Raw genomic sequence first — 71,920 nt, forward strand, 5'->3', positions numbered from 1 at the left:
ACACTCTACTCAACCGGAGCAGTAAGTTGAACCTCAACTTAGGGCACTTTGTGAAAGTGTTGAGAACTAGAGCTCAGTTGTTTGGCACGCCACCACTCTCCATCCAGCACTATGGACGGCACTGCCTACATCTGGCTCTAATTAGTCCACGGCTGTGTTCAGCCGAATGACCTCTGCCGGGAACACTCAGAATGAGGTTCTGAGTTATTGCAACAGAGGAGCGTTTCACTGCTTTCAAGGCTTCTTAGGAAGAATTCCTGAATCTTGCTGCCAGCGGGCCTCCGGCTGTTCCGGGTGAACATCTCCTTCTAAATCCCCCGTCGTTTCTTGTACAACCATGAAATTTTGGGAGGTTATGCAGTTTGCATTGCTGCGCAATTGCGCCTGCCTAGCTCTGCCGCTTTTGCAAACATTCAGGCGTGGCAGCCAGATAGGCTGGTCCCCGTCGGACACTGCCAACGAACTGGGTATATCTGGCTTCCCGTTCTTCTCACCTGAGTGCTACCGATTCCAGCGTTATCTTCTACACTCTACTCAACCGGAGCAGTAAGATGAACCTCAACTTAGGGCACTTTGTGAAAGGGTTGAGAACTAGACCTCAGTTGTTGGGCACGCCACCACTGTCCATCCAGCACTATCGACGGCACTGCCTACTTCTGGCTCTAATTAGTCCACGGTCCTGTTCAGCCGAATGACCTCTGCCCGGAACACTCAGAATGATGTTCTGAGTTATTGCAACATAGGAGCGTTTCACTGCTTTCAAGGCTTCACAGGAAGAATTCCGGAATCTTGCTGCCGACAGGCCTCCGGCTGTTCCGGGTGAACATCTCCTTGTAAATCCCCCGTCGTTTCTTGTACACCCGTGAAATTTGGCCAGGTTATGCAGTTTGCATTGCTGCACAATTGCGCCTGCATAGCTCTGCCGCTGTTGCAAACATTCAGGCGTGGCAGCCAGATAGGCTGGTCCCCGTAGTACACTGCCAGCAGACTGGTATATCTGCTTCCCCTTCTTCTCACCTGAGTGCGACTGATTCCAGCCTTGACCCCTACACTCTACTCAACCAGAGCAGTAAGTTGAACCTCAACTTTGGGCACTTTGTGAAAGTGTTGAGAACTAGAGCTCAGTTGTTTGGCACGCCAGCACTGTCCATCCAGCACTATGGACGGCACTCCCTACATCTGGCTCTAATTAGTCCACGGTTGTGTTCAGTCGAATGACCTCTGCCGGGAACACTCATAATGATGTTCTGAGTTGTTGGAACATAGGAGCGTTTCACTGCTTTCAAAGCTTCACAGGAAGAATTTCGGAATCTTGCTGCCGGCAGTCCTCCGGCTGTTCCGGGTGAACATCTCCTTCTAAATCCCCCGTCGTTTCTTGTACACCCGTGAAATTCGGGGAGGTTAAGCAGTTTGCATTGCTGCACAATTGCGCCTGCCTAGCTCTGCCGCGGTGGCAAACATTCAGGCGTGGCAGCCAGATAGGCTGGTCCCAGTCGGACACTGCCAACGAACTGGGTATATCTGCTTCCCGTTCTTCGCACCTGAGTGCTACTGATTCCAGCTTTATCTGCTACACTCTACTCAACCGGAGCAGTAAGTTGAACCTCAACTTAGGGCACTTTGTGAAAGTGTTGAGAACAAGAGCTCAGTTGTTTGGCACGCCACCTCTGTCCATCCAGCACTATGGACGGCACTGCCTACATCTGGCTCTAATTAGTCCACGGTTGTGTTCAGCCGAATGACCTCTGCCGGGAACACTCAGAATGAGGTTCTGAGTTGTTGCAACATAGGAGCGTTTCACTGCTTTCAGTGCTTCTTAGGAAGAATTTCGGAATCTTGCTGCCGGCAGGCCTCCGGCTGTTCCGGGTGAACATCTCCTTGTCAATCCCCGGTGGTTTTTTGTACACCCTTGAAATTTGGCCAGGTTATGCAGTTTGCATTGCTGCACAATTGCGCCTGCATAGCTCTGCCGCGAATGCAAACATTCACGCGTGGCAGCCAGATAGGCTGGTCCCCGTAGGACACTGCCAGCAGACTGGGTATATCTGCTTCCCGTTCTTCTCACCTGAGTGCTATTGATTCCAGCTTTGACGGCTAAACTCTACTCAACCGGAGCAGTAAGTTGAACCTCAACTTAGGGCACTTTGTGAAAGTGTTGAGAACTACAGCTCAGTTGTTTGGCACGCCACCACTGTCCTTCCAGCACTATGAACGGCACTGCCTACAGCTGGCTCTAATTAGTCCACGGTTGTGTTCAGCCGAATGACCTCTGCCGGGAACACTCGGAATGAGGTTCTGAGTTTTTGCATCATAAGGGCGTTTCACTGCTTTCAAGGCTTCTTAGGAAGAATTCCGGAATCTTGCTGCCGGCAGGCCTACGGCTGTTCCGGGTGAACATCTCCTTCTAAATCCCCCGTCGTTTCTTGTATACCCGTGAAACTTGGGGAGGTTATGCAGTTTGCATTGATGCACAATTGCGCCTGCCTAGCTCTGCCGCGGTTGCAAACATTCAGGCCTGGCAGCCAGATAGGCTGGTCCCCGTAGGACACTGCCAGCAGACTGGTATATCTGCTTCCCGTTCTTCTCACCTGAGTGCTACTGATTCCAGCTTTGACGCCTACACTCTACTCAACCAGAGCAGTAAGTTGAACCTCAACTTTGGGCACTTTGTGAAAGTGTTGAGAACTTGAGCTCAGTTGTTTGGCACGCCACCACTGTCCATCCAGCACTATGGACGGCACTGCCTACATCTGGCTCTAATTAGTCCACGGTTGTGTTCAGCCGAATGACCTCTGCCGGGAACACTCAGAATGATGTTCTGAGTTGTTGGAACATAGGAGCGTTTCACTGCTTTCAAAGCTTCACAAGAAGAATTCCGGAATCTTGCTGCCGGCAGTCCTCTGGCTGTTCTGGGTGAACATCTCCTTCTAAATCCCCCGTCGTTTCTTGTACACCCGTGAAATTTGGGGAGGTTATGCAGTTTGCATTGCTGCACAATTGCGCCTGCTTAGCTCTGCCGCGGTTGCAAACATTCAGGCGTGGCAGCCAGATAGGCTGGTCCGCGTAGGACACTGCCAGCAGACTGGGTATATCTGCTTCCCGTTCTTCTCACCTGAGTGCTATTGATTCCAGCTTTGACGGCTACACTCTACTCAACCGGAGCAGTAAGTTGAACCTCAACTTAGGGCACTTTGTGAAAGTGTTGAGAACTAGAGCTCAGTTGTTTGGCACGCCACCACTCTCCATCCAGCACTATGGACTGCACTGCCTACATCTGGCTCTAATTAGTCCACGGTTGTGTTCAGCCGAATGACCTCTGCCAGGAACACTCAGAATGATGTTCTGAGTTGTTGGAACATAGGAGCGTTTCACTGCTTTCAAGGCTTCTTAGGAAGAATTCCGGAATCTTGCTGCCGGCAGGCCTCCGGCTGTTCCGGGTGAACATCTCCTTCTAAATCCCCCGTCGTTTCTTGTACACCCGTGAAATTTGGGGAGGTTATGCAGTTTGCATTGCTGCACAATTGCGCCTGCCTAGCTCTGCCGCGGTTGCAAACATTCAGGCGTGGCAGGTAGATAGGCTTGTCCCCATCGGACACAGCCAACGGACTGGGTATATCTGCTTCCCGTTCTTCTCACCTGAGTGCTACTGATTCCAGCTTTATCTGCTACACTCTACTCAACCGGAGCAGTAAGTTGAACCTCAACTTAGGGCACTTTGTGAAAGTGTTGAGAACTAGAGCTCAGTTGTTGGGCACGCCACCACTGTCCATCCAGCACTATGGACGGCACTGCCTACATCTGGCTCTAATTAGTCCACGGTTGTGTTCAGCCGAATGACCTCTGCCGGGAACACTCAGAATGAGCTTCTGAGTTATTGCAACATAGGAGCGTTTCACTGCTTTCAAGGCTTCACAGGAAGAATTCCGGAATCTTGCTGCCGGCAGGCCTCCGGCTGTTCCGGATGAACATCTCCTTTTAAATCCCCCTTGGTTTCTTGTAAACCCGTGAAATTTGGCCAGGTTATGCAGTTTGCACTGCTGCACAATTGCGCCTGCATGGCTCTGCCGTGCTTGCAAACATTCAGGCGTGGCAGCCAAATACGCTGGTCCGCGTAGGATACTGCCAGTGGACTGTATATATTAGCTTCCTGTTCTTCTCACCTGAGTGCTACTTTTTCCAGCGTTATCTACTACACTCTACTCAACCGGACCAGTAAGTTGAAGCCCAACTTAGGGCACTTTGTGAAAGTGTTGAGAACTAGAGCTCAGTTGTTTGGCACGCCACCACTGTCCATCCAGCACTATGGACGGCACTGCCTACATCTGGCTCTAATTAGTCCACGGTTGTGTTCAGCCGAATGACCTCTGCCGGGAACCCTCAGAATGAGGTTCTGAGTTGTTGGAACATAGGAGCATTTCACTGCTTTCAAGGCTTCTTTGGAAGAATTTCGGAATTTTGCTGCCGGCAGGCCTCCGGCTGTTCTGGGTGAATATCTCCTTGTCAATCCCCGGTGGTTTCTTGTACACCCGTGAAATTTGGCCAGGTTATGCAGTTTGCATTGCTGCACAATTGCGCCTGCCTAGCTCTGCCGCGGTTGCAAATATTCAGGCATGGCAGCCAGATAGGCTGGTCCCCGACGGACACTGCCAACGAACTTGGTATATCTGCTTCCCGTTCTTCTCCCCTGGGTGCTACTGATTCCAGCTTTGACGGCTACACTCTACTCAACCGGAGCAGTAAGTTGAACCTCAACTTAGGGCACTTTGTGAAAGTGTTGAGAACTATAGCTCAGTTGTTTGGCACGCCACCACTGTCCTTCCAGCACTATGAACGGCACTGCCTACAGCTGGCTCTAATTAGTCCACGGTTGTGTTCAGCCGAATGACCTCTGCCGGGAACACTCAGAATGAGGTTCTGAGTTGTTGCATCATAGGAGCTTTCACTGCTTTCAATGCTTCTTAGGAAGAATTTCGGAATCTTGCTGCCGGCAGGCCTCCGGCTGTTCCGGGTGAACATCTCCTTGTAAATCCCCCGTGGTTTCTTGTACACCCGAGAAATTTAAACAGGTTATGCAGTTTGCATTTCTGCACAATTGCGCCTGCCTAGCTCTGCCGCTGTTGCAAACATTCAGGCGTGGCAGCCAGATAGGCTGATCCCCGTAGGACACTGCCAACGAACTGGCTATATCTGTTTCCCGTTCTTCTCACCTGAGTGCTACTGAATCCAGCTTTATGTGCTACACTCTACTCATCTGGAGCAGTAAGTTGAACCTCAACTTAGGGCACTTTGTGAAAGTGTTGAGAACTAGAGCTCAGTTGTTTGGCACGCCACCACTGTCCATTAAGCACTATGGACGGCACTGCCTACATCTGGCTCTAATTAGTCCACGGTTGTGTTCAGCCTAATGACCTCTGCCGGGAACACTCAGAATGAAGTTCTGAGTTGTTGCAACATAGGAGCGTTTCACTGCTTTCGAGGCTTCTTAGGAAGAATTCCGGAATCTTGCTGCCGGCAGGCCTCCGGCTGTTCCGGGTGAACTCCTTCTAAATCCCCCGTCGTTTCTTGTACACCCGTGAAATTTGGGGAGGTTATGCAGTTTGCATTGCTGCAAAATTGCGCCTGCCTAGCTCTGCCGCGGTTGCAAACATTCAGGCGTGGCAGCCAGATAGGCTGGTCCCCGTAGGACACTGCCAGCAGACTGGTATATCTGCTTCCCGTTCTTCTCACCTGAGTGCTACGGATTCCAGCTTTGACGCCTACACTCTACTCAACCAGAGCAGTAAGTTGAACCTCAACTTTGGGCACTTTGTGAAAGTGTTGAGAACTATAGCTCAGTTGTTTGGCACGCCACCACTGTCCTTCCAGCACTATGAACGGCACTGCGTACAGCTGGCTCTAATTAGTCCACGGTTGTGTTCAGCCGAATGACCTCTGCCGGGAACACTCAGAATGAGGTTCTGAGTTGTTGCATCATAGGAGCGTTTCACTGCTTTCAAGGCTTCACAGGAAGAATTCCGGAATCTTGCTGCCGACAGGCCTCCGGCTGTTCCGGATGAACATCTCCTTGTAAATCCCCCGTGGTTTCTTGTACAGCCGTGAAATTTGGCCAGGTTATGCAGTTTGCACTCCTTCACAATTGCGCCTGCCTAGCTCTGCCGTGCTTGCAAACATTCAGGCGTGGCAGCCAGATACGCTGGTCCGCGTATGATACTGTCAGTGGACTGGGTATATTAGCTTCCTGTTCTTCTCACCTGAGTGCTACTGATTCCAGCTTTATCTACTACACTCTACTCAACCGGAGCAGTAAGTTGAAGCCCAACTTAGGGCACTTTGTGAAAGTGTTGAGAACTAGAGCTCAGTTGTTTGGCACGCCACCACTATCCATCCAGCACTATGGACGGCACTGCCTACATCTGGCTCTAATTAGTCCACGGTTGTGTTCAGCCGAATGACCTCTGCCGGGAACACTCAGAATGAGGTTCTGAGTTGATGAAACATAGGAGCGTTTCACTGCTTTCAAGGCTTCTTAGGAAGAATTTCGGAATTTTGCTGCCGGCAGGCCTCCGGCTGTTCCGGGTGAACATCTCCTTGTCAATCCCCGGTGGTTTCTTGTTCACCCGTGAAATTTGGCCAGGTTATGCAGTTTGCATTGCTGCACAATTGCGCCTGCCTAGCTCTGCCGCGGTTGCAAACATTCAGGCCTGGCAGCCAGATAGGCTGGTCCCCGTAGGACACTGCCAACGAACTTGGTATATCTGCTTCCCGTTCTTCTCCCCTGGGTGCTACTGATTCCAGCTTTGACGGCTACACTCTACTCAACCGGAGCAGTAAGTTGAACCTCAACTTCGGGCACTTTGTGAAAGTGTTGAGAACTAGAGCTCAGTTGTTTGGCACGCCACCACTGTCCTTCCAGCACTATGGACGGCACTGCCTACATCTGGCTCTAATTAGTCCACGGTTGTGTTCAGCCGAATGACCTCTGCCGGGAACACTCAGAATGATGTTCTGAGTTGTTGGAACATAGGAGCGTTTCACTGCTTTCAAAGCTTCACAGGAAGAATTCGGGAATCTTGCTACCGGCAGTCCTCCGGCTGTTCCGGGTGAACATCTCCTTCTAAATCCCCCGTCGTTTCTTGTACACCCGTGAAATTTGGGGAGGTTATGCAGTTTGCATTCCTGCACAATTGCGCCTGCCTAGCTCTGCCTCGGTTGCAAACATTCAGGCGTGGCAGCCAGATAGGCTGGTCCCCGTAGGACACTGCCAGCAGACTGGGTATATCTGCTTCCCATTCTTCTCACCTGAGTGCTATTGATTCCAGCTTTGACGGCTACACTCTACTCCACCGGAGCAGTAAGTTGAACCTCAACTTAGGGCACTCTGTGAAAGTGTTGAGAACTAGAGCTCAGTTGTTTGGCACGCCACCACTCTCCATCCAGCACTATGGACTGCACTGCCTACATCTGGCTCTAATTAGTCCACGGTTGTGTTCAGCCGAATGACCTCTGCCAGGAACACTCAGAATGATGTTCTGAGTTGTTGGAACATAGGAGCGTTTCACTGCTTTCAAGGCTTCTTAGGAAGAATTCCGGAATCTTGCTGCCGGCAGGCCTCCGGCTGTTCCGGGTGAACATCTCCTACTAAATCCCCCGTCGTTTCTTGTACACCCGTGAAATTTGGGGAGGTTATGCAGTTTGCATTGCTGCACAATTGCGTCTGCCTAGCTCTACCGCGTTTTCAAACTTTCAGGCGTGGCGGCCAGATAGGCTGGTCCCTGTCGGACACTGCCAACGAACTGGGTATATCTGCTTCCCGTTCTTCTCACCTGAGTGCTACTGATTCCAGCGTTATCTGCTCCACTCTACTCAACCGGAGCAGTAAGTTGAACCTCAACTTAGGGCACTTTGTGAAAGTGTTGAGAACTAGAGCTCAGTTGTTTGGCACGCCACCACTGTCCTTGCAGCACTATGAACGGCACTGCCTACATCTGGCTCTAATTAGTCCACGGTTGTGTTCAGCCGAATGACCTCTGCCGCGAACACTCAGAATGAAGTTCTGAGTTTTTGCATCATAGGAGCGTTTCACTGCTTTCAAGGCTTCTTAGGAAGAATTCTGGAATCTTGCTGCCGGCAGGCCTCCGGCTGTTCCGGGTGAACATCTCCTTCTAAATCCCCCTTCGTTACTTGTACACCCGTGAAACTTGGGGATGTTATGCAGTTTGCATTGATGCACAATTGCTCCTGCCTAGCTCTGCGGCTGTTGCAAACATTCAGGCGTGGCAGCCAGATAGGCTGGTCCCCGTAGTACACTGCCAGCAGACTGGTATATCTGCTTCCCGTTCTTCTCACCTGAGTGCTACTGATTCCAGCTTTGACGCCTACACTCTACTCAACCAGAGCAGTAAGTTGAATCTCAACTTTGGGCACTTTGTGAAAGTGTTGAGAACTAGAGCTCAGTTGTTTGGCACGCCACCACTCTCCATCCAGCACTATGGACGGCACTGCCTACATCTGGCTCTAATTAGTCCACGGTTGTGTTCAGTCGAATGACCTCTGCCGGGAACACTCATAATGATGTTCTGAGTTGTTGGAACATAGGAGCGTTTCACTGCTTTCATAGCTTCACAGGAAGAATTCCGGAATCTTGCTGCCGTCAGTCCTCCGGCTGTTCCGGGTGAACATCTCCTTCTAAATCCCCCGTCGTTTCTTGTACACCCGTGAAATTCGGGGAGGTTATGCAGTTTGCATTGCTGCACAATTGGGCCTGCCTAGCTCTGCCGCGGTTGCAAACATTCAGGCGTGGCAGCCAGATAGGCTGGTCCCCGTAGGACACTGCCAGCAGACTGGGTATATCTGCTTCCCGTTCTTCTAATCTGAGTGCTATTGATTCCAGCTTTGACGGCTACACTCTACTCAACCGGAGCAGTAAGTTGAACCTCAACTTAGGGCACTCTGTGAAAGTGTTGAGAACTAGAGCTCAGTTGTTTGGCACGCCACCACTGTCCATCCAGCACTATGGACGGCACTGCCTACATCTGGCTCTATTTAGTCTTCGGTTGTGTTCAGCCGAATGACCTCTGCCGGGAACACTCAGAATGAGGTTCTGAGTTGTTGGAACATAGGAGCATTTCACTGCTTTCAAAGCTTCTTAGGAAGAATTTCGAAATCTTGCTGGCAGCAGGCCTCCGGCTGTTCTGGGTGAACATCTCCTTGTCAATCCCCGGTGGTTTCTTGTACACCCGTGAAATTTGGCCAGGTTATGCAGTTTGCATTGCTGCACAATTGCGCCTGCCTAGCTCTGCCGCGGTTGCAAACATTCAGGCGTGGCAGCCAGATAGGCTGGTCCCAGTCGGACACTGCCAACGAACTGGGAATATCTGCTTCCCGTTCTTCGCACCTGAGTGCTACTTATTCCAGGTTTATCTGCTCCACTCTACTCAACCGGAGCAGTAAGTTGAACCTCAACTTCGGGCATTTTGTGAAAGTGTTAAGAACTAGAGATCAGTTGTTGGGCACGCCACCATTGTCCTTCCAGCACTATGGACGGCACTGCCTACATCTGGCTCTACTTAGTCCACGGGTGTGTTCAGCCGAATGAACTCTGCCGAGAACACTCAGAATGAGGTTCTGAGTTATTGCAACAGAGGAGCGTTTCACTGATTTCAAGGCTTCACAGGTAGAATTTCGGAATCTTGCTGCCGGCAGGCCTCCGGCTGTTCCGGGTGAACATCTCCTTGTCAATCCCCGGTGGTTTCTTGTATACCCGTGAAATTTGACCAGGTTATGCAGTTTCCATTGCTGCACAATTGCGCCTGCCTAGCTCTGCCGCGGTTGCAAACATTCACGCATGGCAGCCAGATAGGCTGGTCCCCATAGGACAGTGCCAGCAGACTGGGTATATCTGCTTCCCGTTCTTCTCACCTGAGTGCTATTGATTCCAGCTTTGACGGCTACACTCTACTCAACCGGAGCAGTAAGTTGAACCTCAACTTAGGGCACTTTGTGAAAGTGTTGAGAACAAGAGCTCAGTTGTTTGGCACGCCACCTCTGTCCATGCAGCACTATGGACGGCACTGCCTACATCTGGCTCTATTTAGTCCACGGTTGTGTTCAGCCGAATGACCTCTGCCGGGAACACTCAGAATGAGTTTCTGAGTTGTTGCAACATAGGAGCGTTTCACTGCTTTCAATGCTTCTTAGGAAGAATTTCGGAATCTTGCTGCCGGCAGGCCTCCGGCTGTTCCGGGTGAACATCTCCTTGTAAGTCCCCCGTGGATTCTTGTACACCCGAGAAATTTGAACAGGTTATGCAGTTTGCATTTCTGCACAATTGCGCCTGCCTAGCTCTACCTCTGTTGCAAACATTCAGGCGTGGCAGCCAGATAGGCTGGTCCCCGTAGGACACTGCCAACGAACTGGGTATATCTGTTTCCCGTTCTTCTCACCTGAGTGCTACTGATTCCAGCTTTATGTGCTACACTCTACACATCTGGAGCAGTAAGTTGAATCTCAACTTAGGGAACTTTGTGAAAGTGTTGAGAACTAGAGCTCAGTTGTTTGCCACGCCACCACTTTCCATCCAGCACTATGGACGGCACTGCCTACATCTGGCTCTAATTAGTCCACGGTTGTGTTCAGCCGAATGACCTCTGCCGGGAACATTCAGAATGAGGTTCTGAGTTATTGCAACGGAGGAGCGTTTCACTGCTTTAAGGCTTCACAGGAAGAATTTCGGAATCTTGCTGCCGGCAGGCCTCCGGCTGTTCCGGGTGAACATCTCCTTGTCAATCCCGGTGGTTTCTTGTACACGCTTGAAATTTGGCCAGGTTATGCAGTTTGCATTGCTGCACAATTGCGCCTGCCTAGCTCTGCCGCGAATGCAAACATTCAGGCGTGGCAGCCAGATAGGCTGCTCCCCGTCGGACACTGCCAACGAACTTGGTATATCTGCTTCCCGTTCTTCTCCCCTGGGTGCTACTGATTCCAGCTTTGACGGCTACACTCTACTCAACCGGAGCAGTAAGTTGAACCTCAACTTCGGGCATTTTGTGAAAGTGTTGAGAACTAGAGCTCAGTTGTTTGGCACGCCACCACTCTCCATCTAGCACTATGGACGGCACTGCCTACATCTAGCTCTAATTAGTCCACGGTTGTGTTCAGCCGAATGACCTCTGCCGGGAACACTCAGAATGAGGTTCTGAGTTGTTGCAACATAGGAGCGTTTCACTGCTTTCAATGCTTCTTAGGAAGAATTTCGGAATCTTGCTGCCGGCAGGCCTCCGGCTGTTCCGGGTGAACATCTCCTTGTAAATCCCCCGTGGTTTCTTGTACACCCGAGAAATTTGAACACGTTATGCAGTTTGCATTTCTGCACAATTGCACCTGCCTAGCTCTGCCGCTGTTGCAAACATTCAGGCGTGGCAGCCAGATAGGCTGATCCCCGTAGGACACTGCCAATGAACTGGCTATATCTGTTTCCCGTTCTTCTCACCTGAGGGCTACTGAATCCAGCTTTATGTGCTACACTCTACTCATCTGGAGCAGTAAGTTGAACCTCAACTTAGGGCACTTTGTGAAAGTGTTGAGAACTAGAACTCAGTTGTTTGGCACGCCACCACTGTCCATTAAGCACTATGGACGGCACTGCCTACATCTGGCTCTAATTAGTCCACGGTTGTGTTCAGCCTAATGACCTCTGCCGGGAACACTCAGAATGAAGTTCTGAGTTGTTGCAACATAGGAGCGTTTCACTGCTTTCGAGGCTTCTTAGGAAGAATTCCGGAATCTTGCTGCCGGCAGGCCTCCGGGTGTTCAGGGTGAACTCCTTCTAAATCCCCCGTCGTTTCTTGTACACCCGTGAAATTTGGGGAGGTTATGCAGTTTGCATTGCTGCACAACTGCGCCTGCCTAGCTCTGCCGCGGTTGCAAACATTCAGGCGTGGCAGCCAGATAGGCTGGTCCCCGTAGGACACTGCCAGCAGACTGGTATATCTGCTTCCCGTTCTTCTCACCTGAGTGCTACTGATTCCAGCTTTGAGGCCTACACTCTACTCAACCAGAGCAGTAAGTTGAACCTCAACTTTGGGCACTTTGTGAAAGTGTTCAGAACTATAGCTCAGTTGTTTGGCACGCCACCACTGTCCTTCCAGCACTATGAACGGCACTGCCTACAGCTGGCTCTAATTAGTCCACGGTTGTGTTCAGCCGAATGACCTCTGCGAGGAACACTCAGAATGAGGTTCTGAGTTGTTGCATCATAGGAGCGTTTCACTGCTTTCAAGGCTTCACAGGAAGAATTCCGGAATCTTGCTGCCGGCAGGCCTCCGGCTGTTCCGGATGAACATCTCCTTGTAAATCCCCTGTGGTTTCTTGTACACCCGTTAAATTTGGCCAGGTTATGCAGTTTGCATTTCTGCACAATTGCGCCTGCCTAGCTCTGCCGTGCTTGCAAACATTCAGGCGTGGCAGCCAGATACGCTGGTCCGCGTAGGATACTGTCAGTGGACTGGGTATATTAGCTTCCTGTTCTTCTCATCTGAGTGCTACTGATTCCAGCTTTATCTACTACACTCTACTCAACCAGAGTAGTAAGTTGAAGCCCAACTTAGGGCACTTTGTGAAAGTGTTGAGAACTAGAGCTCAGTTGTTTGGCACGCCACCACTGTCCATCCAGCACTATGGACGGCACTGCCTACATCTAGCTCTAATTAGTCCAGGGTTGTGTTCAGCCGAATGACCTCTGCCGGGAACACTCAGAATGAGGTTCTGAGTTGTTGGAACATAGGAGCGTTTCACTGCTTTCAAGGCTTCTTAGGAAGAATTTCGGAATTTTGCTGCCGGCAGGCCTCCGGCTGTTCCGGGTGAACATCTCCTTGTCAATCCCCGGTGGTTTCTTGTTCACCCGTGAAATTTGGCCAGGTTATGCAGTTTGCATTGCTGCACAATTGCGCCTGCCTAGCTCTGCCGCGGTTGCAAACATTCAGGCCTGGCAGCCAGATAGGCTGGTCCCCGTCGGACACTGCCAACGAACTTGGTATATCTGCTTCCCGTTCTTCTCCCCTGGGTGCTACTGATTCCAGCTTTGACGGCTACACTCTACTCAACCGGAGCAGTAAGTTGAACCTCAACTTCGGGCACTTTGTGAAAGTGTTGAGAACTAGAGCTCAGTTGTTTGGCACGCCACCACTGTCCTTCCAGCACTATGAACGGCACTGCCTATATCTGGCTCTAATTAGTCCACGGTTGTGTTCAGCCGAATGAACTCTGCCGAGAACACTCAGAATGAGGTTCTGAGTTATTGCAACAGAGGAGCGTTTCACTGCTTTCAAGGCTTCACAGGTACAATTTCGGAACCTTGCTGGCGCCAGGCCTCCGGCTGTTCCGGGTGAACATCTCCTTGTCAATCCCCGGTGGTTTCTTGTACACCCGTGAAATTTGGCCAGGTTATGCAGTTTGCATTGCTGCACAATTGCGCCTGCCTAGCTCTGCCGCTGTTGCAAACATTCAGGCGTGGCAGCCATATAGGCTGATCCCCGTAGGACACTGCCAACGAACTGGCTATATCTGTTTCCCGTTCTTCTCACCTGAGTGCTACTGAATCCAGCTTTATGTGCTACACTCTATTCATCTGGAGCAGTAAGTTGAACCTCAACTTAGGGCACTTTGTGAAAGTGTTGAGAACTAGAGCTTAGTTGTTTGGCACGCCACCACTGTCCATTAAGCACTATGGACGGCACTGCCTACATCTGGCTCTAATTAGTCCACGGTTGTGTTCAGCCGAATGACCTCTGCCGGGAACACTCAGAATGAAGTTCTGAGTTGTTGCAACATAGGAGCGTTTCACTGCTTTCGAGGCTACTTAGGAAGAATTCCGGAATCTTGCTGCCGGCAGGCCTCCGGCTGTTCCGGGTGAACTCCTTCTAAATCCCCCGTCGTTTCTTGTACACCCGTGAAATTTGGGGAGGTTATGCAGTTTGAATTGCTGCACAATTGCGCCTGCCTAGCTCTGCCTCGGTTGCAAACATTCAGGCGTGGCAGCCAGATAGGCTGGTCCCCGTAGGACACTGCCAGCAGACTGGTATATCTGCTTCCCGTTCTTCTCACCTGAGTGCTACTGATTCCAGCTTTGACGCCTACACTCTACTCAACCAGAGCAGTAAGTTGAACCTCAACTTTGGGCACTTTGTGAAAGTGTTGAGAACTAGAGCTCAGTTGTTTGCCACGCCACCACTGTCCATCCAGCACTATGGACGGCACTCCCTACATCTGGCTCTAATTAGTCCCCGGTTGTGTTCAGGCGAATGACCTCTGCCGGGAACACTCAGAATGATGTTCTGAGTTGTTGGAACATAGGAGCGTTTCACTGCTTTCAAAGCTTCACAGGAAGAATTCCGGAATCTTGCTGCCGGCAGTCCTCCAGCTGTTCCGGGTGAACATCTCCTTCTAAATCCCCCGTCGTTTCTTGTACACCCGTGAAATTTGGGGAGGTTATGCAGTTTGCATTGCTGCACAATTGCGCCTGCCTAGCTCTGCCTCGGTTGCAAACATTCAGGCGTGGCAGCCAGATAGGCTGGTCCCCGTAGGACACTGCCAGCAGACTGGGTATATCTGCTTCCCATTCTTCTCACCTGAGTGCTATTGATTCCAGCTTTGACGGCTACACTCTACTCAACCGGAGCAGTAAGTTGAACCTCAACTTAGGGCCCTCTGTGAAAGTGTTGAGAACTAGAGCTCAGTTGTTTGGCACGCCACCACTCTTCATCCAGCACTATGGACTGCACTGCCTACATCTGGCTCTAATTAGTCCACGGTTGTGTTCAGCCGAATGACCTCTGCCAGGAACACTCAGAATGATGTTCTGAGTTGTTGGAACATAGGAGCGTTTCACTGCTTTCAAGGCTTCTTAGGAAGAATTCCGGAATCTTGCTGCCGGCAGGCCTCCGGCTGTTCCGGGTGAACATCTCCTTCTAAATCCCCCGTCGTTTCTTGTACACCCGTGAAATTTGGGGAGGTTATGCAGTTTGCATTGCTGCACAATTGCGCCTGCCTAGCTCTGCCGCGTTTGCAAACATTCAGGCGTGGCGGCCAGATAGGCTGGTCCCTGTCGGACACTGCCAACGAACTGGGTATATCTGCTTCCCGTTCTTCTCACCTGAGTGCTACTGATTCCAGCGTTATCTGCTCCACTCTACTCAACCGGAGCAGTAAGTTGAACCTCAACTTAGGGCACTTTGTGAAAGTGTTGAGAACTATAGCTCAGTTGTTTGGCACGCCACCACTGTCCTTCCAGCACTATGAACGGCACTGCCTACAGCTGGCTCTAATTAGTCCACGGTTGTGTTCAGCCGAATGACCTCTGCCGGGAACACTCAGAATGAGCTTCTGAGTTGTTGGCACATAGGAGCGTTTCACTGCTTTCAAGGCTTCTTAGGAAGAATTTCGGAATTTTGCTGGCGGCAGGCCTCCGGCTTTTCCGGGTGAACATCTCCTTGTCAATCCCCGGTGGTTTCTTGTTCACCCGTGAAATTTGGCCAGGTTATGCAGTTTGCATTGCTGCATAATTGCACCTGCCTAGCTCTACCGCGGTTGCAAACATTCAGTCGTGGCAGCCAGATAGGCTGGTCCCCGTCGGAAACTGCCAGCGAAATTGGTATATCTGCTTCCCGTTCTTCTCCCCTGGATGCTACTGATTCCAGCTTTGACGGCTACACTCTACTCAACCGGAGCAGTAAGTTGAACCTCAACTTAGGGCACTTTGTGAAAGTGTTCTGAACTGGAGCTCAGTTGTTTGGCACGCCACCACTGTCCTTCCAGCACTATGAACGGCACTGCCTACAGCTGGCTCTAATTATTCCACGGTTGATTTCAGCCGAATGACCTCTGCCGGGAACACTCAGAATGAGGTTCTGAGTTGTTGCATCATAGGAGCGTTTCACTGCTTTCAAGGCTTCTTAGGAAAAATTCCGGAATCTTGCTGCCGGCAGGCCTCCGGCTGTTCAGGGTGAACATCTCCTTCTAAATCCCCCGTCGTTTCTTGTACACCCGTGAAACTTGGGGATGTTATGCAGTTTGCATTGATGCACAATTGCTCCTGCCTAGCTCTGCCGCGGTTGCAAACATTCAGGCGTGGCAGCCAGGTAGGCTGGTCCCCGTTGTACACTGCCAGCAGACTGGTATATCTGCTTCCCGTTCTTCTCACCTGAGTGCTACTGATTCCAGCTTTGACGCCTACACTCTACTCAACCTGAGCAGTAAGTTGAACCTCAACTTTGGGCACTTTGTGAAAGTGTTGAGAACTAGAGCTCAGTTGTTTGGCACGCCACCACTCTCCATCCAGCACTATGGACGTCACTGCCTACTTCTGGCTCTAATTAGTCCACGGTTGTGTTCAGTCGAATGACCTATGCCGGGAACACTCAGAATGATGTTCTGAGTTGTTGGAACATAGGAGCGTTTCACTGCTTTCAAAGCTTCACAGGAAGAATTCCGGAATCTTGCTGCCTGCAGTCCTCCGGCAGTTCCGGGTGAACATCTCCTTCTAAATCCCCCGTCGTTTCTTGTACACCCGTGAAATTTGGGGAGGTTATACAGTTTGCATTGCTGCACAATTGCGCCTGCATAGCTCTACCGCTTTTGCAAACATTCAGGCGTGGCAGCCAGATAGGCTGGTCCCCGTCGGACACTGCCAACGAACTGGGTATATCTGCTTACCGTTCTTCTCACCTGAGTGCTATTGATTCCAGCTTTGACGGCTACACTCTACTCAACCGGAGCAGTAAGTTGAACCTCAACTTAGGGCAGTCTGTGAAAGTGTTGAGAACTAGAGCTCAGTTGTTTGGCACGCCACCACTGTCCATCCAGCATATGGACGCCACTGCCTACATCTGGCTCTAATTAGTCCTCGGTTGTGTTCAGCCGAATGACCTCTGCCGGGAACACTCAGAATGAGGTTCTGAGTTGTTGGAACATAGGAGCGTTTCACTGCTTTCAAGGCTTCTTAGGAAGAATTTCGAAATCTTGCTGGCGGCAGGCCTCCGACTGTTCCGGGTGAACATCTCCTTGTCAATCCCCGGTGGTTTCTTCTACACCCGTGAAATTGGGCCAGGTTATGCAGTTTGCATTGCTGCACAATTGCGCCTGCCTAGCTCTGCCGCGGTTGCAAATATTCAGGCGTGGCAGCCAGATAGGCTGGTCCCCGTCGGACACTGCCAACGAACTTGGTATATCTGCTTCCCGTTCTTCTCCCCTGGGTGCTACTGATTCCAGCTTTGACGGCTACACTCTACTCAACCGGAGCAGTAAGTTGAACCTCAACTTAGGGCACTTTGTGAAAGTGTTGAGAACTATAGCTCAGTTGTTTGGCACGCCACCACTGTCCTTCCAGCACTATGAACGGCACTGCCTACAGCTGGCTCTAATTAGTCCACGGTTGTGTTCAGCCGAATGACCTCTGCCGGGAACACTCAGAATGAGGTTCTGAGTTGTTGCATCATAGGAGCGTTTCAGTGCTTTCAAGGCTTCACAGGAATAATTCCGGAATCTTGCTTCCGGCAGGCCTCCGGCTGTTCCGGATGAACATCTCCTTGTAAATCCCCCGTGGTTTCTTGTACACCCGTGAAATTTGGCCAGGTTATGCAGTTTGCACTCCTGCACAATTGCGCCTGCCTAGCTCTGCCGTGCTTGCAAACATTCAGGCGTGGCAGCCAGATACGCTGCTCCGCGTAGGATACTGTCAGTGGACTGGGTATATTAGCTTCCTTTTCTTCTCACCTGAGTGCTACTGATTCCAGCTTTATCTACTACACTCTACTCAACCGGAGCAGTAAGTTGAAGCCCAACGTAGGGCACTTTGTGAAAGTGTTGAGAACTAGAGCTCAGTTGTTTGGCACGCGACCACTGTCCATCCAGCACTATGGACGGCACTGCCTACATCTGGCTCTAATTAGTCCACGGTTGTGTTCAGCCGAATGACCTCTGCCGGGAACACTCAGAATGAGGTTCTGAGTTGTTGGAACATAGGAGCGTTTCACTGCTTTCAAGGCTTCTTAGGAAGAATTTCGGAATTTTGCTGCTTGCAAGCCTCCGGCTGTTCCGGGTGAACATCTCCTTGTCAATCCCCGGTGGTTTCTTGTTCACCCGTGAAATTTGGCCAGGTTATGCAGTTTGCATTGCTGCACAATTGCGCCTGCCTAGCTCTGCCGCGGTTGCAAACATTCAGGCGTGGCAGCCAGATAGGCTGGTCCCTTCGGACACTGCCAACAAACTTGGTATATCTGCTTCCCGTTCTTCTCCCCTGGGTGATACTGATTCCAGCTTTGACGGCTACACTCTACTCAACCGGAGCAGTAAGTTGAAGCCCAACTTAGGGCACTTTGTGAAAGTGTTGAGAACTAGAGCTCAGTTGTTTGGCACGCCACCACTGTCCATCCAGCACTATGGACGGCACTCCCTACAGCTGGCTCTAATTAGTCCACGGTTGTGTTCAGCCGAATGACCTCTGCCGGGAACACTCAGAATGAGGTTCTGAGTTGTTGCATCATAGGAGCGTTTCACTGCTTTCAAGGCTTCACAGGAAGAATTCCGGAATCTTGCTGCCGGCAGGCCTCCGGCTGTTCCGGGTGAACATCTCCTTCTAAATCCCCCGTCGTTTCTTGTACACCCGTGAAATTTGGGGAGGTTATGCAGTTTGCATTGAACCACAATTGCTCCTGCCGAGCTCTGCCGCGGTTGCAAACATTCAGGCGTGGCAGGTAGATAGGCTTGTCCCCATCGGACACTGCCAACGGACTGGGTATATCTGCTTCCCGTTCTTCTCACCTGAGTGCTACTGATTCCAGCTTTGACGGCTACACTCTGCTCAACCGGAGCAGTAAGTTGAACCTCAACTTAGGGCACTTTGTGAAAGTGTTGAGAACTAGAGCTCAGTTGTTTCGCACGCCACCACTCTCCATCCAGCACTATGGACGGCACTGCCTACATCTGGATCTAATTAGTCCACGGTTGTATTCAGTCGAATGACTTCTGCCTGGAAAACTCAGAATGATGTTCTGAGTTGTTGGAACATAGGAGCGTTTCACTGCTTTCAAAGCTTCACAGGAAGAATTCGGAATCTTGCTGCCGGCAGTGATCCGGCTGTTCCGGGTGAACATCTCCTTCTAAATCCCCCGTCGTTTCTTGTACACCCGTGAAATTTGGGGAGGTTATGCAGTTTGCATTGCTGCACAGTTGCGCCTGCCCAGCTCTGCCGCGGTTGCAAACATTCAGGCGTGGCAGCCAGATAGGCTGGTCCCCTTAGGACACTGCCAGGGGACTGGGTATATCTGTTTCCCGTTCTTCTCACCTGGGTGCTACTGATTCCAGCTTTGACGGCTACACTCTACTCAACAGGAGCAGTAAATTGAACCTCAACTTAGGGCACTTTGTGAAAGTGTTGAGAACTAGAGCTCAGTTGTTTGGCACACCACCACTCTCCACCCAGCACTATGGACGGCACTGCCTACATCTGGCTCTAATTAGTCCACGATTGATTTCAGCTGAATGACCTCTGCCGGGAACACTCAGAATGATGTTCTGAGTTGTTGAAACATAGGAGCGTTTCACTGCTTTTAAGGCTTCTTAGGAAGAATTCTGGAATCTGGCTGCCGGCAGGCCTCCGGCTGTTCCTGGTAAACATCTCCTTCTAATTCCCCCGTTGTTTCTTGTACACCCGGGAAATTTGGGGAGGTTATGCAGTTTGCATTGCTGCACAATTGCGCCTGCCTAGCTCTGCCGCGGTTGCAAACATTCAGGCGTGGCAGCCTGATAGGCTGGTCCCAGTCGGACACTGCCAACGAACTGGGTATATCTGCTTCCCGTTCTTCGCACCTGAGTGCTACTGATTCCAGCTTTATCTGCTACACTCTACTCAACCGGAGCAGTAAGTTGAACCTCAACTTCAGGCATTTTATGAAAGTGTTGAGAACTAGAGCTCAGTTGTTGGGCACGCCATCACTGTCCTTCCAGCACTATGGACGGCACTGCCTACATCTGGCTCTAATTAGTCCACGGTTGTGTTCAGCCGAATGAACTCTGCCGGGAACAATCAGAATGAGGTTCTGAGTTATTGCAACAGAGGAGCGTTTCACTGCTTTCAAGGCTTCACAGGTAGAATTCCGGAATCTTGCTGCCGGCAGGCCTCCGGCTGTTCCGGGTGAACATCTCCTTTTAAATCCCCCGTGGTTTCTTGTAAACCCGTGAAATTTGGCCAGGTTATGCAGTTTGCACTGCTGCACAATTGCGCCTGCCTAGCTCTGCCGTGCTTGCAAACATTCAGTCGTGGCAGCCAGATACGCTGGTACAAGTAGGATACTGCCAGTGGACTGTATATATTAGCTTCCTGTTCTTGTCACCTGAGTGCTACTGATTCCAGCTTTATCTACTACACTCTACTCAACCGGAGCAGTAAGTTGAAGCCCAACTTAGGGCACTTTGTGAAAGTGTTGAGAACTAGAGCTCAGTTGTTGGGCACGCCACCACTGTCCATCCAGCACTATGGACGGCACTGCCTACATCTGGCTCTAATTAGTCCACGGTTGTGTTCGGCCGAATGACCTCTGCCGGGAACACTCAGAATGAGGTTCTGAGTTGTTGGAACATAGGAGCGTTTCACTGCTTTCAAGGCTTCTTAGGAAGAATTTCGGAATTTTGCTGGCGGCAGGCCTCCGGCTGTTCCGTATGAACATCTCCTTGTAAATCCCCCGTGGTTTCTTGTACACCCGTGAAATTTGGCCAGGTTATGCAGTTTGCACTCCTGCACAATTGCGCCTGCCTAGCTCTGCCGTGCTTGCAAACATTCAGGCGTGGCAGCCAGATACGCTGGTCCGCGTAGGACACTGCCAGCAGACTGGGTATATCTGCTTCCCGTTCTTCTCACCTGAGTGCTATTGATTCCAGCTTTGACGGCTACACTCTACTCAACCGGAGCAGTAAGTTGAACCTCAACTTAGGGCACTTTGTGAAAGTGTTGAGAACTAGAGCTCAGTTGTTTGGCACGCCACCACTCTCCATCCAGCACTATGGACTGCACTGCCTACATCTGGCTCTAATTAGTCCACGGTTGTGTTCAGCCGAATGACCTCTGCCAGGAACACTCAGAATGATGTTCTGAGTTGTTGGAACATAGGAGCGTTTCACTGCTTTCAAGGCTTCTTAGGAAGAATTCCGGAATCTTGCTGCCGGCAGGCCTCCGGCTGTTCCGGGTGAACATCTCCTTCTAAATCCCCCGTCGTTTCTTGTACACCCGTGAAATTTGGGGAGGTTATGCAGTTTGCATTGCTGCACAATTGCGCCTGCCTAGCTCTGCCGCGGTTGCAAACATTCAGGCGTGGCAGGTAGATAGGCTTGTCCCCATCGGACACAGCCAACGGACTGGGTATATCTGCTTCCCGTTCTTCTCACCTGAGTGCTACTGATTCCAGCTTTATCTGCTACACTCTACTCAACCGGAGCAGTAAGTTGAACCTCAACTTAGGGCACTTTGTGAAAGTGTTGAGAACTAGAGCTCAGTTGTTGGGCACGCCACCACTGTCCATCCAGCACTATGGACGGCACTGCCTACATCTGGCTCTAATTAGTCCACGGTTGTGTTCAGCCGAATGACCTCTGCCGGGAACACTCAGAATGAGCTTCTGAGTTATTGCAACATAGGAGCGTTTCACTGCTTTCAAGGCTTCACAGGAAGAATTCCGGAATCTTGCTGCCGGCAGGCCTCCGGCTGTTCCGGATGAACATCTCCTTTTAAATCCCCCTTGGTTTCTTGTAAACCCGTGAAATTTGGCCAGGTTATGCAGTTTGCACTGCTGCACAATTGCGCCTGCATGGCTCTGCCGTGCTTGCAAACATTCAGGCGTGGCAGCCAAATACGCTGGTCCGCGTAGGATACTGCCAGTGGACTGTATATATTAGCTTCCTGTTCTTCTCACCTGAGTGCTACTTTTTCCAGCGTTATCTACTACACTCTACTCAACCGGACCAGTAAGTTGAAGCCCAACTTAGGGCACTTTGTGAAAGTGTTGAGAACTAGAGCTCAGTTGTTTGGCACGCCACCACTGTCCATCCAGCACTATGGACGGCACTGCCTACATCTGGCTCTAATTAGTCCACGGTTGTGTTCAGCCGAATGACCTCTGCCGGGAACCCTCAGAATGAGGTTCTGAGTTGTTGGAACATAGGAGCATTTCACTGCTTTCAAGGCTTCTTTGGAAGAATTTCGGAATTTTGCTGCCGGCAGGCCTCCGGCTGTTCTGGGTGAATATCTCCTTGTCAATCCCCGGTGGTTTCTTGTACACCCGTGAAATTTGGCCAGGTTATGCAGTTTGCATTGCTGCACAATTGCGCCTGCCTAGCTCTGCCGCGGTTGCAAATATTCAGGCATGGCAGCCAGATAGGCTGGTCCCCGACGGACACTGCCAACGAACTTGGTATATCTGCTTCCCGTTCTTCTCCCCTGGGTGCTACTGATTCCAGCTTTGACGGCTACACTCTACTCAACCGGAGCAGTAAGTTGAACCTCAACTTAGGGCACTTTGTGAAAGTGTTGAGAACTATAGCTCAGTTGTTTGGCACGCCACCACTGTCCTTCCAGCACTATGAACGGCACTGCCTACAGCTGGCTCTAATTAGTCCACGGTTGTGTTCAGCCGAATGACCTCTGCCGGGAACACTCAGAATGAGGTTCTGAGTTGTTGCATCATAGGAGCTTTCACTGCTTTCAATGCTTCTTAGGAAGAATTTCGGAATCTTGCTGCCGGCAGGCCTCCGGCTGTTCCGGGTGAACATCTCCTTGTAAATCCCCCGTGGTTTCTTGTACACCCGAGAAATTTAAACAGGTTATGCAGTTTGCATTTCTGCACAATTGCGCCTGCCTAGCTCTGCCGCTGTTGCAAACATTCAGGCGTGGCAGCCAGATAGGCTGATCCCCGTAGGACACTGCCAACGAACTGGCTATATCTGTTTCCCGTTCTTCTCACCTGAGTGCTACTGAATCCAGCTTTATGTGCTACACTCTACTCATCTGGAGCAGTAAGTTGAACCTCAACTTAGGGCACTTTGTGAAAGTGTTGAGAACTAGAGCTCAGTTGTTTGGCACGCCACCACTGTCCATTAAGCACTATGGACGGCACTGCCTACATCTGGCTCTAATTAGTCCACGGTTGTGTTCAGCCTAATGACCTCTGCCGGGAACACTCAGAATGAAGTTCTGAGTTGTTGCAACATAGGAGCGTTTCACTGCTTTCGAGGCTTCTTAGGAAGAATTCCGGAATCTTGCTGCCGGCAGGCCTCCGGCTGTTCCGGGTGAACTCCTTCTAAATCCCCCGTCGTTTCTTGTACACCCGTGAAATTTGGCGAGGTTATGCAGTTTGCATTGCTGCAAAATTGCGCCTGCCTAGCTCTGCCGCGGTTGCAAACATTCAGGCGTGGCAGCCAGATAGGCTGGTCCCCGTAGGACACTGCCAGCAGACTGGTATATCTGCTTCCCGTTCTTCTCACCTGAGTGCTACGGATTCCAGCTTTGACGCCTACACTCTACTCAACCAGAGCAGTAAGTTGAACCTCAACTTTGGGCACTTTGTGAAAGTGTTGAGAACTATAGCTCAGTTGTTTGGCACGCCACCACTGTCCTTCCAGCACTATGAACGGCACTGCGTACAGCTGGCTCTAATTAGTCCACGGTTGTGTTCAGCCGAATGACCTCTGCCGGGAACACTCAGAATGAGGTTCTGAGTTGTTGCATCATAGGAGCGTTTCACTGCTTTCAAGGCTTCACAGGAAGAATTCCGGAATCTTGCTGCCGACAGGCCTCCGGCTGTTCCGGATGAACATCTCCTTGTAAATCCCCCGTGGTTTCTTGTACAGCCGTGAAATTTGGCCAGGTTATGCAGTTTGCACTCCTTCACAATTGCGCCTGCCTAGCTCTGCCGTGCTTGCAAACATTCAGGCGTGGCAGCCAGATACGCTGGTCCGCGTATGATACTGTCAGTGGACTGGGTATATTAGCTTCCTGTTCTTCTCACCTGAGTGCTACTGATTCCAGCTTTATCTACTACACTCTACTCAACCGGAGCAGTAAGTTGAAGCCCAACTTAGGGCACTTTGTGAAAGTGTTGAGAACTAGAGCTCAGTTGTTTGGCACGCCACCACTATCCATCCAGCACTATGGACGGCACTGCCTACATCTGGCTCTAATTAGTCCACGGTTGTGTTCAGCCGAATGACCTCTGCCGGGAACACTCAGAATGAGGTTCTGAGTTGATGAAACATAGGAGCGTTTCACTGCTTTCAAGGCTTCTTAGGAAGAATTTCGGAATTTTGCTGCCGGCAGGCCTCCGGCTGTTCCAGGTGAACATCTCCTTGTCAATCCCCGGTGGTTTCTTGTTCACCCGTGAAATTTGGCCAGGTTATGCAGTTTGCATTGCTGCACAATTGCGCCTGCCTAGCTCTGCCGCGGTTGCAAACATTCAGGCCTGGCAGCCAGATAGGCTGGTCCCCGTAGGACACTGCCAACGAACTTGGTATATCTGCTTCCCGTTCTTCTCCCCTGGGTGCTACTGATTCCAGCTTTGACGGCTACACTCTACTCAACCGGAGCAGTAAGTTGAACCTCAACTTCGGGCACTTTGTGAAAGTGTTGAGAACTAGAGCTCAGTTGTTTGGCACGCCACCACTGTCCTTCCAGCACTATGGACGGCACTGCCTACATCTGGCTCTAATTAGTCCACGGTTGTGTTCAGCCGAATGACCTCTGCCGGGAACACTCAGAATGATGTTCTGAGTTGTTGGAACATAGGAGCGTTTCACTGCTTTCAAAGCTTCACAGGAAGAATTCTGGAATCTTGCTACCGGCAGTCCTCCGGCTGTTCCGGGTGAACATCTCCTTCTAAATCCCCCGTCGTTTCTTGTACACCCGTGAAATTTGGGGAGGTTATGCAGTTTGCATTCCTGCACAATTGCGCCTGCCTAGCTCTGCCTCGGTTGCAAACATTCAGGCGTGGCAGCCAGATAGGCTGGTCCCCGTAGGACAGTGCCAGCAGACTGGGTGTATCTGCTTCCCGTTCTTCTCACCTGAGTGCTATTGATTCCAGCTTTGACGGCTACACTCTACTCAACCGGAGCAGTAAGTTGAACCTCAACTTAGGGCACTTTGTGAAAGTGTTGAGAACTAGAGCTCAGTTGTTTGGCACGCCACCACTCTCCATCCAGCACTATGGACGGCACTGCCTACATCTGGCTCTAATTAGTCCACGGCTGTGTTCAGCCGAATGACCTCTGCCGGGAACACTCAGAATGAGGTTCTGAGTTATTGCAACAGAGGAGCGTTTCACTGCTTTCAAGGCTTCTTAGGAAGAATTCCTGAATCTTGCTGCCAGCGGGCCTCCGGCTGTTCCGGGTGAACATCTCCTTCTAAATCCCCCGTCGTTTCTTGTACAACCATGAAATTTTGGGAGGTTATGCAGTTTGCATTGCTGCGCAATTGCGCCTGCCTAGCTCTGCCGCTTTTGCAAACATTCAGGCGTGGCAGCCAGATAGGCTGGTCCCCGTCGGACACTGCCAACGAACTGGGTATATCTGGCTTCCCGTTCTTCTCACCTGAGTGCTACCGATTCCAGCGTTATCTTCTACACTCTACTCAACCGGAGCAGTAAGATGAACCTCAACTTAGGGCACTTTGTGAAAGGGTTGAGAACTAGACCTCAGTTGTTGGGCACGCCACCACTGTCCATCCAGCACTATCGACGGCACTGCCTACTTCTGGCTCTAATTAGTCCACGGTCCTGTTCAGCCGAATGACCTCTGCCCGGAACACTCAGAATGATGTTCTGAGTTATTGCAACATAGGAGCGTTTCACTGCTTTCAAGGCTTCACAGGAAGAATTCCGGAATCTTGCTGCCGACAGGCCTCCGGCTGTTCCGGGTGAACATCTCCTTGTAAATCCCCCGTCGTTTCTTGTACACCCGTGAAATTTGGCCAGGTTATGCAGTTTGCATTGCTGCACAATTGCGCCTGCATAGCTCTGCCGCTGTTGCAAACATTCAGGCGTGGCAGCCAGATAGGCTGGTCCCCGTAGTACACTGCCAGCAGACTGGTATATCTGCTTCCCCTTCTTCTCACCTGAGTGCGACTGATTCCAGCCTTGACCCCTACACTCTACTCAACCAGAGCAGTAAGTTGAACCTCAACTTTGGGCACTTTGTGAAAGTGTTGAGAACTAGAGCTCAGTTGTTTGGCACGCCAGCACTGTCCATCCAGCACTATGGACGGCACTCCCTACATCTGGCTCTAATTAGTCCACGGTTGTGTTCAGTCGAATGACCTCTGCCGGGAACACTCATAATGATGTTCTGAGTTGTTGGAACATAGGAGCGTTTCACTGCTTTCAAAGCTTCACAGGAAGAATTTCGGAATCTTGCTGCCGGCAGTCCTCCGGCTGTTCCGGGTGAACATCTCCTTCTAAATCCCCCGTCGTTTCTTGTACACCCGTGAAATTCGGGGAGGTTAAGCAGTTTGCATTGCTGCACAATTGCGCCTGCCTAGCTCTGCCGCGGTGGCAAACATTCAGGCGTGGCAGCCAGATAGGCTGGTCCCAGTCGGACACTGCCAACGAACTGGGTATATCTGCTTCCCGTTCTTCGCACCTGAGTGCTACTGATTCCAGCTTTATCTGCTACACTCTACTCAACCGGAGCAGTAAGTTGAACCTCAACTTAGGGCACTTTGTGAAAGTGTTGAGAACAAGAGCTCAGTTGTTTGGCACGCCACCTCTGTCCATCCAGCACTATGGACGGCACTGCCTACATCTGGCTCTAATTAGTCCACGGTTGTGTTCAGCCGAATGACCTCTGCCGGGAACACTCAGAATGAGGTTCTGAGTTGTTGCAACATAGGAGCGTTTCACTGCTTTCAGTGCTTCTTAGGAAGAATTTCGGAATCTTGCTGCCGGCAGGCCTCCGGCTGTTCCGGGTGAACATCTCCTTGTCAATCCCCGGTGGTTTTTTGTACACCCTTGAAATTTGGCCAGGTTATGCAGTTTGCATTGCTGCACAATTGCGCCTGCATAGCTCTGCCGCGAATGCAAACATTCACGCGTGGCAGCCAGATAGGCTGGTCCCCGTAGGACACTGCCAGCAGACTGGGTATATCTGCTTCCCGTTCTTCTCACCTGAGTGCTATTGATTCCAGCTTTGACGGCTAAACTCTACTCAACCGGAGCAGTAAGTTGAACCTCAACTTAGGGCACTTTGTGAAAGTGTTGAGAACTACAGCTCAGTTGTTTGGCACGCCACCACTGTCCTTCCAGCACTATGAACGGCACTGCCTACAGCTGGCTCTAATTAGTCCACGGTTGTGTTCAGCCGAATGACCTCTGCCGGGAACACTCGGAATGAGGTTCTGAGTTTTTGCATCATAAGGGCGTTTCACTGCTTTCAAGGCTTCTTAGGAAGAATTCCGGAATCTTGCTGCCGGCAGGCCTACGGCTGTTCCGGGTGAACATCTCCTTCTAAATCCCCCGTCGTTTCTTGTATACCCGTGAAACTTGGGGAGGTTATGCAGTTTGCATTGATGCACAATTGCGCCTGCCTAGCTCTGCCGCGGTTGCAAACATTCAGGCCTGGCAGCCAGATAGGCTGGTCCCCGTAGGACACTGCCAGCAGACTGGTATATCTGCTTCCCGTTCTTCTCACCTGAGTGCTACTGATTCCAGCTTTGACGCCTACACTCTACTCAACCAGAGCAGTAAGTTGAACCTCAACTTTGGGCACTTTGTGAAAGTGTTGAGAACTTGAGCTCAGTTGTTTGGCACGCCACCACTGTCCATCCAGCACTATGGACGGCACTGCCTACATCTGGCTCTAATTAGTCCACGGTTGTGTTCAGCCGAATGACCTCTGCCGGGAACACTCAGAATGATGTTCTGAGTTGTTGGAACATAGGAGCGTTTCACTGCTTTCAAAGCTTCACAAGAAGAATTCCGGAATCTTGCTGCCGGCAGTCCTCTGGCTGTTCTGGGTGAACATCTCCTTCTAAATCCCCCGTCGTTTCTTGTACACCCGTGAAATTTGGGGAGGTTATGCAGTTTGCATTGCTGCACAATTGCGCCTGCTTAGCTCTGCCGCGGTTGCAAACATTCAGGCGTGGCAGCCAGATAGGCTGGTCCGCGTAGGACACTGCCAGCAGACTGGGTATATCTGCTTCCCGTTCTTCTCACCTGAGTGCTATTGATTCCAGCTTTGACGGCTACACTCTACTCAACCGGAGCAGTAAGTTGAACCTCAACTTAGGGCACTTTGTGAAAGTGTTGAGAACTAGAGCTCAGTTGTTTGGCACGCCACCACTCTCCATCCAGCACTATGGACTGCACTGCCTACATCTGGCTCTAATTAGTCCACGGTTGTGTTCAGCCGAATGACCTCTGCCAGGAACACTCAGAATGATGTTCTGAGTTGTTGGAACATAGGAGCGTTTCACTGCTTTCAAGGCTTCTTAGGAAGAATTCCGGAATCTTGCTGCCGGCAGGCCTCCGGCTGTTCCGGGTGAACATCTCCTTCTAAATCCCCCGTCGTTTCTTGTACACCCGTGAAATTTGGGGAGGTTATGCAGTTTGCATTGCTGCACAATTGCGCCTGCCTAGCTCTGCCGCGGTTGCAAACATTCAGGCGTGGCAGGTAGATAGGCTTGTCCCCATCGGACACAGCCAACGGACTGGGTATATCTGCTTCCCGTTCTTCTCACCTGAGTGCTACTGATTCCAGCTTTATCTGCTACACTCTACTCAACCGGAGCAGTAAGTTGAACCTCAACTTAGGGCACTTTGTGAAAGTGTTGAGAACTAGAGCTCAGTTGTTGGGCACGCCACCACTGTCCATCCAGCACTATGGACGGCACTGCCTACATCTGGCTCTAATTAGTCCACGGTTGTGTTCAGCCGAATGACCTCTGCCGGGAACACTCAGAATGAGCTTCTGAGTTATTGCAACATAGGAGCGTTTCACTGCTTTCAAGGCTTCACAGGAAGAATTCCGGAATCTTGCTGCCGGCAGGCCTCCGGCTGTTCCGGATGAACATCTCCTTTTAAATCCCCCTTGGTTTCTTGTAAACCCGTGAAATTTGGCCAGGTTATGCAGTTTGCACTGCTGCACAATTGCGCCTGCATGGCTCTGCCGTGCTTGCAAACATTCAGGCGTGGCAGCCAAATACGCTGGTCCGCGTAGGATACTGCCAGTGGACTGTATATATTAGCTTCCTGTTCTTCTCACCTGAGTGCTACTTTTTCCAGCGTTATCTACTACACTCTACTCAACCGGACCAGTAAGTTGAAGCCCAACTTAGGGCACTTTGTGAAAGTGTTGAGAACTAGAGCTCAGTTGTTTGGCACGCCACCACTGTCCATCCAGCACTATGGACGGCACTGCCTACATCTGGCTCTAATTAGTCCACGGTTGTGTTCAGCCGAATGACCTCTGCCGGGAACCCTCAGAATGAGGTTCTGAGTTGTTGGAACATAGGAGCATTTCACTGCTTTCAAGGCTTCTTTGGAAGAATTTCGGAATTTTGCTGCCGGCAGGCCTCCGGCTGTTCTGGGTGAATATCTCCTTGTCAATCCCCGGTGGTTTCTTGTACACCCGTGAAATTTGGCCAGGTTATGCAGTTTGCATTGCTGCACAATTGCGCCTGCCTAGCTCTGCCGCGGTTGCAAATATTCAGGCATGGCAGCCAGATAGGCTGGTCCCCGACGGACACTGCCAACGAACTTGGTATATCTGCTTCCCGTTCTTCTCCCCTGGGTGCTACTGATTCCAGCTTTGACGGCTACACTCTACTCAACCGGAGCAGTAAGTTGAACCTCAACTTAGGGCACTTTGTGAAAGTGTTGAGAACTATAGCTCAGTTGTTTGGCACGCCACCACTGTCCTTCCAGCACTATGAACGGCACTGCCTACAGCTGGCTCTAATTAGTCCACGGTTGTGTTCAGCCGAATGACCTCTGCCGGGAACACTCAGAATGAGGTTCTGAGTTGTTGCATCATAGGAGCTTTCACTGCTTTCAATGCTTCTTAGGAAGAATTTCGGAATCTTGCTGCCGGCAGGCCTCCGGCTGTTCCGGGTGAACATCTCCTTGTAAATCCCCCGTGGTTTCTTGTACACCCGAGAAATTTAAACAGGTTATGCAGTTTGCTTTTCTGCACAATTGCGCCTGCCTAGCTCTGCCGCTGTTGCAAACATTCAGGCGTGGCAGCCAGATAGGCTGATCCCCGTAGGACACTGCCAACGAACTGGCTATATCTGTTTCCCGTTCTTCTCACCTGAGTGCTACTGAATCCAGCTTTATGTGCTACACTCTACTCATCTGGAGCAGTAAGTTGAACCTCAACTTAGGGCACTTTGTGAAAGTGTTGAGAACTAGAGCTCAGTTGTTTGGCACGCCACCACTGTCCATTAAGCACTATGGACGGCACTGCCTACATCTGGCTCTAATTAGTCCACGGTTGTGTTCAGCCTAATGACCTCTGCCGGGAACACTCAGAATGAAGTTCTGAGTTGTTGCAACATAGGAGCGTTTCACTGCTTTCAAGGCTTCTTAGGAAGAATTCCGGAATCTTGCTGCCGGCAGGCCTCCGGCTGTTCCGGGTGAACTCCTTCTAAATCCCCCGTCGTTTCTTGTACACCCGTGAAATTTGGGGAGGTTATGCAGTTTGCATTGCTGCAAAATTGCGCCTGCCTAGCTCTGCCGCGGTTGCAAACATTCAGGCGTGGCAGCCAGATAGGCTGGTCCCCGTAGGACACTGCCAGCAGACTGGTATATCTGCTTCCCGTTCTTCTCACCTGAGTGCTACGGATTCCAGCTTTGACGCCTACACTCTACTCAACCAGAGCAGTAAGTTGAACCTCAACTTTGGGCACTTTGTGAAAGTGTTGAGAACTATAGCTCAGTTGTTTGGCACGCCACCACTGTCCTTCCAGCACTATGAACGGCACTGCGTACAGCTGGCTCTAATTAGTCCACGGTTGTGTTCAGCCGAATGACCTCTGCCGGGAACACTCAGAATGAGGTTCTGAGTTGTTGCATCATAGGAGCGTTTCACTGCTTTCAAGGCTTCACAGGAAGAATTCCGGAATCTTGCTGCCGACAGGCCTCCGGCTGTTCCGGATGAACATCTCCTTGTAAATCCCCCGTGGTTTCTTGTACAGCCGTGAAATTTGGCCAGGTTATGCAGTTTGCACTCCTTCACAATTGCGCCTGCCTAGCTCTGCCGTGCTTGCAAACATTCAGGCGTGGCAGCCAGATACGCTGGTCCGCGTATGATACTGTCAGTGGACTGGGTATATTAGCTTCCTGTTCTTCTCACCTGAGTGCTACTGATTCCAGCTTTATCTACTACACTCTACTCAACCGGAGCAGTAAGTTGAAGCCCAACTTAGGGCACTTTGTGAAAGTGTTGAGAACTAGAGCTCAGTTGTTTGGCACGCCACCACTATCCATCCAGCACTATGGACGGCACTGCCTACATCTGGCTCTAATTAGTCCACGGTTGTGTTCAGCCGAATGACCTCTGCCGGGAACACTCAGAATGAGGTTCTGAGTTGATGAAACATAGGAGCGTTTCACTGCTTTCAAGGCTTCTTAGGAAGAATTTCGGAATTTTGCTGCCGGCAGGCCTCCGGCTGTTCCGGGTGAACATCTCCTTGTCAATCCCCGGTGGTTTCTTGTTCACCCGTGAAATTTGGCCAGGTTATGCAGTTTGCATTGCTGCACAATTGCGCCTGCCTAGCTCTGCCGCGGTTGCAAACATTCAGGCCTGGCAGCCAGATAGGCTGGTCCCCGTAGGACACTGCCAACGAACTTGGTATATCTGCTTCCCGTTCTTCTCCCCTGGGTGCTACTGATTCCAGCTTTGACGGCTACACTCTACTCAACCGGAGCAGTAAGTTGAACCTCAACTTCGGGCACTTTGTGAAAGTGTTGAGAACTAGAGCTCAGTTGTTTGGCACGCCACCACTGTCCTTCCAGCACTATGGACGGCACTGCCTACATCTGGCTCTAATTAGTCCACGGTTGTGTTCAGCCGAATGACCTCTGCCGGGAACACTCAGAATGATGTTCTGAGTTGTTGGAACATAGGAGCGTTTCACTGCTTTCAAAGCTTCACAGGAAGAATTCGGGAATCTTGCTACCGGCAGTCCTCCGGCTGTTCCGGGTGAACATCTCCTTCTAAATCCCCCGTCGTTTCTTGTACACCCGTGAAATTTGGGGAGGTTATGCAGTTTGCATTCCTGCACAATTGCGCCTGCCTAGCTCTGCCTCGGTTGCAAACATTCAGGCGTGGCAGCCAGATAGGCTGGTCCCCGTAGGACACTGCCAGCAGACTGGGTATATCTGCTTCCCATTCTTCTCACCTGAGTGCTATTGATTCCAGCTTTGACGGCTACACTCTACTCCACCGGAGCAGTAAGTTGAACCTCAACTTAGGGCACTCTGTGAAAGTGTTGAGAACTAGAGCTCAGTTGTTTGGCACGCCACCACTCTCCATCCAGCACTATGGACTGCACTGCCTACATCTGGCTCTAATTAGTCCACGGTTGTGTTCAGCCGAATGACCTCTGCCAGGAACACTCAGAATGATGTTCTGAGTTGTTGGAACATAGGAGCGTTTCACTGCTTTCAAGGCTTCTTAGGAAGAATTCCGGAATCTTGCTGCCGGCAGGCCTCCGGCTGTTCCGGGTGAACATCTCCTACTAAATCCCCCGTCGTTTCTTGTACACCCGTGAAATTTGGGGAGGTTATGCAGTTTGCATTGCTGCACAATTGCGTCTGCCTAGCTCTACCGCGTTTTCAAACTTTCAGGCGTGGCGGCCAGATAGGCTGGTCCCTGTCGGACACTGCCAACGAACTGGGTATATCTGCTTCCCGTTCTTCTCACCTGAGTGCTACTGATTCCAGCGTTATCTGCTCCACTCTACTCAACCGGAGCAGTAAGTTGAACCTCAACTTAGGGCACTTTGTGAAAGTGTTGAGAACTAGAGCTCAGTTGTTTGGCACGCCACCACTGTCCTTGCAGCACTATGAACGGCACTGCCTACATCTGGCTCTAATTAGTCCACGGTTGTGTTCAGCCGAATGACCTCTGCCGCGAACACTCAGAATGAAGTTCTGAGTTTTTGCATCATAGGAGCGTTTCACTGCTTTCAAGGCTTCTTAGGAAGAATTCTGGAATCTTGCTGCCGGCAGGCCTCCGGCTGTTCCGGGTGAACATCTCCTTCTAAATCCCCCGTCGTTACTTGTACACCCGTGAAACTTGGGGATGTTATGCAGTTTGCATTGATGCACAATTGCTCCTGCCTAGCTCTCCGGCTGTTGCAAACATTCAGGCGTGGCAGCCAGATAGGCTGGTCCCCGTAGTACACTGCCAGCAGACTGGTATATCTGCTTCCCGTTCTTCTCACCTGAGTGCTACTGATTCCAGCTTTGACGCCTACACTCTACTCAACCAGAGCAGTAAGTTGAATCTCAACTTTGGGCACTTTGTGAAAGTGTTGAGAACTAGAGCTCAGTTGTTTGGCACGCCACCACTCTCCATCCAGCACTATGGACGGCACTGCCTACATCTGGCTCTAATTAGTCCACGGTTGTGTTCAGTCGAATGACCTCTGCCGGGAACACTCATAATGATGTTCTGAGTTGTTGGAACATAGGAGCGTTTCACTGCTTTCATAGCTTCACAGGAAGAATTCCGGAATCTTGCTGCCGTCAGTCCTCCGGCTGTTCCGGGTGAACATCTCCTTCTAAATCCCCCGTCGTTTCTTGTACACCCGTGAAATTCGGGGAGGTTATGCAGTTTGCATTGCTGCACAATTGGGCCTGCCTAGCTCTGCCGCGGTTGCAAACATTCAGGCGTGGCAGCCAGATAGGCTGGTCCCCGTAGGACACTGCCAGCAGACTGGGTATATCTGCTTCCCGTTCTTCTAATCTGAGTGCTATTGATTCCAGCTTTGACGGCTACACTCTACTCAACCGGAGCAGTAAGTTGAACCTCAACTTAGGGCACTCTGTGAAAGTGTTGAGAACTAGAGCTCAGTTGTTTGGCACGCCACCACTGTCCATCCAGCACTATGGACGGCACTGCCTACATCTGGCTCTATTTAGTCCTCGGTTGTGTTCAGCCGAATGACCTCTGCCGGGAACACTCAGAATGAGGTTCTGAGTTGTTGGAACATAGGAGCATTTCACTGCTTTCAAAGCTTCTTAGGAAGAATTTCGAAATCTTGCTGGCAGCAGGCCTCCGGCTGTTCCGGGTGAACATCTCCTTGTCAATCCCCGGTGGTTTCTTGTACACCCGTGAAATTTGGCCAGGTTATGCAGTTTGCATTGCTGCACAATTGCGCCTGCCTAGCTCTGCCGCGGTTGCAAACATTCAGGCGTGGCAGCCAGATAGGCTGGTCCCAGTCGGACACTGCCAACGAACTGGGAATATCTGCTTCCCGTTCTTCGCACCTGAGTGCTACTGATTCCAGGTTTATCTGCTCCACTCTACTCAACCGGAGCAGTAAGTTGAACCTCAACTTCGGGCATTTTGTGAAAGTGTTAAGAACTAGAGATCAGTTGTTGGGCACGCCACCATTGTCCTTCCAGCACTATGGACGGCACTGCCTACATCTGGCTCTACTTAGTCCACGGGTGTGTTCAGCCGAATGAACTCTGCCGAGAACACTCAGAATGAGGTTCTGAGTTATTGCAACAGAGGAGCGTTTCACTGATTTCAAGGCTTCACAGGTAGAATTTCGGAATCTTGCTGCCGGCAGGCCTCCGGCTGTTCCGGGTGAACATCACCTTGTCAATCCCCGGTGGTTTCTTGTATACCCGTGAAATTTGACCAGGTTATGCAGTTTGCATTGCTGCACAATTGCGCCTGCCTAGCTCTGCCGCGGTTGCAAACATTCACGCATGGCAGCCAGATAGGCTGGTCCCCATAGGACAGTGCCAGCAGACTGGGTATATCTGCTTCCCGTTCTTCTCACCTGAGTGCTATTGATTCCAGCTTTGACGGCTACACTCTACTCAACCGGAGCAGTAAGTTGAACCTCAACTTAGGGCACTTTGTGAAAGTGTTGAGAACAAGAGCTCAGTTGTTTGGCACGCCACCTCTGTCCATGCAGCACTATGGACGGCACTGCCTACATCTGGCTCTATTTAGTCCACGGTTGTGTTCAGCCGAATGACCTCTGCCGGGAACACTCAGAATGAGTTTCTGAGTTGTTGCAACATAGGAGCGTTTCACTGCTTTCAATGCTTCTTAGGAAGAATTTCGGAATCTTGCTGCCGGCAGGCCTCCGGCTGTTCCGGGTGAACATCTCCTTGTAAGTCCCCCGTGGATTCTTGTACACCCGAGAAATTTGAACAGGTTATGCAGTTTGCATTTCTGCACAATTGCGCCTGCCTAGCTCTACCTCTGTTGCAAACATTCAGGCGTGGCAGCCAGATAGGCTGGTCCCCGTAGGACACTGCCAACGAACTGGGTATATCTGTTTCCCGTTCTTCTCACCTGAGTGCTACTGATTCCAGCTTTATGTGCTACACTCTACACATCTGGAGCAGTAAGTTGAATCTCAACTTAGGGAACTTTGTGAAAGTGTTGAGAACTAGAGCTCAGTTGTTTGCCACGCCACCACTTTCCATCCAGCACTATGGACGGCACTGCCTACATCTGGCTCTAATTAGTCCACGGTTGTGTTCAGCCGAATGACCTCTGCCGGGAACATTCAGAATGAGGTTCTGAGTTATTGCAACGGAGGAGCGTTTCACTGCTTTAAGGCTTCACAGGAAGAATTTCGGAATCTTGCTGCCGGCAGGCCTCCGGCTGTTCCGGGTGAACATCTCCTTGTCAATCCCGGTGGTTTCTTGTACACGCTTGAAATTTGGCCAGGTTATGCAGTTTGCATTGCTGCACAATTGCGCCTGCCTAGCTCTGCCGCGAATGCAAACATTCAGGCGTGGCAGCCAGATAGGCTGCTCCCCGTCGGACACTGCCAACGAACTTGGTATATCTGCTTCCCGTTCTTCTCCCCTGGGTGCTACTGATTCCAGCTTTGACGGCTACACTCTACTCAACCGGAGCAGTAAGTTGAACCTCAACTTCGGGCATTTTGTGAAAGTGTTGAGAACTAGAGCTCAGTTGTTTGGCACGCCACCACTCTCCATCTAGCACTATGGACGGCACTGCCTACATCTAGCTCTAATTAGTCCACGGTTGTGTTCAGCCGAATGACCTCTGCCGGGAACACTCAGAATGAGGTTCTGAGTTGTTGCAACATAGGAGCGTTTCACTGCTTTCAATGCTTCTTAGGAAGAATTTCGGAATCTTGCTGCCGGCAGGCCTCCGGCTGTTCCGGGTGAACATCTCCTTGTAAATCCCCCGTGGTTTCTTGTACACCCGAGAAATTTGAACACGTTATGCAGTTTGCATTTCTGCACAATTGCACCTGCCTAGCTCTGCCGCTGTTGCAAACATTCAGGCGTGGCAGCCAGATAGGCTGATCCCCGTAGGACACTGCCAATGAACTGGCTATATCTGTTTCCCGTTCTTCTCACCTGAGGGCTACTGAATCCAGCTTTATGTGCTACACTCTACTCATCTGGAGCAGTAAGTTGAACCTCAACTTAGGGCACTTTGTGAAAGTGTTGAGAACTAGAACTCAGTTGTTTGGCACGCCACCACTGTCCATTAAGCACTATGGACGGCACTGCCTACATCTGGCTCTAATTAGTCCACGGTTGTGTTCAGCCTAATGACCTCTGCCGGGAACACTCAGAATGAAGTTCTGAGTTGTTGCAACATAGGAGCGTTTCACTGCTTTCGAGGCTTCTTAGGAAGAATTCCGGAATCTTGCTGCCGGCAGGCCTCCGGGTGTTCAGGGTGAACTCCTTCTAAATCCCCCGTCGTTTCTTGTACACCCGTGAAATTTGGGGAGGTTATGCAGTTTGCATTGCTGCACAACTGCGCCTGCCTAGCTCTGCCGCGGTTGCAAACATTCAGGCGTGGCAGCCAGATAGGCTGGTCCCCGTAGGACACTGCCAGCAGACTGGTATATCTGCTTCCCGTTCTTCTCACCTGAGTGCTACTGATTCCAGCTTTGAGGCCTACACTCTACTCAACCAGAGCAGTAAGTTGAACCTCAACTTTGGGCACTTTGTGAAAGTGTTCAGAACTATAGCTCAGTTGTTTGGCACGCCACCACTGTCCTTCCAGCACTATGAACGGCACTGCCTACAGCTGGCTCTAATTAGTCCACGGTTGTGTTCAGCCGAATGACCTCTGCGAGGAACACTCAGAATGAGGTTCTGAGTTGTTGCATCATAGGAGCGTTTCACTGCTTTCAAGGCTTCACAGGAAGAATTCCGGAATCTTGCTGCCGGCAGGCCTCCGGCTGTTCCGGATGAACATCTCCTTGTAAATCCCCTGTGGTTTCTTGTACACCCGTTAAATTTGGCCAGGTTATGCAGTTTTCATTTCTGCACAATTGCGCCTGCCTAGCTCTGCCGTGCTTGCAAACATTCAGGCGTGGCAGCCAGATACGCTGGTCCGCGTAGGATACTGTCAGTGGACTGGGTATATTAGCTTCCTGTTCTTCTCATCTGAGTGCTACTGATTCCAGCTTTATCTACTACACTCTACTCAACCAGAGTAGTAAGTTGAAGCCCAACTTAGGGCACTTTGTGAAAGTGTTGAGAACTAGAGCTCAGTTGTTTGGCACGCCACCACTGTCCATCCAGCACTATGGACGGCACTGCCTACATCTAGCTCTAATTAGTCCAGGGTTGTGTTCAGCCGAATGACCTCTGCCGGGAACACTCAGAATGAGGTTCTGAGTTGTTGGAACATAGGAGCGTTTCACTGCTTTCAAGGCTTCTTAGGAAGAATTTCGGAATTTTGCTGCCGGCAGGCCTCCGGCTGTTCCGGGTGAACATCTCCTTGTCAATCCCCGGTGGTTTCTTGTTCACCCGTGAAATTTGGCCAGGTTATGCAGTTTGCATTGCTGCACAATTGCGCCTGCCTAGCTCTGCCGCGGTTGCAAACATTCAGGCCTGGCAGCCAGATAGGCTGGTCCCCGTCGGACACTGCCAACGAACTTGGTATATCTGCTTCCCGTTCTTCTCCCCTGGGTGCTACTGATTCCAGCTTTGACGGCTACACTCTACTCAACCGGAGCAGTAAGTTGAACCTCAACTTCGGGCACTTTGTGAAAGTGTTGAGAACTAGAGCTCAGTTGTTTGGCACGCCACCACTGTCCTTCCAGCACTATGAACGGCACTGCCTATATCTGGCTCTAATTAGTCCACGGTTGTGTTCAGCCGAATGAACTCTGCCGAGAACACTCAGAATGAGGTTCTGAGTTATTGCAACAGAGGAGCGTTTCACTGCTTTCAAGGCTTCACAGGTACAATTTCGGAACCTTGCTGGCGCCAGGCCTCCGGCTGTTCCGGGTGAACATCTCCTTGTCAATCCCCGGTGGTTTCTTGTACACCCGTGAAATTTGGCCAGGTTATGCAGTTTGCATTGCTGCACAATTGCGCCTGCCTAGCTCTGCCGCTGTTGCAAACATTCAGGCGTGGCAGCCATATAGGCTGATCCCCGTAGGACACTGCCAACGAACTGGCTATATCTGTTTCCCGTTCTTCTCACCTGAGTGCTACTGAATCCAGCTTTATGTGCTACACTCTATTCATCTGGAGCAGTAAGTTGAACCTCAACTTAGGGCACTTTGTGAAAGTGTTGAGAACTAGAGCTTAGTTGTTTGGCACGCCACCACTGTCCATTAAGCACTATGGACGGCACTGCCTACATCTGGCTCTAATTAGTCCACGGTTGTGTTCAGCCGAATGACCTCTGCCGGGAACACTCAGAATGAAGTTCTGAGTTGTTGCAACATAGGAGCGTTTCACTGCTTTCGAGGCTTCTTAGGAAGAATTCCGGAATCTTGCTGCCGGCAGGCCTCCGGCTGTTCCGGGTGAACTCCTTCTAAATCCCCCGTCGTTTCTTGTACACCCGTGAAATTTGGGGAGGTTATGCAGTTTGCATTGCTGCACAATTGCGCCTGCCTAGCTCTGCCTCGGTTGCAAACATTCAGGCGTGGCAGCCAGATAGGCTGGTCCCCGTAGGACACTGCCAGCAGACTGGGTATATCTGCTTCCCATTCTTCTCACCTGAGTGCTATTGATTCCAGCTTTGACGGCTACACTCTACTCAACCGGAGCAGTAAGTTGAACCTCAACTTAGGGCCCTCTGTGAAAGTGTTGAGAACTAGAGCTCAGTTGTTTGGCACGCCACCACTCTCCATCCAGCACTATGGACTGCACTGCCTACATCTGGCTCTAATTAGTCCACGGTTGTGTTCAGCCGAATGACCTCTGCCAGGAACACTCAGAATGATGTTCTGAGTTGTTGGAACATAGGAGCGTTTCACTGCTTTCAAGGCTTCTTAGGAAGAATTCCGTAATCTTGCTGCCGGCAGGCCTCCGGCTGTTCCGGGTGAACATCTCCTTCTAAATCCCCCGTCGTTTCTTGTACACCCGTGAAATTTGGAGAGGTTATGCAGTTTGCATTGCTGCACAATTGCGCCTGCCTAGCTCTGCCGCGTTTGCAAACATTCAGGCGTGGCGGCCAGATAGGCTGGTCCCTGTCGGACACTGCCAACGAACTGGGTATATCTGCTTCCCGTTCTTCTCACCTGAGTGCTACTGATTCCAGCGTTATCTGCTCCACTCTACTCAACCGGAGCAGTAAGTTGAACCTCAACTTAGGGCACTTTGTGAAAGTGTTGAGAACTATAGCTCAGTTGTTTGGCACGCCACCACTGTCCTTCCAGCACTATGAACGGCACTGCCTACAGCTGGCTCTAATTAGTCCACGGTTGTGTTCAGCCGAATGACCTCTGCCGGGAACACTCAGAATGAGCTTCTGAGTTGTTGGCACATAGGAGCGTTTCACTGCTTTCAAGGCTTCTTAGGAAGAATTTCGGAATTTTGCTGGCGGCAGGCCTCCGGCTTTTCCGGGTGAACATCTCCTTGTCAATCCCCGGTGGTTTCTTGTTCACCCGTGAAATTTGGCCAGGTTATGCAGTTTGCATTGCTGCATAATTGCACCTGCCTAGCTCTACCGCGGTTGCAAACATTCAGTCGTGGCAGCCAGATAGGCTGGTCCCCGTCGGAAACTGCCAGCGAAATTGGTATATCTGCTTCCCGTTCTTCTCCCCTGGATGCTACTGATTCCAGCTTTGACGGCTACACTCTACTCAACCGGAGCAGTAAGTTGAACCTCAACTTAGGGCACTTTGTGAAAGTGTTCTGAACTGGAGCTCAGTTGTTTGGCACGCCACCACTGTCCTTCCAGCACTATGAACGGCACTGCCTACAGCTGGCTCTAATTATTCCACGGTTGATTTCAGCCGAATGACCTCTGCCGGGAACACTCAGAATGAGGTTCTGAGTTGTTGCATCATAGGAGCGTTTCACTGCTTTCAAGGCTTCTTAGGAAAAATTCCGGAATCTTGCTGCCGGCAGGCCTCCGGCTGTTCAGGGTGAACATCTCCTTCTAAATCCCCCGTCGTTTCTTGTACACCCGTGAAACTTGGGGATGTTATGCAGTTTGCATTGATGCACAATTGCTCCTGCCTAGCTCTGCCGCGGTTGCAAACATTCAGGCGTGGCAGCCAGGTAGGCTGGTCCCCGTTGTACACTGCCAGCAGACTGGTATATCTGCTTCCCGTTCTTCTCACCTGAGTGCTACTGATTCCAGCTTTGACGCCTACACTCTACTCAACCTGAGCAGTAAGTTGAACCTCAACTTTGGGCACTTTGTGAAAGTGTTGAGAACTAGAGCTCAGTTGTTTGGCACGCCACCACTCTCCATCCAGCACTATGGACGTCACTGCCTACTTCTGGCTCTAATTAGTCCACGGTTGTGTTCAGTCGAATGACCTATGCCGGGAACACTCAGAATGATGTTCTGAGTTGTTGGAACATAGGAGCGTTTCACTGCTTTCAAAGCTTCACAGGAAGAATTCCGGAATCTTGCTGCCTGCAGTCCTCCGGCAGTTCCGGGTGAACATCTCCTTCTAAATCCCCCGTCGTTTCTTGTACACCCGTGAAATTTGGGGAGGTTATACAGTTTGCATTGCTGCACAATTGCGCCTGCATAGCTCTACCGCTTTTGCAAACATTCAGGCGTGGCAGCCAGATAGGCTGGTCCCCGTCGGACACTGCCAACGAACTGGGTATATCTGCTTACCGTTCTTCTCACCTGAGTGCTATTGATTCCAGCTTTGACGGCTACACTCTACTCAACCGGAGCAGTAAGTTGAACCTCAACTTAGGGCAGTCTGTGAAAGTGTTGAGAACTAGAGCTCAGTTGTTTGGCACGCCACCACTGTCCATCCAGCATATGGACGCCACTGCCTACATCTGGCTCTAATTAGTCCTCGGTTGTGTTCAGCCGAATGACCTCTGCCGGGAACACTCAGAATGAGGTTCTGAGTTGTTGGAACATAGGAGCGTTTCACTGCTTTCAAGGCTTCTTAGGAAGAATTTCGAAATCTTGCTGGCGGCAGGCCTCCGACTGTTCCGGGTGAACATCTCCTTGTCAATCCCCGGTGGTTTCTTCTACACCCGTGAAATTGGGCCAGGTTATGCAGTTTGCATTGCTGCACAATTGCGCCTGCCTAGCTCTGCCGCGGTTGCAAATATTCAGGCGTGGCAGCCAGATAGGCTGGTCCCCGTCGGACACTGCCAACGAACTTGGTATATCTGCTTCCCGTTCTTCTCCCCTGGGTGCTACTGATTCCAGCTTTGACGGCTACACTCTACTCAACCGGAGCAGTAAGTTGAACCTCAACTTAGGGCACTTTGTGAAAGTGTTGAGAACTATAGCTCAGTTGTTTGGCACGCCACCACTGTCCTTCCAGCACTATGAACGGCACTGCCTACAGCTGGCTCTAATTAGTCCACGGTTGTGTTCAGCCGAATGACCTCTGCCGGGAACACTCAGAATGAGGTTCTGAGTTGTTGCATCATAGGAGCGTTTCACTGCTTTCAAGGCTTCACAGGAATAATTCCGGAATCTTGCTTCCGGCAGGCCTCCGGCTGTTCCGGATGAACATCTCCTTGTAAATCCCCCGTGGTTTCTTGTACACCCGTGAAATTTGGCCAGGTTATGCAGTTTGCACTCCTGCACAATTGCGCCTGCCTAGCTCTGCCGTGCTTGCAAACATTCAGGCGTGGCAGCCAGATACGCTGCTCCGCGTAGGATACTGTCAGTGGACTGGGTATATTAGCTTCCTTTTCGTCTCACCTGAGTGCTACTGATTCCAGCTTTATCTACTACACTCTACTCAACCGGAGCAGTAAGTTGAAGCCCAACGTAGGGCACTTTGTGAAAGTGTTGAGAACTAGAGCTCAGTTGTTTGGCACGCGACCACTGTCCATCCAGCACTATGGACGGCACTGCCTACATCTGGCTCTAATTAGTCCACGGTTGTGTTCAGCCGAATGACCTCTGCCGGGAACACTCAGAATGAGGTTCTGAGTTGTTGGAACATAGGAGCGTTTCACTGCTTTCAAGGCTTCTTAGGAAGAATTTCGGAATTTTGCTGCTTGCAAGCCTCCGGCTGTTCCGGGTGAACATCTCCTTGTCAATCCCCGGTGGTTTCTTGTTCACCCGTGAAATTTGGCCAGGTTATGCAGTTTGCATTGCTGCACAATTGCGCCTGCCTAGCTCTGCCGCGGTTGCAAACATTCAGGCGTGGCAGCCAGATAGGCTGGTCCCTTCGGACACTGCCAACAAACTTGGTATATCTGCTTCCCGTTCTTCTCCCCTGGGTGATACTGATTCCAGCTTTGACGGCTACACTCTACTCAACCGGAGCAGTAAGTTGAAGCCCAACTTAGGGCACTTTGTGAAAGTGTTGAGAACTAGAGCTCAGTTGTTTGGCACGCCACCACTGTCCATCCAGCACTATGGACGGCACTCCCTACAGCTGGCTCTAATTAGTCCACGGTTGTGTTCAGCCGAATGACCTCTGCCGGGAACACTCAGAATGAGGTTCTGAGTTGTTGCATCATAGGAGCGTTTCACTGCTTTCAAGGCTTCACAGGAAGAATTCCGGAATCTTGCTGCCGGCAGGCCTCCGGCTGTTCCGGGTGAACATCTCCTTCTAAATCCCCCGTCGTTTCTTGTACACCCGTGAAATTTGGGGAGGTTATGCAGTTTGCATTGAACCACAATTGCTCCTGCCGAGCTCTGCCGCGGTTGCAAACATTCAGGCGTGGCAGGTAGATAGGCTTGTCCCCATCGGACACTGCCAACGGACTGGGTATATCTGCTTCCCGTTCTTCTCACCTGAGTGCTACTGATTCCAGCTTTGACGGCTACACTCTGCTCAACCGGAGCAGTAAGTTGAACCTCAACTTAGGGCACTTTGTGAAAGTGTTGAGAACTAGAGCTCAGTTGTTTCGCACGCCACCACTCTCCATCCAGCACTATGGACGGCACTGCCTACATCTGGATCTAATTAGTCCACGGTTGTATTCAGTCGAATGACTTCTGCCTGGAAAACTCAGAATGATGTTCTGAGTTGTTGGAACATAGGAGCGTTTCACTGCTTTCAAAGCTTCACAGGAAGAATTCGGAATCTTGCTGCCGGCAGTGATCCGGCTGTTCCGGGTGAACATCTCCTTCTAAATCCCCCGTCGTTTCTTGTACACCCGTGAAATTTGGGGAGGTTATGCAGTTTGCATTGCTGCACAATTGCGCCTGCCCAGCTCTGCCGCGGTTGCAAACATTCAGGCGTGGCAGCCAGATAGGCTGGTCCCCTTAGGACACTGCCAGGGGACTGGGTATATCTGTTTCCCGTTCTTCTCACCTGGGTGCTACTGATTCCAGCTTTGACGGCTACACTCTACTCAACAGGAGCAGTAAATTGAACCTCAACTTAGGGCACTTTGTGAAAGTGTTGAGAACTAGAGCTCAGTTGTTTGGCACACCACCACTCTCCACCCAGCACTATGGACGGCACTGCCTACATCTGGCTCTAATTAGTCCACGATTGATTTCAGCTGAATGACCTCTGCCGGGAACACTCAGAATGATGTTCTGAGTTGTTGAAACATAGGAGCGTTTCACTGCTTTTAAGGCTTCTTAGGAAGAATTCTGGAATCTGGCTGCCGGCAGGCCTCCGGCTGTTCCTGGTAAACATCTCCTTCTAATTCCCCCGTTGTTTCTTGTACACCCGGGAAATTTGGGGAGGTTATGCAGTTTGCATTGCTGCACAATTGCGCCTGCCTAGCTCTGCCGCGGTTGCAAACATTCAGGCGTGGCAGCCTGATAGGCTGGTCCCAGTCGGACACTGCCAACGAACTGGGTATATCTGCTTCCCGTTCTTCGCACCTGAGTGCTACTGATTCCAGCTTTATCTGCTACACTCTACTCAACCGGAGCAGTAAGTTGAACCTCAACTTCAGGCATTTTATGAAAGTGTTGAGAACTAGAGCTCAGTTGTTGGGCACGCCATCACTGTCCTTCCAGCACTATGGACGGCACTGCCTACATCTGGCTCTAATTAGTCCACGGTTGTGTTCAGCCGAATGAACTCTGCCGGGAACAATCAGAATGAGGTTCTGAGTTATTGCAACAGAGGAGCGTTTCACTGCTTTCAAGGCTTCACAGGTAGAATTCCGGAATCTTGCTGCCGGCAGGCCTCCGGCTGTTCCGGGTGAACATCTCCTTTTAAATCCCCCGTGGTTTCTTGTAAACCCGTGAAATTTGGCCAGGTTATGCAGTTTGCACTGCTGCACAATTGCGCCTGCCTAGCTCTGCCGTGCTTGCAAACATTCAGTCGTGGCAGCCAGATACGCTGGTACAAGTAGGATACTGCCAGTGGACTGTATATATTAGCTTCCTGTTCTTGTCACCTGAGTGCTACTGATTCCAGCTTTATCTACTACACTCTACTCAACCGGAGCAGTAAGTTGAAGCCCAACTTAGGGCACTTTGTGAAAGTGTTGAGAACTAGAGCTCAGTTGTTGGGCACGCCACCACTGTCCATCCAGCACTATGGACGGCACTGCCTACATCTGGCTCTAATTAGTCCACGGTTGTGTTCGGCCGAATGACCTCTGCCGGGAACACTCAGAATGAGGTTCTGAGTTGTTGGAACATAGGAGCGTTTCACTGCTTTCAAGGCTTCTTAGGAAGAATTTCGGAATTTTGCTGGCGGCAGGCCTCCGGCTGTTCCGTATGAACATCTCCTTGTAAATCCCCCGTGGTTTCTTGTACACCCGTGAAATTTGGCCAGGTTATGCAGTTTGCACTCCTGCACAATTGCGCCTGCCTAGCTCTGCCGTGCTTGCAAACATTCAGGCGTGGCAGCCAGATACGCTGGTCCGCGTAGGATACTGTCAGTGGACTGGGTATATTAGCTTCCTGTTCTTCTCACCTGAGTGCTACTGATTCCAGCTTTATCTACTACACTCTACTCAACCGGAGCAGTAAGTTGAAGCCCAACTTAGGGCACTTTGTGAAAGTGTTGAGAACTAGAGCTCAGTTGTTTGGCACGCCACCACTGTCCATCCAGAACTATGGACGGCACTGCCTACATCTGGCTCTAATTAGTCCACGGTTGTGTTCAGCCGAATGACCTCTGCCGGGAACACTCAGAATGAGGTTCTGAGTTGTTGGAACATAGGAGCGTTTCACTGCTTTCAAGGCTTCTTAGGAAGAATTTCGGAATTTTGCTGCCGGCAGGCCTCCGGCTGTTCCGGGTGAACATCTCCTTGTCAATCCCCGGTGGTTTCTTGTTCACCCGTGAAATTTGGCCAGGTTATGCAGTTTGCATTGCTGCACAATTGCGCCTGCCTAGCTCTGCCGCGGTTGCAAACATTCAGGTGTGGCAGCCAGATAGGCTGGTCCCTTCGGACTCTGCCAACGAACTTGGTATATCTGCTTCCCGTTCTTCTCCCCTGGGTGCTACTGATTCCAGGTTTGTCGGCTACACTCTACTCAACCGGAGCAGTAAGTTGAACCTCAACTTAGGGCACTTTGTGAAAGTGTTGAGAACTAGAGCTCAGTTGTTTAGCACGCCACCACTGTCCATCCAGCACTATGGACGGCACTCCCTACAGCTGGCTCTAATTAGTCCACGGTTGTGTTCAGCCGAATGACCTCTGCCGGGAACACTCAGAATGAGCTTCTGAGTTATTTCAACATAGGAGCGTTTCACTGCTTTCAAGGCTTCACAGGAATAATTCCGGAATCTTGCTTCCGGCAGGCCTCCGGCTGTTCCGGATGAACATCTCCTTGTAAATCCCCCGTGGTTTCTTGTACACCCGTGAAATTTGGCCAGGTTATGCAGTCTGCACTCCTGCACAATTGCGCCTGCCTAGCTCTGCCGTGCTTGCAAACATTCAGGCGTGGCAGCCAGAAACGCTGGTCCGCGTAGGATACTGTCAGTGGACTGGGTATATTAGCTTCCTGTTCTTCTCACCTGAGTGCTACTGATTCCAGCTTTGTCTACTACACTCTACTCAACCGGAGCAGTAAGTTGAACCTCAACTTAGGGCACTTTGTTAAAGTGTTGAGAACTAGAGCTCAGTTGTTTGGCACGCCACCACTGTCCATCCAGCACTATGGACGGCACTGACTACATCTGGCTCTAATTAGTCCACGGTTGTGTTCAGCCACATGACCTCTGCCTGGAACACTAAGAATGAGGTTCTGAGTTATTACAACAGAGGAGCATTTCACTGCTTCAAGGCTTCATAGGAAGAATTTCGAAATCTTGCTGGCGGCAGGCCTCCGACAGTTCCGGGTGAACATCTCCTTGTCAATCCCCGGTGGTTTCTTGTACACCCGTGAAGTTTGGCCAGGTTATGCAGTTTGCATTGCTGCACAATTGCGCCTGCCTAGCTCTGTCGCGGTTGCAAACATTCAGGCGTGGCAGCCAGATAGGCTGGTCCCCGTCGGACACTGCCAACGAACTTGGTATATCTGCTTCCCGTTCTTCTCCCCTGGGTGCTACTGATTCCAGCTTTGACGGCTACACTCTACTCAACCGGAGCAGTAAGTTGAACCTCAACTTAGGGCACTTTGTGAAAGTGTTGAGAACTATAGCTCAGTTGTTTGGCACGCCACCACTGTCCTTCCAGCACTATGAACGGCACTGCCTACAGTTGGCTCTAATTAGTCCACGGTTGTGTTCAGCCGAATGACCTCTGCCGGGAAGACTCAGAATGAGGTTCTGAGTTGTTGCATCATAGGAGCGTTTCTCTGCTTTCAAGGCTTCACAGGAAGAATTCCAGAATCTTGCTGCCGACAGGCCTCCGGCTGTTCCGGATGAACATCTCCTTGTAAATCCCCCGTGGTATCTTGTACACCTGTGAAATTTGGCCAGGTTATGCAGTTTGCACTCCTGCACAATTGCGCCTGCCTAGCTCTGCCGTGCTTGCAAACATTCAGGCGTGGCAGCAAGATACACTGGTCCGCGGAGGATACTGTCAGTGGACTGGGTATATTAGCTTCCTGTTCTTCTCACCTGAGTGCTACTGATTCCAGTTTTAGCCGGAGCAGTAAGTTGAAGCCCAACTTAGGGCACTTTGTGAAAGTGTTGAGAACTAGAGCTCAGTTGTTTGGCACGCCACCACTGTCCATCCAGCATTATGGACGGCACTGCCTACATCTGGCTCTAATTAGTCCACGGTTGTGTTCAGCCGAATGACCTCTGCCGGGAACACTCAGAATGATGTTCTGAGTTGTTGGAACATAGGAGCGTTTCACTGCTTTCAAAGCTTCACAGGAAGTATTCCGGAATCTTCCTGCCGGCAGTCCTCCGGCTGTTCCGGGTGAACATATCCTTCTAAATCCCCCGTCGTTTCTTGTACACCCGTGAAATTTGGGGAGGTTATGCAGTTTGCATTGCTGCACAATTGCCCCTGCCTAGCTCTGCCGCGGTTGCAAACATTCAGGCGTTGCAGAGAGATAGGCTGGTCCCCGAAGGACACTGCCAGCAGACTGGGTATATCTGCTTCCCTTTCTTCTCACCTGAGTGCTATTGATTCCAGCTTTGACGGCTACACTCTACTCAACCGGAGCAGTAAGTTGAACCTCAACTTAGGGCACTTTGTGAAAGTGTTGAGAACTAGAGCTCAGTTGTTTGGCACGCCACCACTGTCCATTAAGCACTATGGACGGCACTGCCTACATCTGGCTCTAATTAGTCCACGGTTGTGTTCAGCCTAATGACCTCTGCCGGGAACACTCAGAATGAAGTTCTGAGTTGTTGCAACATAGGAGCGTTTCACTGCTTTCGAGGCTTCTTAGGAAGAATTCCGGAATCTTGCTGCTGGCAGGCCTCCGGGTGTTCAGGGTGAACTCCTTCTAAATCCCCCGTCGTTTCTTGTACACCCGTGAAATTTGGGGAGGTTATGCAGTTTGCATTGCTGCACAACTGCGCCTGCCTAGCTCTGCCGCGGTTGCAAACATTCAGGCGTGGCAGCCAGATAGGCTGGTCCCCGTAGGACACTGCCAGCAGACTGGTATATCTGCTTCCCGTTCTTCTCACCTGAGTGCTACTGATTCCAGCTTTGAGGCCTACACTCTACTCAACCAGAGCAGTAAGTTGAACCTCAACTTTGGGCACTTTGTGAAAGTGTTCAGAACTATAGCTCAGTTGTTTGGCACGCCACCACTGTCCTTCCAGCACTATGAACGGCACTGCCTACAGCTGGCTCTAATTAGTCCACGGTTGTGTTCAGCCGAATGACCTCTGCGAGGAACACTCAGAATGAGGTTCTGAGTTGTTGCATCATAGGAGCGTTTCACTGCTTTCAAGGCTTCACAGGAAGAATTCCGGAATCTTGCTGCCGGCAGGCCTCCGGCTGTTCCGGATGAACATCTCCTTGTAAATCCCCCGTGGTTTGTTGTACACCCGTGAAATTTGGCCAGGTTATGCAGTTTGAACTCCTGCACAATTGCGCCTGCCTAGCTCTGCCGTGCTTGCAAACATTCAGGCGTGGCAGCCAGATACGCTGGTCCGCGTAAGATACTGTCAGTGGACTGGGTATATTAGCTTCCTGTTCTTCTCACCTGAGTGCTACTGATTCCAGCTTTATCTACTACACTCTTCTCAACCGGAGCAGTAAGTTGAAGCCCAACTTAGGGCAATTTGTGGAAGTGTTGAGAACTAGAGCTCAGTTGTTTGGCACGCCACCACTGTCCATCCAGCACTATAGACGGCACTGCCTACATCTGGCTCTAATTAGTCCACGGTTGTGTTCAGCCGAATGACCTCTGCCGGGAACACTCAGAATGAGCTTCTGAGTTGTTGGCACATAGGAGCGTTTCACTGCTTTCAAGGCTTCACAGGAAGTATTCCGGAATCTTCCTGCCGGCAGTCCTCCGGCTGTTCCGGGTGAACATCTCCTTGTCAATCCCCGGTGGTTTCTTGTTCACCCGTGAAATTTGGCCAGGTTATGCAGTTTGCATTGCTGCACAATTGCACCTGCCTAGCTCTACCGCGGTTGCAAACATTCAGGCGTGGCAGCCAGATAGGCTGGTCCCCGTCGGAAACTGCCAACGAACTTGGTATATCTGCTTCCCGTTCTTCTCCCCTGGATGCTAGTGATTCCAGCTTTGACGGCTACACTCTACTCAACCGGAGCAGTAAGTTGAACCTCAACTTAGGGCACTTTGTGAAAGTGTTCTGAACTGGAGCTCAGTTGTTTGGCACGCCACCACTGTCCTTCCAGCACTATGAACGGCACTGCCTACAGCTGGCTCTAATTAGTCCACGGTTGATTTCAGCCGAATGACCTCTGCCGGGAACACTCAGAATGAGGTTCTGAGTTGTTGCATCATAGGAGCGTTTCACTGCTTTCAAGGCTTCTTAGGAAAAATTCCGGAATCTTGCTGCCGGCAGGCCTCCGGCTGTTCCGGGTGAACATCTCCTTCTAAATCCCCCGTCGTTTCTTGTACACCCGTGAAACTTGGGGATGTTATGCAGTTTGCATTGATGCACAATTGCTCCTGCCTAGCTCTGCCGCGGTTGCAAACATTCAGGCGTGGCAGCCAGATAGGCTGGTCCCCGTTGTACACTGCCAGCAGACTGGTATATCTGCTTCCCGTTCTTCTCACCTGAGTGCTACTGATTCCAGCTTTGACGCCTACACTCTACTCAACCTGAGCAGTAAGTTGAACCTCAACTTTGGGCACTTTGTGAAAGTGTTGAGAACTAGAGCTCAGTTGTTTGGCACGCCACCACTCTCCATCCAGCACTATGGACGTCACTGCCTACTTCTGGCTCTAATTAGTCCACGGTTGTGTTCAGTCGAATGACCTATGCCGGGAACACTCAGAATGATGTTCTGAGTTGTTGGAACATAGGAGCGTTTCACTGCTTTCAAAGCTTCACAGGAAGAATTCCGGAATCTTGCTGCCTGCAGTCCTCCGGCAGTTCCGGGTGAACATCTCCTTCTAAATCCCTCGTCGTTTCTTGTACACCCGTGAAATTTGGGGAGGTTATACAGTTTGCATTGCTGCACAATTGCGCCTGCATAGCTCTGCCGCTTTTGCAAACATTCAGGCGTGGCAGCCAGATAGGCTGGTCCCCGTCGGACACTGCCAACGAACTGGGTATATCTGCTTACCGTTCTTCTCACCTGAGTGCTATTGATTCCAGCTTTGACGGCTACACTCTACTCAACCGGAGCAGTAAGTTGAACCTCAACTTAGGGCAGTCTGTGAAAGTGTTGAGAACTAGAGCTCAGTTGTTTGGCACGCCACCACTGTCCATCCAGCATATGGACGCCACTGCCTACATCTGGCTCTAATTAGTCCTCGGTTGTGTTCAGCCGAATGACCTCTGCCGGGAACACTCAGAATGAGGTTCTGAGTTGTTGGAACATAGGAGCGTTTCACTGCTTTCAAGGCTTCTTAGGAAGAATTTCGAAATCTTGCTGGCGGCAGGCCTCCGACTGTTCCGGGTGAACATCTCCTTGTCAATCCCCGGTGGTTTCTTCTACACCCGTGAAATTGGGCCAGGTTATGCAGTTTGCATTGCTGCACAATTGCGCCTGCCTAGCTCTGCCGCGGTTGCAAATATTCAGGCGTGGCAGCCAGATAGGCTGGTCCCCGTCGGACACTGCCAACGAACTTGGTATATCTGCTTCCCGTTCTTCTCCCCTGGGTGCTACTGATTCCAGCTTTGACGGCTACACTCTACTCAACCGGAGCAGTAAGTTGAACCTCAACTTAGGGCACTTTGTGAAAGTGTTGAGAACTATAGCTCAGTTGTTTGGCACGCCACCACTGTCCTTCCAGCACTATGAACGGCACTGCATACAGCTGGCTCTAATTAGTCCACGGTTGTGTTCAGCCGAATGACCTCTGCCGGGAACACTCAGAATGAGGTTCTGAGTTGTTGCATCATAGGAGCGTTTCACTGCTTTCAAGGCTTCACAGGAATAATTCCGGAATCTTGCTTCCGGCAGGCCTCCGGCTGTTCCGGATGAACATCTCCTTGTAAATCCCCCGTGGTTTCTTGTACACCCGTGAAATTTGGCCAGGTTATGCAGTTTGCACTCCTGCACAATTGCGCCTGCCTAGCTCTGCCGTGCTTGCAAACATTCAGGCGTGGCAGCCAGATACGCTGGTCCGCGTAGGATACTGTCAGTGGACTGGGTATATTAGCTTCCTTTTCTTCTCACCTGAGTGCTACTGATTCCAGCTTCATCTACTACACTCTACTCAACCGGAGCAGTAAGTTGAAGCCCAACGTAGGGCACTTTGTGAAAGTGTTGAGAACTAGAGCTCAGTTGTTTGGCACGCGACCACTGTCCATCCAGCACTATGGACGGCACTGCCTACATCTGGCTCTAATTAGTCCACGGTTGTGTTCAGCCGAATGACCTCTGCCGGGAACACTCAGAATGAGGTTCTGAGTTGTTGGAACATAGGAGCGTTTCACTGCTTTCAAGGCTTCTTAGGAAGAATTTCGGAATTTTGCTGCTTGCAAGCCTCCGGCTGTTCCGGGTGAACATCTCCTTGTCAATCCCCGGTGGTTTCTTGTTCACCCGTGAAATTTGGCCAGGTTATGCAGTTTGCATTGCTGCACAATTGCGCCTGCCTAGCTCTGCCGCGGTTGCAAACATTCAGGCGTGGCAGCCAGATAGGCTGGTCCCTTCGGACACTGCCAACAAACTTGGTATATCTGCTTCCCGTTCTTCTCCCCTGGGTGATACTGATTCCAGCTTTGACGGCTACACTCTACTCAACCGGAGCAGTAAGTTGAAGCCCAACTTAGGGCACTTTGTGAAAGTGTTGAGAACTAGAGCTCAGTTGTTTGGCACGCCACCACTGTCCATCCAGCACTATGGACGGCACTCCCTACAGCTGGCTCTAATTAGTCCACGGTTGTGTTCAGCCGAATGACCTCTGCCGGGAACACTCAGAATGAGGTTCTGAGTTGTTGCATCATAGGAGCGTTTCACTGCTTTCAAGGCTTCACAGGAAGAATTCCGGAATCTTGCTGCCGGCAGGCCTCCGGCTGTTCCGGGTGAACATCTCCTTCTAAATCCCCCGTCGTTTCTTGTACACCCGTGAAATTTGGGGAGGTTATGCAGTTTGCATTGAACCACAATTGCTCCTGCCGAGCTCTGCCGCGGTTGCAAACATTCAGGCGTTGCAGAGAGATAGGCTTGTCCCCATCGGACACTGCCAACGGACTGGGTATATCTGCTTCCCGTTCTTCTCACCTGAGTGCTACTGATTCCAGCTTTGACGGCTACACTCTGCTCAACCGGAGCAGTAAGTTGAACCTCAACTTAGGGCACTTTGTGAAAGTGTTGAGAACTAGAGCTCAGTTGTTTCGCACGCCACCACTCTCCATCCAGCACTATGGACGGCACTGCCTACATCTGGATCTAATTAGTCCACGGTTGTATTCAGTCGAATGACTTCTGCCTGGAAAACTCAGAATGATGTTCTGAGTTGTTGGAACATAGGAGCGTTTCACTGCTTTCAAAGCTTCACAGGAAGAATTCGGAATCTTGCTGCCGGCAGTGATCCGGCTGTTCCGGGTGAACATCTCCTTCTAAATCCCCCGTCGTTTCTTGTACACCCGTGAAATTTGGGGAGGTTATGCAGTTTGCATTGCTGCACAATTGCGCCTGCCCAGCTCTGCCGCGGTTGCAAACATTCAGGCGTGGCAGCCAGATAGGCTGGTCCCCTTAGGACACTGCCAGGGGACTGGGTATATCTGTTTCCCGTTCTTCTCACCTGGGTGCTACTGATTCCAGCTTTGACGGCTACACTCTACTCAACAGGAGCAGTAAATTGAACCTCAACTTAGGGCACTTTGTGAAAGTGTTGAGAACTAGAGCTCAGTTGTTTGGCACACCACCACTCTCCACCCAGCACTATGGACGGCACTGCCTACATCTGGCTCTAATTAGTCCACGATTGATTTCAGCTGAATGACCTCTGCCGGGAACACTCAGAATGATGTTCTGAGTTGTTGAAACATAGGAGCGTTTCACTGCTTTTAAGGCTTCTTAGGAAGAATTCTGGAATCTGGCTGCCGGCAGGCCTCCGGCTGTTCCTGGTAAACATCTCCTTCTAATTCCCCCGTTGTTTCTTGTACACCCGGGAAATTTGGGGAGGTTATGCAGTTTGCATTGCTGCACAATTGCGCCTGCCTAGCTCTGCCGCGGTTGCAAACATTCAGGCGTGGCAGCCTGATAGGCTGGTCCCAGTCGGACACTGCCAACGAACTGGGTATATCTGCTTCCCGTTCTTCGCACCTGAGTGCTACTGATTCCAGCTTTATCTGCTACACTCTACTCAACCGGAGCAGTAAGTTGAACCTCAACTTCAGGCATTTTATGAAAGTGTTGAGAACTAGAGCTCAGTTGTTGGGCACGCCATCACTGTCCTTCCAGCACTATGGACGGCACTGCCTACATCTGGCTCTAATTAGTCCACGGTTGTGTTCAGCCGAATGAACTCTGCCGGGAACAATCAGAATGAGGTTCTGAGTTATTGCAACAGAGGAGCGTTTCACTGCTTTCAAGGCTTCACAGGTAGAATTCCGGAATCTTGCTGCCGGCAGGCCTCCGGCTGTTCCGGGTGAACATCTCCTTTTAAATCCCCCGTGGTTTCTTGTAAACCCGTGAAATTTGGCCAGGTTATGCAGTTTGCACTGCTGCACAATTGCGCCTGCCTAGCTCTGCCGTGCTTGCAAACATTCAGTCGTGGCAGCCAGATACGCTGGTACAAGTAGGATACTGCCAGTGGACTGTATATATTAGCTTCCTGTTCTTGTCACCTGAGTGCTACTGATTCCAGCTTTATCTACTACACTCTACTCAACCGGAGCAGTAAGTTGAAGCCCAACTTAGGGCACTTTGTGAAAGTGTTGAGAACTAGAGCTCAGTTGTTGGGCACGCCACCACTGTCCATCCAGCACTATGGACGGCATTGCCTACATCTGGCTCTAATTAGTCCACGGTTGTGTTCGGCCGAATGACCTCTGCCGGGAACACTCAGAATGAGGTTCTGAGTTGTTGGAACATAGGAGCGTTTCACTGCTTTCAAGGCTTCTTAGGAAGAATTTCGGAATTTTGCTGGCGGCAGGCCTCCGGCTGTTCCGTATGAACATCTCCTTGTAAATCCCCCGTGGTTTCTTGTACACCCGTGAAATTTGGCCAGGTTATGCAGTTTGCACTCCTGCACAATTGCGCCTGCCTAGCTCTGCCGTGCTTGCAAACATTCAGGCGTGGCAGCCAGATACGCTGGTCCGCGTAGGATACTGTCAGTGGACTGGGTATATTAGCTTCCTGTTCTTCTCACCTGAGTGCTACTGATTCCAGCTTTATCTACTACACTCTACTCAACCGGAGCAGTAAGTTGAAGCCCAACTTAGGGCACTTTGTGAAAGTGTTGAGAACTAGAGCTCAGTTGTTTGGCACGCCACCACTGTCCATCCAGAACTATGGACGGCACTGCCTACATCTGGCTCTAATTAGTCCACGGTTGTGTTCAGCCGAATGACCTCTGCCGGGAACACTCAGAATGAGGTTCTGAGTTGTTGGAACATAGGAGCGTTTCACTGCTTTCAAGGCTTCTTAGGAAGAATTTCGGAATTTTGCTGCCGGCAGGCCTCCGGCTGTTCCGGGTGAACATCTCCTTGTCAATCCCCGGTGGTTTCTTGTTCACCCGTGAAATTTGGCCAGGTTATGCAGTTTGCATTGCTGCACAATTGCGCCTGCCTAGCTCTGCCGCGGTTGCAAACATTCAGGTGTGGCAGCCAGATAGGCTGGTCCCTTCGGACTCTGCCAACGAACTTGGTATATCTGCTTCCCGTTCTTCTCCCCTGGGTGCTACTGATTCCAGGTTTGTCGGCTACACTCTACTCAACCGGAGCAGTAAGTTGAACCTCAACTTAGGGCACTTTGTGAAAGTGTTGAGAACTAGAGCTCAGTTGTTTAGCACGCCACCACTGTCCATCCAGCACTATGGACGGCACTCCCTACAGCTGGCTCTAATTAGTCCACGGTTGTGTTCAGCCGAATGACCTCTGCCGGGAACACTCAGAATGAGCTTCTGAGTTATTTCAACATAGGAGCGTTTCACTGCTTTCAAGGCTTCACAGGAATAATTCCGGAATCTTGCTTCCGGCAGGCCTCCGGCTGTTCCGGATGAACATCTCCTTGTAAATCCCCCGTGGTTTCTTGTACACCCGTGAAATTTGGCCAGGTTATGCAGTCTGCACTCCTGCACAATTGCGCCTGCCTAGCTCTGCCGTGCTTGCAAACATTCAGGCGTGGCAGCCAGAAACGCTGGTCCGCGTAGGATACTGTCAGTGGACTGGGTATATTAGCTTCCTGTTCTTCTCACCTGAGTGCTACTGATTCCAGCTTTGTCTACTACACTCTACTCAACCGGAGCAGTAAGTTGAACCTCAACTTAGGGCACTTTGTTAAAGTGTTGAGAACTAGAGCTCAGTTGTTTGGCACGCCACCACTGTCCATCCAGCACTATGGACGGCACTGACTACATCTGGCTCTAATTAGTCCACGGTTGTGTTCAGCCACATGACCTCTGCCTGGAACACTAAGAATGAGGTTCTGAGTTATTACAACAGAGGAGCATTTCACTGCTTCAAGGCTTCATAGGAAGAATTTCGAAATCTTGCTGGCGGCAGGCCTCCGACAGTTCCGGGTGAACATCTCCTTGTCAATCCCCGGTGGTTTCTTGTACACCCGTGAAGTTTGGCCAGGTTATGCAGTTTGCATTGCTGCACAATTGCGCCTGCCTAGCTCTGTCGCGGTTGCAAACATTCAGGCGTGGCAGCCAGATAGGCTGGTCCCCGTCGGACACTGCCAACGAACTTGGTATATCTGCTTCCCGTTCTTCTCCCCTGGGTGCTACTGATTCCAGCTTTGACGGCTACACTCTACTCAACCGGAGCAGTAAGTTGAACCTCAACTTAGGGCACTTTGTGAAAGTGTTGAGAACTATAGCTCAGTTGTTTGGCACGCCACCACTGTCCTTCCAGCACTATGAACGGCACTGCCTACAGTTGGCTCTAATTAGTCCACGGTTGTGTTCAGCCGAATGACCTCTGCCGGGAAGACTCAGAATGAGGTTCTGAGTTGTTGCATCATAGGAGCGTTTCTCTGCTTTCAAGGCTTCACAGGAAGAATTCCAGAATCTTGCTGCCGACAGGCCTCCGGCTGTTCCGGATGAACATCTCCTTGTAAATCCCCCGTGGTATCTTGTACACCTGTGAAATTTGGCCAGGTTATGCAGTTTGCACTCCTGCACAATTGCGCCTGCCTAGCTCTGCCGTGCTTGCAAACATTCAGGCGTGGCAGCAAGATACACTGGTCCGCGGAGGATACTGTCAGTGGACTGGGTATATTAGCTTCCTGTTCTTCTCACCTGAGTGCTACTGATTCCAGTTTTAGCCGGAGCAGTAAGTTGAAGCCCAACTTAGGGCACTTTGTGAAAGTGTTGAGAACTAGAGCTCAGTTGTTTGGCACGCCACCACTGTCCATCCAGCATTATGGACGGCACTGCCTACATCTGGCTCTAATTAGTCCACGGTTGTGTTCAGCCGAATGACCTCTGCCGGGAACACTCAGAATGATGTTCTGAGTTGTTGGAACATAGGAGCGTTTCACTGCTTTCAAAGCTTCACAGGAAGTATTCCGGAATCTTCCTGCCGGCAGTCCTCCGGCTGTTCCGGGTGAACATATCCTTCTAAATCCCCCGTCGTTTCTTGTACACCCGTGAAATTTGGGGAGGTTATGCAGTTTGCATTGCTGCACAATTGCCCCTGCCTAGCTCTGCCGCGGTTGCAAACATTCAGGCGTTGCAGAGAGATAGGCTGGTCCCCGAAGGACACTGCCAGCAGACTGGGTATATCTGCTTCCCTTTCTTCTCACCTGAGTGCTATTGATTCCAGCTTTGACGGCTACACTCTACTCAACCGGAGCAGTAAGTTGAACCTCAACTTAGGGCACTTTGTGAAAGTGTTGAGAACTAGAGCTCAGTTGTTTGGCACGCCACCACTGTCCATTAAGCACTATGGACGGCACTGCCTACATCTGGCTCTAATTAGTCCACGGTTGTGTTCAGCCTAATGACCTCTGCCGGGAACACTCAGAATGAAGTTCTGAGTTGTTGCAACATAGGAGCGTTTCACTGCTTTCGAGGCTTCTTAGGAAGAATTCCGGAATCTTGCTGCCGGCAGGCCTCCGGGTGTTCAGGGTGAACTCCTTCTAAATCCCCCGTCGTTTCTTGTACACCCGTGAAATTTGGGGAGGTTATGCAGTTTGCATTGCTGCACAACTGCGCCTGCCTAGCTCTGCCGCGGTTGCAAACATTCAGGCGTGGCAGCCAGATAGGCTGGTCCCCGTAGGACACTGCCAGCAGACTGGTATATCTGCTTCCCGTTCTTCTCACCTGAGTGCTACTGATTCCAGCTTTGAGGCCTACACTCTACTCAACCAGAGCAGTAAGTTGAACCTCAACTTTGGGCACTTTGTGAAAGTGTTCAGAACTATAGCTCAGTTGTTTGGCACGCCACCACTGTCCTTCCAGCACTATGAACGGCACTGCCTACAGCTGGCTCTAATTAGTCCACGGTTGTGTTCAGCCGAATGACCTCTGCGAGGAACACTCAGAATGAGGTTCTGAGTTGTTGCATCATAGGAGCGTTTCACTGCTTTCAAGGCTTCACAGGAAGAATTCCGGAATCTTGCTGCCGGCAGGCCTCCGGCTGTTCCGGATGAACATCTCCTTGTAAATCCCCCGTGGTTTGTTGTACACCCGTGAAATTTGGCCAGGTTATGCAGTTTGAACTCCTGCACAATTGCGCCTGCCTAGCTCTGCCGTGCTTGCAAACATTCAGGCGTGGCAGCCAGATACGCTGGTCCGCGTAAGATACTGTCAGTGGACTGGGTATATTAGCTTCCTGTTCTTCTCACCTGAGTGCTACTGATTCCAGCTTTATCTACTACACTCTTCTCAACCGGAGCAGTAAGTTGAAGCCCAACTTAGGGCAATTTGTGGAAGTGTTGAGAACTAGAGCTCAGTTGTTTGGCACGCCACCACTGTCCATCCAGCACTATAGACGGCACTGCCTACATCTGGCTCTAATTAGTCCACGGTTGTGTTCAGCCGAATGACCTCTGCCGGGAACACTCAGAATGAGCTTCTGAGTTGTTGGCACATAGGAGCGTTTCACTGCTTTCAAGGCTTCACAGGAAGTATTCCGGAATCTTCCTGCCGGCAGTCCTCCGGCTGTTCCGGGTGAACATCTCCTTGTCAATCCCCGGTGGTTTCTTGTTCACCCGTGAAATTTGGCCAGGTTATGCAGTTTGCATTGCTGCACAATTGCACCTGCCTAGCTCTACCGCGGTTGCAAACATTCAGGCGTGGCAGCCAGATAGGCTGGTCCCCGTCGGAAACTGCCAACGAACTTGGTATATCTGCTTCCCGTTCTTCTCCCCTGGATGCTAGTGATTCCAGCTTTGACGGCTACACTCTACTCAACCGGAGCAGTAAGTTGAACCTCAACTTAGGGCACTTTGTGAAAGTGTTCTGAACTGGAGCTCAGTTGTTTGGCACGCCACCACTGTCCTTCCAGCACTATGAACGGCACTGCCTACAGCTGGCTCTAATTAGTCCACGGTTGATTTCAGCCGAATGACCTCTGCCGGGAACACTCAGAATGAGGTTCTGAGTTGTTGCATCATAGGAGCGTTTCACTGCTTTCAAGGCTTCTTAGGAAAAATTCCGGAATCTTGCTGCCGGCAGGCCTCCGGCTGTTCCGGGTGAACATCTCCTTCTAAATCCCCCGTCGTTTCTTGTACACCCGTGAAACTTGGGGATGTTATGCAGTTTGCATTGATGCACAATTGCTCCTGCCTAGCTCTGCCGCGGTTGCAAACATTCAGGCGTGGCAGCCAGATAGGCTGGTCCCCGTTGTACACTGCCAGCAGACTGGTATATCTGCTTCCCGTTCTTCTCACCTGAGTGCTACTGATTCCAGCTTTGACGCCTACACTCTACTCAACCTGAGCAGTAAGTTGAACCTCAACTTTGGGCACTTTGTGAAAGTGTTGAGAACTAGAGCTCAGTTGTTTGGCACGCCACCACTCTCCATCCAGCACTATGGACGTCACTGCCTACTTCTGGCTCTAATTAGTCCACGGTTGTGTTCAGTCGAATGACCTATGCCGGGAACACTCAGAATGATGTTCTGAGTTGTTGGAACATAGGAGCGTTTCACTGCTTTCAAAGCTTCACAGGAAGAATTCCGGAATCTTGCTGCCTGCAGTCCTCCGGCAGTTCCGGGTGAACATCTCCTTCTAAATCCCCCGTCGTTTCTTGTACACCCGTGAAATTTGGGGAGGTTATACAGTTTGCATTGCTGCACAATTGCGCCTGCATAGCTCTGCCGCTTTTGCAAACATTCAGGCGTGGCAGCCAGATAGGCTGGTCCCCGTCGGACACTGCCAACGAACTGGGTATATCTGCTTACCGTTCTTCTCACCTGAGTGCTATTGATTCCAGCTTTGACGGCTACACTCTACTCAACCGGAGCAGTAAGTTGAACCTCAACTTAGGGCAGTCTGTGAAAGTGTTGAGAACTAGAGCTCAGTTGTTTGGCACGCCACCACTGTCCATCCAGCATATGGACGCCACTGCCTACATCTGGCTCTAATTAGTCCTCGGTTGTGTTCAGCCGAATGACCTCTGCCGGGAACACTCAGAATGAGGTTCTGAGTTGTTGGAACATAGGAGCGTTTCACTGCTTTCAAGGCTTCTTAGGAAGAATTTCGAAATCTTGCTGGCGGCAGGCCTCCGACTGTTCCGGGTGAACATCTCCTTGTCAATCCCCGGTGGTTTCTTCTACACCCGTGAAATTGGGCCAGGTTATGCAGTTTGCATTGCTGCACAATTGCGCCTGCCTAGCTCTGCCGCGGTTGCAAATATTCAGGCGTGGCAGCCAGATAGGCTGGTCCCCGTCGGACACTGCCAACGAACTTGGTATATCTGCTTCCCGTTCTTCTCCCCTGGGTGCTACTGATTCCAGCTTTGACGGCTACACTCTACTCAACCGGAGCAGTAAGTTGAACCTCAACTTAGGGCACTTTGTGAAAGTGTTGAGAACTATAGCTCAGTTGTTTGGCACGCCACCACTGTCCTTCCAGCACTATGAACGGCACTGCCTACAGCTGGCTCTAATTAGTCCACGGTTGTGTTCAGCCGAATGACCTCTGCCGGGAACACTCAGAATGAGGTTCTGAGTTGTTGCATCATAGGAGCGTTTCACTGCTTTCAAGGCTTCACAGGAATAATTCCGGAATCTTGCTTCCGGCAGGCCTCCGGCTGTTCCGGATGAACATCTCCTTGTAAATCCCCCGTGGTTTCTTGTACACCCGTGAAATTTGGCCAGGTTATGCAGTTTGCACTCCTGCACAATTGCGCCTGCCTAGCTCTGCCGTGCTTGCAAACATTCAGGCGTGGCAGCCAGATACGCTGGTCCGCGTAGGATACTGTCAGTGGACTGGGTATATTAGCTTCCTTTTCTTCTCACCTGAGTGCTACTGATTCCAGCTTCATCTACTACACTCTACTCAACCGGAGCAGTAAGTTGAAGCCCAACGTAGGGCACTTTGTGAAAGTGTTGAGAACTAGAGCTCAGTTGTTTGGCACGCGACCACTGTCCATCCAGCACTATGGACGGCACTGCCTACATCTGGCTCTAATTAGTCCACGGTTGTGTTCAGCCGAATGACCTCTGCCGGGAACACTCAGAATGAGGTTCTGAGTTGTTGGAACATAGGAGCGTTTCACTGCTTTCAAGGCTTCTTAGGAAGAATTTCGGAATTTTGCTGCTTGCAAGCCTCCGGCTGTTCCGGGTGAACATCTCCTTGTCAATCCCCGGTGGTTTCTTGTTCACCCGTGAAATTTGGCCAGGTTATGCAGTTTGCATTGCTGCACAATTGCGCCTGCCTAGCTCTGCCGCGGTTGCAAACATTCAGGCGTGGCAGCCAGATAGGCTGGTCCCCGTCGGACACTGCCAAAGAACTTGGTATATCTGCTTCCCGTTCTTCTCCCATGGGTGCTACTGATTCCAGCTTTGACGGCTACACTCTACTCCACCGGAGCAGTAAGTTGAACCTCAACTTAGGGCACTTTGTGAAAGTGTTGAGAACTATAGCTCAGTTGTTTGGCACGCCACCACTGTCCTTCCAGCACTATGAACGGCACTGCCTACTGCTGGCTCTAATTAGTCCACGGTTGTGTTCAGCCGAATGACCTCTGCCGGGAACACTCAGAATGAGGTTCTGAGTTGTTGCATCATAGGAGCGTTTCACTGCTTTCAAGGCTTCACAGGAAGAATTCCGGAATCTTGCTGCCGGCAGGCCTCCGGCTGTTCCGGATGAACATCTCCTTGTAAATCCCCCGTGGTTTCTTGTACACCCTTGAAATTTGGCCAGGTTATGCAGTTTGCATTGCTGCACAATTGCGCCTGCCTAGCTCTGCGGCAGATGCAAACATTCACGCGTGGCAGCCAGATAGGCTGGTCCCCGTAATACACTGCCAGCAGACAGGGTATATCTGCTGCCCGTTCTTCTCACCTGAGTGCTATTGATTCCAGCTTTGACGGCTACACTCTACTCAACGGGAGCAGTAAGTTGAACCTCAACTTAGGGCACTTTGTGAAAGTGTTGAGAACTAGAGCTCAGTTGTTTGGCACGCCACCACTGTCCATCCAGCACTATGGACGGCACTGCCTACATCTGGCTCTAATTAGTCCACGGTTGTGTTCAGCCGAATGACCTCTGCCGGGAACACTCAGAATGAGGTTCTGAGTTGTTGGAACATAGGAGCGTTTCACTGCTTTCAAGGCTTCTTAGGAAGAATTCCGGAATCTTGCTGCCGGCGGGCCTCCGGCTGTTCCGGGTGAACATCTCCTTCTAAATCCCCCGTCGTTTCTTGTACACCCTTGAAATTTGGCCAGGTTATGCAGTTTGCATTGCTGCACAATTGCGCCTGCCTAGCTCTGCCGCGGTTGCAAACATTCAGGCGTGGCAGCCAGATAGGCTGGTCCCTTCGGACACTGCCAACGAACTTGGTATATCTGCTTCCCGTTCTTCTCCCCTGGGTGATACTGATTCCAGCTTTGACGGCTACACTCTACTCAACCGGAGCAGTAAGTTGAAGCCCAACTTAGGGCACTTTGTGAAAGTGTTGAGAACTAGAGCTCAGTTGTTTGGCACGCCACCACTGTCCATCCAGCACTATGGACGGCACTCCCTACAGCTGGCTCTAATTAGTCCACGGTTGTGTTCAGCCGAATGACCTCTGCCGGGAACACTCAGAATGAGGTTCTGAGTTGTTGCATCATAGGAGCGTTTCACTGCTTTCAAGGCTTCACAGGAAGAATTCCGGAATCTTGCTGCCAGCAGGCCTCCGGCTGTTCCGGGTGAACATCTCCTTCTAAATCCCCCGTCGTTTCTTGTACACCCGTGAAATTTGGGGAGGTTATGCAGTTTGCATTGAACCACAATTGCTCCTGCCGAGCTCTGCCGCGGTTGCAAACATTCAGGCGTGGCAGGTAGATAGGCTTGTCCCCATCGGACACTGCCAACGGACTGGGTATATCTGCTTCCCGTTCTTCTCACCTGAGTGCTACTGATTCCAGCTTTGACGGCTACACTCTGCTCAACCGGAGCAGTAAGTTGAACCTCAACTTAGGGCACTTTGTGAAAGTGTTGAGAACTAGAGCTCAGTTGTTTCGCACGCCACCACTCTCCATCCAGCACTATGGACGGCACTGCCGACATCTGGATCTAATTAGTCCACGGTTGTATTCAGTCGAATGACTTCTGCCTGGAAAACTCAGAATGATGTTCTGAGTTGTTGGAACATAGGAGCGTTTCACTGCTTTCAAAGCTTCACAGGAAGAATTCCGGAATCTTGCTGCCGGCAGTGATCCGGCTGTTCCGGGTGAACATCTCCTTCTAAATCCCCCGTCGTTTCTTGTACACCCGTGAAATTTGGGGAGGTTATGCAGTTTGCATTGCTGCACAATTGCGCCTGCCCAGCTCTGCCGCGGTTGCAAACATTCAGGCGTGGCAGCCAGATAGGCTGGTCCCCTTAGGACACTGCCAGGGGACTGGGTATATCTGTTTCCCGTTCTTCTCACCTGGGTGCTACTGATTCCAGCTTTGACGGCTACACTCTACTCAACAGGAGCAGTAAATTGAACCTCAACTTAGGGCACTTTGTGAAAGTGTTGAGAACTAGAGCTCAGTTGTTTGGCACACCACCACTCTCCACCCAGCACTATGGACGGCACTGCCTACATCTGGCTCTAATTAGTCCACGATTGATTTCAGCTGAATGACCTCTGCCGGGAACACTCAGAATGATGTTCTGAGTTGTTGAAACATAGGAGCGTTTCACTGCTTTTAAGGTTTCTTAGGAAGAATTCTGGAATCTGGCTGCCGGCAGGCCTCCGGCTGTTCCTGGTAAACATCTCCTTCTAATTCCCCCGTTGTTTCTTGTACACCCGGGAAATTTGGGGAGGTTATGCAGTTTGCATTGCTGCACAATTGCGCCTGCCTAGCTCTGCCGCGGTTGCAAACATTCAGGCGTGGCAGCCTGATAGGCTGGTCCCCGTCGGACACTGCCAACGAACTGGGTATATCTGCTTCCCGTTCTTCGCACCTGAGTGCTACTGATTCCAGCTTTATCTGCTACACTCTACTCAACCGGAGCAGTAAGTTGAACCTCAACTTCAGGCATTTTATGAAAGTGTTGAGAACTAGAGCTCAGTTGTTGGGCACGCCATCACTGTCCTTCCAGCACTATGGACGGCACTGCCTACATCTGGCTCTAATTAGTCCACGGTTGTGTTCAGCCGAATGACCTCTGCCGGGAACACTCAGAATGAGGTTCTGAGTTATTGCAACGGAGGAGCGTTTCACTGCTTTAAGGCTTCACAGGAAGAATTTCGGAATCTTGCTGCCGGCAGGCCTCAGGCTGTTCCGGGTGAACATCTCCTTGTCAATCCCGGTGGTTTCTTGTACACGCTTGAAATTTGGCCAGGTTATGCAGTTTGCATTGCTGCACAATTGCGCCTGCCTAGCTCTGCCGCGAATGCAAACATTCACGCGTGGCAGCCTGATAGGCTGGTCCCCGTAGGACACTGCCAGCAGACTGGGTATATCTGCTTCCCGTTCTTCTCACCTGAGTGCTATTGATCCAGCTTTGACGGCTAAACTCTACTCAACCGGAGCAGTAAGTTGAACCTCAACTTAGGGCACTTTGTGAAAGTGTTGAGAACTAGAGCTCAGTTGTTTGGCACGCCACCACTCTCCATCCAGTACTATGGACGGCACTGCCTACATCTGGCTCTAATTAGTCCACGGTTGTGTTCAGACGAATGACCTCTGCCGGGAACACTCAGAATGAGGTTCTGAGTTGTTGGAACATAGGAGCGTTTCAATGCTTTCAAGGCTTCTTAGGAAGAATTTCGGAATTTTTCTGCTGGCAGGCATCCGGCTGTTCCGGGTGAACATCTCCTTCTAAATCCCTGGTGGTTTCTTGTAGACCCGTGAAATTTGGCCAGGTTATGCACTTTGCATTGCTGCACAATTGTGCCTGCCTAGCTCTGCCACGGTTGCAAACATTCAGGCGTGGCAGCCAGATAGGCTGGTCCCCGTTGGATACTGCCAACGAACTTGGTATATCTGCTTCCCGTTCTTCTCCCCTGGGTGCTACTGATTCCACCTTTGACGGGTACACTCTACTCAACCGGAGCAGTAAGTTGAACCTCAACTTAGGGCACTTTGTGAAAGTGTTGAGAACTAGAGCTCAGTTGTTTGGCACGCCACCACTGTCCTTCCAGCACTATGAACGGCACTGCCTACAGCTGGCTCTAATTAGTCCACGGTTGTGTTCAGCCGAATTACCTCTGCCGGGAACACTCAGAATGAGGTTCTGAGTTGTTGGAACATAGGAGCGTTTCACTGCTTTCAAGGCTTCTTAGGAAGAATTTCGGAATTTTGCTGCCGGCAGGTCTCCAGCTGTTCCGGGTGAACATCTCCTTGTCAATCCCCGGTGGTTTCTTGTACACCCGTGAAATTTGGCTAGGTTATGCAGTTTGCATTGCTGCACAATTGCGCCTGCCTAGCTCTGCCGCGGTTGCAAACATTCAGGCGTGGCAGCCAGATAGGCTGGTCCCCGTCGGACACTGCCATCGAACTTGGTATATCTGCTTCCCGTTCTTCTCCCCTGGATGCTACTGATTCCAGCTTTGACGGCTACACTCTACTCAACCGGAGCAGTAAGTTGAACCTCAACTTAGGGCACTTTGTGAAAGTGTTGAGAACTATAGCTCAGTTGTTTGGCACGCCACCACTGTCCTTCCAGCACTATGAACGGCACTGCCTACATCTGGCTCTAATTAGTCCACGGTTGTGTTCAGCCGAATGAACTCTGCCGAGAACACTCAGAATGAGGTTCTGAGTTATTGCAACAGAGGAGCGTTTCACTGCTTTCAAGGCTTCACAGGTAGAATTTCGGAAACTTGCTGCCAGCAGGTCTCCGGCTGTTCCGGGTGAACATCTCCTTGTCAATCCCCGGTGGTTTCTTGTACACCCGGGAAATTTGGCCAGGTTATGCAGTTTGCATTGCTGCACAATTGCGCCTGCCTAGCTCTGCCGCGGTTGCAAACATTCAGGCGTGGAAGCCAGATAGGCTGCTCCCCGTCGGACACTGCCAACGAACTTGGTATATCTGCTTCCCGTTCTTCTCCCCTGGGTGCTACTGATTCCAGCTTTGACGGCTACACTCTACTCAACCGGAGCAGTAAGTTGAACCTCAACTTCGGGCATTTTGTGAAAGTGTTGAGAACTAGAGCTCAGTTGTTGGGCACGCCACCACTCTCCATCTAGCACTATGGACGGCACTGCCTACATCTAGCTCTAATTAGTCCACGGTTGTGTTCAGCCGAATGACCTCTGCCGGGAACACTCAGAATGAGGTTCTGAGTTGTTGCAACATAGGAGCGTTTCACTGCTTTCAATGCTTCTTAGGAAGAATTTCGGAATCTTGCTGCCGGCAGGCCTCCGGCTGTTCCGGGTGAACATCTCCTTGTAAATCCCCCGTGGTTTCTTGTACACCCGAGAAATTTGAACACGTTATGCAGTTTGCATTTCTGCACAATTGCACCTGCCTAGCTCTGCCGCTGTTGCAAACATTCAGGCGTGGCAGCCAGATAGGCTGATCCCCGTAGGACACTGCCAATGAACTGGCTATATCTGTTTCCCGTTCTTCTCACCTGAGGGCTACTGAATCCAGCTTTATGTGCTACACTCTACTCATCTGGAGCAGTAAGTTGAACCTCAACTTAGGGCACTTTGTGAAAGTGTTGAGAACTAGAACTCAGTTGTTTGGCACGCCACCACTGTCCATTAAGCACTATGGACGGCACTGCCTACATCTGGCTCTAATTAGTCCACGGTTGTGTTCAGCCTAATGACCTCTGCCGGGCACACTCAGAATGAAGTTCTGAGTTGTTGCAACATAGGAGCGTTTGACTGCTTTCGAGGCTTCTTAGGAAGAATTCCGGAATCTTGCTGCCGGCAGGCCTCCGGGTGTTCAGGGTGAACTCCTTCTAAATCCCCCGTCGTTTCTTGTACACCCGTGAAATTTGGGGAGGTTATGCAGTTTGCATTGCTGCACAACTGCGCCTGCCTAGCTCTGCCGCGGTTGCAAACATTCAGGCGTGGCAGCCAGATAGGCTGGTCCCCGTAGGACACTGCCAGCAGACTGGTATATCTCCTTCCCGTTCTTCTCACCTGAGTGCTACTGATTCCAGCTTTGAGGCCTACACTCTACTCAACCAGAGCAGTAAGTTGAACCTCAACTTTGGGCACTTTGTGAAAGTGTTCAGAACTATAGCTCAGTTGTTTGGCACGCCACCACTGTCCTTCCAGCACTATGAACGGCACTGCCTGCAGCTGGCTCTAATTAGTCCACGGTTGTGTTCAGCCGAATGACCTCTGCGAGGAACACTCAGAATGAGGTTCTGAGTTGTTGCATCATAGGAGCGTTTCACTGCTTTCAAGGCTTCACAGGAAGAATTCCGGAATCTTGCTGCCGGCAGGCCTCCGGCTGTTCCGGATGAACATCTCCTTGTAAATCCCCTGTGGTTTCTTGTACACCCGTGAAATTTGGCCAGGTTATGCAGTTTGCATTTCTGCACAATTGCGCCTGCCTAGCTCTGCCGTGCTTGCAAACATTCAGGCGTGGCAGCCAGATACGCTGGTCCGCGTAGGATACTGTCAGTGGACTGGGTATATTAGCTTCCTGTTCTTCTCATCTGAGTGCTACTGATTCCAGCTTTATCTACTACACTCTACTCAACCAGAGTAGTAAGTTGAAGCCCAACTTAGGGCACTTTGTGAAAGTGTTGAGAACTAGAGCTCAGTTGTTTGGCACGCCACCACTGTCCATCCAGCACTATGGACGGCACTGCCTACATCTGGCTCTAATTAGTCCAGGGTTGTGTTCAGCCGAATGACCTCTGCCGGGAACACTCAGAATGATGTTCTGAGTTGTTGGAACATAGGAGCGTTTCACTGCTTTCAAGGCTTCTTAGGAAGAATTTCGGAATTTTGCTGCCGGCAGGCCTCCGGCTGTTCCGGGTGAACATCTCCTTGTCAATCCCCGGTGGTTTCTTGTTCACCCGTGAAATTTGGCCAGGTTATGCAGTTTGCATTGCTGCACAATTGCGCCTGCCTAGCTCTGCCGCGGTTGCAAACATTCAGGCCTGGCAGCCAGATAGGCTGGTCCCCGTCGGACACTGCCAATGAACTTGGTATATCTGCTTCCCGTTCTTCTCCCCTGGGTGCTACTGATTCCAGCTTTGACGGCTACACTCTACTCAACCGGAGCAGTAAGTTGAACCTCAACTTCGGGCACTTTGTGAAAGTGTTGAGAACTAGAGCTCAGTTGTTTGGCACGCCACCACTGTCCTTCCAGCACTATGAACGGCACTGCCTATATCTGGCTCTAATTAGTCCACGGTTGTGTTCAGCCGAATGAACTCTGCCGAGAACACTCAGAATGAGGTTCTGAGTTATTGCAACAGAGGAGCGTTTCACTGCTTTCAAGGCTTCACAGGTACAATTTCGGAACCTTGCTGGCGCCAGGCCTCCGGCTGTTCCGGGTGAACATCTCCTTGTCAATCCCCGGTGGTTTCTTGTACACCCGTGAAATTTGGCCAGGTTATGCAGTTTGCATTGCTGCACAATTGCGCCTGCCTAGCTCTGCCGCTGTTGCAAACATTCAGGCGTGGCAGCCATATAGGCTGAACCCCGTAGGACACTGCCAACGAACTGGCTATATCTGTTTCCCGTTCTTCTCACCTGAGTGCTACTGAATCCAGCTTTATGTGCTACACTCTACTCATCTGGAGCAGTAAGTTGAACCTCAACTTAGGGCACTTTGTGAAAGTGTTGAGAACTAGAGCTTAGTTGTTTGGCACGCCACCACTGTCCATTAAGCACTATGGACGGCACTGCCTACATCTGGCTCTAATTAGTCCACGGTTGTGTTCAGCCGAATGACCTCTGCCGGGAACACTCAGAATGAAGTTCTGAGTTGTTGCAACATAGGAGCGTTTCACTGCTTTCGACGCTTCTTAGGAAGAATTCCGGAATCTTGCTGCCGGCAGGCCTCCGGCTGTTCCGGGTGAACTCCTTCTAAATCCCCCGTCGTTTCTTGTACACCCGTGAAATTTGGGGAGGTTATGCAGTTTGCATTGCTGCACAATTGCGCCTGCCTAGCTCTGCCTCGGTTGCAAACATTCAGGCATGGCAGCCAGATAGGCTGGTCCCCGTAGGACACTGCCAGCAGACTGGGTATATCTGCTTCCCATTCTTCTCACCTGAGTGCTATTGATTCCAGCTTTGACGGCTACACTCTACTCAACCGGAGCAGTAAGTTGAACCTCAACTTAGGGCACTCTGTGAAAGTGTTGAGAACTAGAGCTCAGTTGTTTGGCACGCCACCACTCTCCATCCAGCACTATGGACTGCACTGCCTACATCTGGCTCTAATTAGTCCACGGTTGTGTTCAGCCGAATGACCTCTGCCAGGAACACTCAGAATGATGTTCTGAGTTGTTGGAACATAGGAGCGTTTCACTGCTTTCAAGGCTTCTTAGGAAGAATTCCGGAATCTTGCTGCCGGCAGGCCTCCGGCTGTTCCGGGTGAACATCTCCTTCTAAATCCCCCGTCGTTTCTTGTACACCCGTGAAATTTGGGGAGGTTATGCAGTTTGCATTGCTGCACAATTGCGCCTGCCTAGCTCTGCCGCGTTTGCAAACATTCAGGCGTGGCGGCCAGATAGGCTGGTCCCTGTCGGACACTGCCAACGAACTGGGTATATCTGCTTCCCGTTCTTCTCACCTGAGTGCTACTGATTCCAGCGTTATCTGCTCCACTCTTCTCAACCGGAGCAGTAAGTTGAACCTCAACTTAGGGCACTTTGTGAAAGTGTTGAGAACTATAGCTCAGTTGTTTGGCACGCCACCACTGTCCTTCCAGCACTATGAACGGCACTGCCTACAGCTGGCTCTAATTAGTCCACGGTTGTGTTCAGCCGAATGACCTCTGCGAGGAACACTCAGAATGAGGTTCTGAGTTGTTGCATCATAGGAGCGTTTCACTGCTTTCAAGGCTTCACAGGAAGAATTCCGGAATCTTGCTGCCGGCAGGCCTCCGGCTGTTCCGGATGAACATCTCCTTGTAAATCCCCCGTGGTTTGTTGTACACCCGTGAAATTTGGCCAGGTTATGCAGTTTGAACTCCTGCACAATTGCGCCTGCCTAGCTCTGCCGTGCTTGCAAACATTCAGGCGTGGCAGCCAGATACGCTGGTCCGCGTAAGATACTGTCAGTGGACTGGGTATATTAGCTTCCTGTTCTTCTCACCTGAGTGCTACTGATTCCAGCTTTATCTACTACACTCTACTCAACCGGAGCAGTAAGTTGAAACCCAACTTAGGGCAATTTGTGAAAGTGTTGAGAACTAGAGCTCAGTTGTTTGGCACGCCACCACTGTCCATCCAGCACTATAGACGGCACTGCCTACATCTGGCTCTAATTAGTCCACGGTTGTGTTCAGCCGAATGACCTCTGCCGGGAACACTCAGAATGAGCTTCTGAGTTGTTGGCACATAGGAGCGTTTCACTGCTTTCAAGGCTTCTTAGGAAGAATTTCGGAATTTTGCTGCCGGCAGGCCTCCGGCTGTTCCGGGTGAACATCTCCTTGTCAATCCCCGGTGGTTTCTTGTTCACCCGTGAAATTTGGCCAGGTTATGCAGTTTGCATTGCTGCACAATTGCACCTGCCTAGCTCTACCGCGGTTGCAAACATTCAGGCGTGGCAGCCAGATAGGCTGGTCCCCGTCGGAAACTGCCAACGAACTTGGTATATCTGCTTCCCGTTCTTCTCCCCTGGATGCTAGTGATTCCAGCTTTGACGGCTACACTCTACTCAACCGGAGCAGTAAGTTGAACCTCAACTTAGGGCACTTTGTGAAAGTGTTCTGAACTGGAGCTCAGTTGTTTGGCACGCCACCACTGTCCTTCCAGCACTATGAACGGCACTGCCTACAGCTGGCTCTAATTAGTCCACGGTTGATTTCAGCCGAATGACCTCTGCCGGGAACACTCAGAATGAGGTTCTGAGTTGTTGCATCATAGGAGCGTTTCACTGCTTTCAAGGCTTCTTAGGAAAAATTCCGGAATCTTGCTGCCGGCAGGCCTCCGGCTGTTCCGGGTGAACATCTCCTTCTAAATCCCCCGTCGTTTCTTGTACACCCGTGAAACTTGGGGATGTTATGCAGTTTGCATTGATGCACAATTGCTCCTGCCTAGCTCTGCCGCGGTTGCAAACATTCAGGCGTGGCAGCCAGATATACTGGTCCCCGTTGTACACTGCCAGCAGACTGGTATATCTGCTTCCCGTTCTTCTCACCTGAGTGCTACTGATTCCAGCTTTGACGCCTACACTCTACTCAACCTGAGCAGTAAGTTGAACCTCAACTTTGGGCACTTTGTGAAAGTGTTGAGAACTAGAGCTCAGTTGTTTGGCACGCCACCACTCTCCATCCAGCACTATGGACGTCACTGCCTACTTCTGGCTCTAATTAGTCCACGGTTGTGTTCAGTCGAATGACCTATGCCGGGAACACTCAGAATGATGTTCTGAGTTGTTGGAACATAGGAGCGTTTCACTGCTTTCAAAGCTTC

The sequence above is a fragment of the Dipodomys merriami genome, unplaced genomic scaffold (assembly GCF_024711535.1).
Source record: "Dipodomys merriami isolate MVZ:Mamm:240054 unplaced genomic scaffold, mDipMer1.0.p SCAF_3, whole genome shotgun sequence".
NCBI classification, from domain to species: Eukaryota; Metazoa; Chordata; class Mammalia; order Rodentia; family Heteromyidae; genus Dipodomys; species Dipodomys merriami.